At 34.9% G+C, this 72,089-nt stretch overlaps 1 protein-coding gene and 1 non-coding gene across 4 annotated transcripts in view; both read left to right on the plus strand.

The window, feature by feature from the left end:
* The first annotated feature begins 29,332 nt into the window (after positions 1-29,332).
* LOC141682081 (small nucleolar RNA R71) lies at positions 29,333-29,439 on the plus strand. Its single transcript, XR_012559485.1, has one exon. It is a non-coding gene; the product is annotated as a small nucleolar RNA R71 (small nucleolar RNA).
* A 38,109-nt stretch (positions 29,440-67,548) lies between these two features.
* The window catches only part of LOC141677493 (endonuclease III homolog 1, chloroplastic-like), an 8,403-nt gene continuing 3,862 nt past the window's right edge, over positions 67,549-72,089 (plus strand). The window contains exons 1-5 of one of the 3 annotated variants that reach the window (XM_074483458.1): positions 67,551-67,744; positions 67,825-67,910; positions 68,551-68,614; positions 70,287-70,352; positions 71,319-71,434. In XM_074483458.1, coding sequence (XP_074339559.1) covers positions 67,618-67,744; positions 67,825-67,910; positions 68,551-68,614; positions 70,287-70,352; positions 71,319-71,434 — 459 coding nt within the window. In that variant the 5' untranslated portion in view covers positions 67,551-67,617. Of the gene's footprint in view, positions 67,745-67,824; positions 67,911-68,550; positions 68,615-70,286; positions 70,353-71,318; positions 71,435-72,089 lie in introns of all 3 variants that reach the window. The other 2 variants (XM_074483459.1, XM_074483460.1) reach the window with 2 other exon arrangements.

Below are 72,089 nucleotides of genomic sequence, written 5' to 3' on the forward strand. Positions count from 1 at the left end.
AGTGGCTGAGTGGCAGTCCAGCATAAGGTCCTAATTATGACCAGGGTGATGACCAGTGGGGAATTCGTCCATCTACTAGTAGAAAAGGTTACTAATGGGTATCTTTGCCTGATCAGCAAGATATCTGGTTTATGCCAAAGGTTTTCTTTTCCTTCCAAATTCATTGGATATTGCAACTCTGTTCATACTTTACATAACAGAGGTTCCAGGAAATGTTTTAGAGATATATATATGTGGATATATATATATCGGGACTAAATAAAGTATCTCATAACTTTTTCATTCAATAATATTTCAAAGATTGAATCTATTCAAATCTTGTCTTGTAGTCTCATCTATGTGATGAACTTTTGAAACTGATTATAACTTGAACGGTGGTAGTTCAAGTAGTATTGGGAAAGATATAAGTATATTGGGGTATTTGGTAACCTCATCTTTTAAACTTATATCTAATTAATAATTGTCTTATGAATGACAAAGATTTTCAGAAAAAAACGTTGAGACAAGGTTAGATATATGAGATCACCTTGCAACGATATTTTTTTATACAGTTATACACTGGGACTTTGTGTATATTATGCATGGAAGAGGACTTCCAATATTTTGAAAAGTATATATGTATATATACTGAATATTTTGCGACTTCATCGCATTAAGATATCAAACTTGGTTCATTTCTTTTGACCAAGACTTTCATGAGTATTATGAGTAGGCTCATATATTGTAAATCATTATACATAGTATTTTGGTGGGCTTGCTGCTCACCCTTGCTTTATTTCTTCATCACACAACAACAGTTAGGAAAGATGGCCAGACTCCAGCAGACCCAGCGCAAGCGCGTGGGAAGCGTCCCGCGTCTTCCCGTTGATGTTGTAGCTGCTATAGCTGCAGAGGTAGATCTATTGTAGATCAGACCATCTACTTTTGAGAATCAATTATGTATAATTATAACTTGTGGCAGATAATGGCAATTAACTGTAAATTTATCAAGTAATCATTTTGGGTTGTAATAACTTTTAAATTGTGGATTCAAAGACTTGTACTTATTTAAATTTCATCTCTGAGACTATAACGGGTTGTGGTGTGTGTTAGTGTGAGGTCACAGCATAAGGTTATTATTATTAATTAAGTGAAGTGATATTGTGGAAAGAAAGACCGTGACGACCCGGATCCTCGACCCCGGATCTGGGGGTGTTACAGATTCTGACACATATTAGCAAAGTGTCCCTTCCTGCCGCACTTGAAACACGTCACATTAGCATTACAATTCCCAAAGTGCTTCCTACCACAAAACTGGCAATCTGGTACTGGTGGACGATTGGGTCTCTGCTGGTCTGAATTCTGAAAACAGTTGCCTTGTCCTCCATTTCCTGATTGTGGTCTTCTGAATCCCACATTCCTATTACCCTGAAATTCTGACCTTTTATTGAAACGGCCCTGAAAATTACCTTGCTGCTGACCTCCTTCTGAGGTTTCTATCTTCCTTTTCTTCCCATCCTTTCCTTTCTGAGACATGTCACTCCTACTTTCGATCACCATTGCTTTCTGAACTACTACCACATATGAAGTCAACTCAAACATGGCCACTCTGTTCTGAATCCAAAATTTCAATCCCTGCTCAAACCTTCTTGCTTTCTTTTCAACTGTATCAACCTGGTCTGGCATGAACCTTGCTAACTCAGTAAACTTAGCCTCGTACTCAGCCACAGTAAGATCACCCTTAGTCAGATTCAAGAATTTGATCTCCATTTGGTTCTTCATATACCTTGGGAAATACTTCTCCAAGAACAACTCTGTGAATTTCTCCCAAGTTATAAACTCACCTCCTTCCAATGCCCGCGTGGATTCCCACCAATAGTTCGCCTCACCCTTCAGAAAGTAGCTTGCAAACTTGGTCTTCTGTTCAGTTCCTGCTCCGACTAATTCAAAAGCCTTTTCCATCTCCTTGAGCCATGCATTAGCTTCCACAGGATCAGCACATCCCTTGAACTCAGGTGGTTTCACAGCTTGAAACTGCTTAAAAGTCACTGCATGTGGTGCTGCTGCTTGTTGTTGTTGCTGTTGCTGCTGCTGCTGTTGTTGCTGCTGCGTAAGATGTAACATCTGCTGCTACATCAATCCCAACATCTGGATAATCGCTGGATCTGTACGGCTCTCGGTACTATCCTCTCCTGAATTATTCCTTTTCTTTGGTGCCATTATTCTGGTAAGAAACAAGCAACATATATACTAATCTGTCAAGCATTGTGTCAAATAGGTAGCAATTCCTTAGCATATCAAAATTCTCAAAAATTATCTCCTTTCAAAATATTATGAACTTGCTACCATATTAACACAAGCGACATAATTATCACATAATTCTGCTTATTATCTCGAGAATAATAACACAAAGAAAATTTACTCCGAATTATCCAAACCTTTAAAATCCTTGCTTGAAATCTTAACTAATCTAACAAAATAACAGGGCAATAACACAAGGCCTAAAGCTAAACGCATAACAGGGAACTTAGATAACTTAACTATAACCTAACCCAATAACCTAAATTTAGTCCTATAAAAGCTAAACTACACGCGCCTATCTTATGTGATCTTCCTATGACTCATCTATGACCATCCTACGCCTGTTTCAGTGACCATAACCTGTAGCTCTGATACCAACCTGTGACACCCTCCAAACCCGGGGTCTAGATTTGGGGATCACTTGCCACTAAACTATAATAAAATAATCACAGGGGAATAATATAATAAATATGACCCCTTGCATGCAACTGGATCGATCACGGGTTATAGTATGGAACAGTCACTATTACAAACGAACTGTTATTATAAACCATAAGTCTAATTAGTTTTACAAATTATTCAAATTTTATTACAAACCTCTAGACTATCCAAGCGTCCCAAAACAGTCTACCTGGAATACACACCACTATTTACAAGCACTCGACTTCTGACCAAACCTGGATCTCAAGCCTGCTCTGGCTTAGCTGAAAGATTAGATTGATAAACAAGTATGAGCGAAAGAAATGCTCAGCAAGCAATATAAGATGTACTTGAAATGATAAACCACATCCTGGTAATAACTAAACAAAAGGATAAAAGCAGTAATATTTGATCAATAATAAAGCTTCACAAGCTATCAACAATAAATGATAATTTTTAGATTGGAATCTAACTCCGACGGACGTACTATCACATGCTGATCAGCCCGTGTGATAGCACAAGGTCATGATTCATAGAAACATGTCCCCAAAATACGAGTACTCAAATAAAAAGGCAATATACCTGCCTGTGGCAAAAATGGTGTCATAATATTTCATATAACACAAAGAAATAGCCCTCCACTGGACCGTCCGTCCCGGTCACTTACGCATTCATCCAATCCATAAAACATTTTGATCAAAGGAGCCGAATCAAAGGACATCCTTAACCATATAACTCCCCATTTCTCATGGTCCAGAGTTATCTCAACAATCGATGGCGAAATAACTAGAACAATTAGTTATTCGCTAATCTTAATTCAATGTTTCACTGTATAGAGTGATTTATAGCGAAATATAAAACGTTTAACTATTCTGAACTTAGAATAGTATGGAAATTGAAAGAATAAAGTTCAGAGTCAATATCAATTGAATAATAAATGAAGATATAGGTACGTGCATAATATGATTCGAAATAAACGTCACTTGAACAATAAGTGAAGTTAGGGGTACTTGCATAAACAGAATCATTTAATTTAGCAATATGTAAAATATTTATCTATTCTGAACTGAGAGTAGGGAAACCAATATTTGCATAATAGGATTCAAAATATATATCACTTGAATAATAAGTGATGATAGGGATACTTGCCTGGTATGCCCAATAACCTCTTACTATAACTCTGCTTATTGCTGGCTACTATCTCCGTCTAACACTTGACTGCACTCCTTGCTACTTGATTTTATAAACAAAAGGACTATCTTAATTGACAAAACCAAACTCAATCGACGTAACTATACGTCTTGACATCTACCCGATCGTATATAACTAAGCATGGCATTTTAAACTGTAAACAAATAACATACATATCATGTAACACATAATCATAGCATTCGTATAACACGTAATCACATATTTTATGTAACACATACGTCAGATCATTACAAGAAACGTCTCAGTGCGTTCAGAATGAAAATCAGTTCAATATTAACATTTATCGATCAAATACCGACTCAAACTGATACACAAATCAAATGACATTGCAATACAACAGAAATTAGCCTTCAAAAGTATTTTTATTGGAATCGCAACATTTTTCTGAGTCTGTACGCGTTCGTTTCATATTAAACGGACAAACGGTTGATTTATTATGAATTTTTGATCATTTTTCGGAATTAAAATGATCTCCGAATTATTTTATAATTAAATAATAGGGCTCGTACACTCGAAAATAATTTTATAAAAATTATCGAGCCTAAAAAATAATTTAAAATAATATTTTAAATCTCGAAACTATTTTTCGGAATTTTTAAATCAAAATAAATAATTAAATCTAATTAAATAATCAATTAAAATCAATTAATAACTAATTAAATTAATTAATCAATTAATATTTAAATTAATTGACTAATTATATAATTAATTATCAACTAAAATTAATTAATTAAATAATTTGGATTTATTTTTGAATTAAAATAAATTTTCTGAATTAAAATAAATTTTCAGAATTAAAATAATGATTTTCAAAATAAAAATGAATTTTTAGAAATTAAAAATAGGATTTTCGAATTATTTTTAAAATAGAAATTCAGAAACATAATCAGGAAAAAAGAATTAGGTTTTTAAGGATTAAAACCGGGTTTTGAATATGGGTCAGGATCGGGTCAACGGGTCTCGGCCGGGTCGCCAAGAACACCGGCCGGAAACTGGGTAGAGCCCAGAAACCGGCGGCTTCTGGCCGATTCCGGCGAGCCCGATAGGTAGCCAAAACGGCTTGCTTTTGCTTGGTTTTCGATTGCAATCCATTCCCAGTTATGCCAGAAACACCGACGAACCCACAATCATAACAGTCGCTTCTGAATTCGTCGATTCCGACGAACTGTAAGCCAACGCCGGTAAACAATCCGGCGACACCGATTTTACGCAAACCAACACCAAATTTAATAAAACATATCTCAAAACAAAGCTCAGGTCACAAGTAATCTACTGAAATTATTCAATCCAACCCAGGTTTAACAGAAATAAAAATCCCAAATTCGGGTAGAAACCCTAGAATTACGAATTTAAAAATTACCAAACCTCAGTTGATTTTGATGCTAAAATCAGATAGAACAGATTGAGAGCTTCACAACGGATATATATACTTGTGATTTGGTGTTCAATAACACCTTCAAAATTGACTTTGATTCTCGGAATTCTCCAAGAACACCAAGAACACATATTCAAGGAATTTTCAGAAAATCAAACCTTAATTTCTATATGACATTGAACTCTATTTTTGAAGTATAATATACCAAATCGACCAGAAAAACATGCTCTACAACATGGAAGCATCAAATCACATCAACAACATCATGAACAAATTTTTATAATTTAATTATTAAATAATTCGAATATAAATAATTAAATAGGAAAATTACCGTGATTTCTGGGCAGAAACTGATGATCGATTCAGAAAGAAGATTTCGAGAGCTTCGTTTTGATATGCTGCACGCCCGAATCGGAGTTCGATAACGTCTTCATTCGTGTGTTTGATTCTCAGGAACGTATCGGTTTCTCGGGTTTTTCTTTGTGTTTACGGTATTTTAACTGGTTGCAAATGAATAAACGGAATAAACGAAATAAGAAATAGGCTATTTATATTTATGGAATATTGGATCATTCTGGATCGTTTTGGATCGTTAAATTAGTTGCTTAGCCGCTAAGTAACTGTAAAAACGATACAATTCAATACCAGAATTGGATAATTATCAAAACCGGGCTTTTTATAAAACACCATATACGAAAATAACGTAAAAATATCCCGTCTTTTAAGAATACGGGTTTTGTTGATTACCGAAATGATTATCATATTGAAAATATTGCGTCGGGCCGCGCACGGGTCAAACCGTAATCCGGATCGAAAAAGTCAAAACACGGAAAATGTCCGGAATTACCAGATTAGGTTAGGAAGGAGTTTTCGGAAGAGTTTCGGGTTGTAAAAACGCAAAAACGGTTGAAGTTGGAAGATTCCCGGCTTTATAAAATCATTTTTATAATTATTCTGAAAATAATTAATAATCCATAAATCATTATAAAATCATATAACACTCCAAAAATTACCAGAAAAATACCTCAATTATCTATATTTTATTCTGGACATATAAAAATTCAAATATTCAAATAATATCACATATAAACATCCAGACATCAATTCCACTTTTTAAATAATTCACCAAGATTCACATAAAATCACATAAACAATTCCGAATAATAATGATAATATTTGAAAATATATGGGATATTACAATCTACCCCCCTTAACAAGATTCTGTCCTCAGAATCAGCCTAGGAAAATATATGAGGATACTTGGATCGCATTTCGCTTTCCAACTCCCAGGTCGACTCTTCAACCTTGGGATTCCTCCACAGGACTCGTTCTAAAGATACAGACTTATTCCTAAGTACTCTTTCTTTCTTATCTAATCTGCACTGGTTGCTCTACAAAAGACAGATCTGGTTGGATCTCGATTGGCTCGTATTCTATCACATGGTTCGAATCAAGCAAATAACGCTTCAACATCGACACATGAAACATGTTGTGAATATGCTACATGTGAGGTGGTAACACCAACTCGTAAGCAACTTTTCCCACACGCTTTAAAATCTCAAAAGGACCAACATAACGCGGACTTAGCTTTCCTTTCTTTCCAAATCTTGATAAACCTTTCCAAGGAGAAACTTTTAATAGCACTGCTTCACCAACTTTAAATTCCATATCCTTTCTGGCAGGATCAGCATATTTGCATTGATGATCTTGAGCGGTTGTTAATCTTTTTCGAATGAGTTCTATTTTCTCTTTTGTCTGCTGGATCAATTCTGGACCCAAAATCTTTCTCTCACCAACTTCTTCCCAACATATTGGAGATCTGCATCTTCTCCCGTATAAAGCTTCATAAGGCGGCATTTCAATACTGGCATGATAACTGTTGTTGTAGGAGAATTCAACCAATGGCAAATGCTCGTCCCAACTACCTTCAAAATCTAATGCACATGCCCTTAGCATATCTTCAATAGTCTGAATCATCCTTTCACTTTGACCGTCTGTCTGCGGATGATACGCAGTACTCATTTTCAGCTTCGTTCCGAGACAATCTTGAAAACTTCTCCAAAATCTTAAATTAAATCGAGGATCTCAGTCTAAAACTATGGATACTGGAACTCCATGTCGTGTCACAATTTCTTTAAGATATAACCATACCAATTTATCCATTGAGAATCTTTCATTGATAGGAAGAAAATGCGCTGACTTCGTCAATCTGTCGATAATAACCCAAATAACATCATGATTTGCCCTGGTCCTCGGTAATCCAACTACGAAATCCATCGCTATATGCTCCCATTTCCATTCTGGAATGTCCAATGGCTGTATCAGTCCACTGGGCCTTTGATATTCCGCTTTGACTCGCTGACAAGTGTAACACTTATTTACCCATTCTGCAATTTCCTTCTTCATGCTTGGCCACCAAAAGTTTTCTCTTAAATCTCTGTACATCTTCGTACTCCCGGGATGGATTGAATATCTGGAGTTGTGAGTGTCTCGAAGAATTTCATCTTTCAGCTCGGCTACGTTGGGTATCCATATTCTGGAAGAAAATCTTAATATCCCTTTATCATCCTTTTGACTCCCTATCTCTTCTCCTGTCAAACTGTCTCGTTCATGGCTCATTACTTCTTCCTGACATCTTCTTATCTTCTCTAATAATTCTGGTTGAAAAGACATTGCACACAATACCTCTGTAGACATACTTAGGATACTAACCTCTATTTCTAGCTTTTCAAATTCCTTGATCAACTCCTCAGATGAAGTTATCATATTTAATCTTTCTTTTTTGCTCAGCGTGTCGGCCACCACATTTGCTTTGCCTGGATGATAGTTGATAGTACAGTCATAGTCCTTGATTAGTTCTAACCATCTTCGTTGTCTCATGTTTAATTCTTTCTGGGTAAAGATATATTTTAAACTCTTGTGGTCCGTGTAGATCTCGCACTTTTCCCCATAAAGATAATGCCTCCAAATCTTCAATGCAAATACTATAGCTGCCAATTCAAGATCATGTGTTGGATACTTTTCTTCATGTGGTTTCAACTGTCTTGAAGCATAAGTTATCACCTTGTCATGCTGCATCAAAACACATCCCAATCCTTTGTACGACGCGTCACTATAAATCACAAAATTTCCTTGATCATCTGGCAAGACTAGTACTGGAGAAGATACTAATCTATTCTTTAATTCCTGGAAACTTTCTTCGCACTTCTCATCTCATTCAAATTTCTGATTCTTCCTGGTGAGCTTTGTCAATGGCGTAGCTATCTTTGCAAAATCTTGCACAAATCTTCTGTAGTAACCTGCCAATCCCATGAAACTTCTTACTTCTGTTGGTGTTTTTGGCCTCTCCCAGTTGATTATGGCTTCAATCTTTGCTGGATCCACTTCCACTCCTTTATTTCTAATCACGTGCCCAAGAAATCGTACTTCTTTTAACCAAAATTCACACTTGGAAAACTTTGCGTACAATTTCTCCTATCGCAGTATCTCCAAAACTATTCTCAAATGCTCTGCATGCTCCTCTTCTGTTTTAGAATAGATCAAGATGTCGTCTATGAACACGATCACGAATTTATCCAAATATTTCTTGAATACACGATTCATCAGATCCATGAAAGCTGCTGGTGCGTTGGTTAATCCAAATGCCATCACTAGAAACTCATAATTCCCGTATCTGGTTCTGAACGCGGTCTTTGGAATGTCCTCAGGCTTGATCTTCAGTTGATGATATCCGGATCTTAAATCTATCTTAGAAAACCATACAGCGCCTCACAATTGGTCAAATAAATCATCGATCCTCGGTAATGGATATTTGTTCTTAATGGTTAGCTTATTCAGTTCTCGATAGTCGATACACAGTCGCATACTCCCGTCCTTCTTCTTGACAAACAGTACTGGTGCACCCCATGGGGATACACTGGGTTTTATAACTCCTTTCTCTAAAAGATCTTGCAGCTGAGTTGCTAATTCCTTCATCTCCACTGGTGCCATTCGGTACGGAGTTTTAGAAACTGGTTCTGATCCGGGTGCTAGATCAATCGCAAATTCAATTTCTCTGTCGGGAGGTAATCCTGGTAGATCTTCTGGAAAGACATCTGAAAATTCGTTGACAACTGGAATCGCTTCTAGTGCTGGAACTTCTTTGTTGGTGTCTAACACATGGGCCAAATACGCCTCACAATTCTGACGCAATAACTTCTTTACTTGAGCGATCGTTAAGAACTTCTTCTCTTGCTTATTTCCTCGAAATATCACCTTCTTCTTACTATCCAAGGTCTGAAGTCTTACTTTCCTATTCTTACAATCAATCTGAGCGTTATTTTCTGACAACCAATCCATTCCTAAAATAACATCAAATTCTCCCAACTTAAAAGGTATCAAGTTGGCATAGAAATGATGTCCTCCTACCTCAATATCACACCTCGGGTACACTCGGTCGACGGAAACTTGATCCTTGTTAGCTAATTCTATTATTAATGTTTGTTCTAACAACTTAACTTCGCAATGCAATTTATCGACAAAATCTTGAGAAATAAATGATCTTGTAGCTCCAGAATCAAATAAAACTTTAGCATCAACGGAGTTGACTGGAAACGTACCTGCAACCACGTGTGAACTCTGAACAGCATCTTTCATAGTCATGTTGAATGTCCTGGCCTTTGGCTGGTCCTTTGTTAGTGATCCTTCAATCCTTGGCACATTCTGAGATGGAGCACTTGTAAGCCTTGGGGTGTTGCTCGTCATACCTTGTGCTGGGCAATTCCTGGTGATATGTCCTGGCTTACCAAACTTATAGCATCCAGTTCCCACATTTTGACCTTGAGTCTGATTCTGACACATAATAGCAAAGTGTCCCTTCCTGCCGCACTTGAAACACGTCACATTAGCATTACAATTCCCAAAGTGCTTCCTACCACAAAACTGGCAATCTGGTACTGGTGGACGATTGGGTCTCTGCTGGTCCGAATTCTGAAAACAGTTGCCTTGTCCTCCATTTCCTGATTGTGGTCTTCTGAATCCCACATTCCTATTACCCTGAAATTCTGACCTTTTGTTAAAACGGCCCTGAAAATTACCTTGCTGCTGACCTCCTTCTGAGGTTTCTATCTTCCTTTTCTTCCCATCCTTTCCTTTCTGAGACATGTCACTCCTATTTTCGATCCCCATTGCTTTCTGAACCACTACCACATATGAAGTCAACTCAAACATGGCCACTCTGTTCTGAATCCAAAATTTCAATCCCTGCTCAAACCTTCTTGCTTTCTTTTCATCTGTATCAACCTGGTCTGGCATGAACCTTGCTAACTCAGTAAACTTAGCCTCGTACTCAGCCACAGTAAGATCACCCTGAGTTAGATTCAAGAATTTGATCTCCATTTGGTTCTTCATATACCTTGGGAAATACTTCTCCAAGAACAACTCTGTGAATTTCTCCCAAGTTATAAACTCACCTCCTTCCAATGCCCGCGTGGATTCCCACCAATAGTTCGCCTCGCCCTTCAGAAAGTAGCTTGCAAACTTGGTCTTCTGTTCAGTTCCTGCTCCGACTAATTCAAAAGCCTTTTCCATCTCCTTGAGCCATGCATTAGCTTCCACAGGATCAGCACATCCCTTGAACTCAGGTGGTTTCACAGCTTGAAACTGCTTAAAAGTCGCTGCAGGTGGTGCTGCTGCTTACTGCTATTGTTGTTGCTGCTGCTGCTGTTGTTGATGCTGCGTAAGATGTAACATCTGCTGCTGCATCAATCCCAACATCTGGATAATCGCTGGATCTGTACGGCTCTCGGTACTATCCTCTCCTGAATTATTCCTTTTCTTTGGTGCCATTATTCTGGTAAGAAACAAGCAACATATATACTAATCTGTCAAGCATTGTGTCAAATAGGTAGCAATTCCTTAGCATATCAAAATTCTCAAAAATTATCTCCTTTCAAAATATTATGAACTTGCTACCATATTAACACAAGCGACATAATTATCACATAATCCTGCTTATTATCTCGAGAATAATAACACAAAGAAAATTTACTCCGAATTATCCAAACCTTTTAAATCCTTGCTTGAAATCTTAACTAATCTAACAAAATAACAGGGCAATAACACAAGGCCTAAAGCTAAACGCATAACAGGGAACTTAGATAACTTAACTATAACCTAACCCAATAACCTAAATTTAGTCCTATAAAAGCTAAACTACACGTGCCTATCTTATGTGATCTTCCTATGACTCATCTATGACCATCCTACGCCTGTTTCAGTGACCATAACCTGTAGCTCTGATACCAACCGGTGACACCCTCCAAACCCGGGGTCTAGATTTGGGGGTCACTTGCCACTAAACTATAATAAAATAATCATAAGGGAATAATATAATAAATATTACCCCTTGCATGCAACTGGATCGATCATAGGTTATAGTATGGAACAGTCACTATTACAAACCAACTATTATTACAAACCATAAGTCTAATTAGTTTTACAAATTATTCAAATTTTATTACAAACCTCTAGATTATCCAAGCGTCCCAAAACAGTCTACCTGGAATACACACCACTATTTTCAAGCACTCGACTTCTGACCAAACCTGGATCTCAAGCCTGCTCTGGCTTAGCTGAAAGATTAGATTGATAAACAAGTATGAGCGAAAGAAATGCTCAGCAAGCAATATAAGATGTACTTGAAATGATTAACCACATCCTGGTAATAACTAAATAAAAGGATAAAAGCAGTAATATTTGATCAATAATAAAGCTTGACAAGCTATCAACAATAAACGATAATTTTTAGATTGGAATCTAACTCCGACGGACGTACTATCACATGCTGATCAGCCCGTGTGATAGCACAAGGTCATGATTCATAGAAACATGTCCCCAAAATACGAGTACTCAAATAAAAAGGCAATATACCTGCTTGTGGCAAAAATGGTGTCATAATATTTCATATAACACATAGAAATAGCCCTCCGCTGGACCGTCCGTCCCGGTCACTTACGCATTCATCCAATCCATAAAACATTTTGATCAAAGGAGCCGAATCAAAGGACATCCTTAACCATATAACTCCCCATTTCTCATGGTCCAGAGTTATCTCAACAATCAATGGCGAAATAACTAGAACAATTAGTTATTCGCTAATCTCAATTCAATGTTTCATTGTATAGAGTGATTTATAGCGAAATATAAAACGTTTAACTATTCTGAACTTAGAATAGTATGGAAATTGAAAGAATAAAGTTCAGAGTCAATATCAATTGAATAATAAATGAAGATATAGGTACGTGCATAATATGATTCGAAATAAACGTCACTTGAACAATAAGTGAAGTTAGGGGTACTTGCATAAACAGAATCATTTAATTTAGCAATATGTAAAATATTTATCTATTCTGAACTGAGAGTAGGGAAACCAATATTTGCATAATAGGATTCAAAATATATATCACTTGAATAATAAGTGATGATAGGGATACTTGCCTGGTATGCCCAATAACCTCTTACTATAACTCTGCTTATAGATGCTGGCTACTATCTCCGTCTAACACTTGACTGCACTCCTTGCTACTTGATTCTATAAACAAAAGGACTATCTTAATTGACAAAACCAAACTCAATCGACGTAACTATACGTCTTGACATCTACCCGATCGTATATAACTAAGCATGGCATTTTAAACTGTAAACAAATAACATGCATATCATGTAACACATAATCATAGCATTCATATAACACGTAATCACATATTTCATGTAACACATACGTCAGATCATTACAAGATACGTCTCAGTGCGTTCAGAATGAAAATCAGTTCAATATTAACATTTATCGATCAAATACCGACTCAAACTGATACACAAATCAAATGACATTGCAATACAACAGAAATTAGCCTTCAAAAGTATTTTTATTGGAAGCGCAACATTTTTCTGAGTCTGTACGCGTTCGTTTCTAAGGTTTAACAGAAATAAAAACCCCAAATTCGGGTAGAAACCCTAGAATTACGAATTTAAAAATTACCAAACCTTAGTTGATTTTGATACTAAAATCTGAATAAAACAAATTGAGAGCTTCACAACGGATATTCATACTTGTGATTTGGTGTTCAATAACACCTTCAAAATTGACTTTGATTCTCGGAATTCTCCAAGAACACCAAGAACACATATTCAAGGAATTTTCAGAAAATCAAACCTTAATTTCTATATGATATTGAACTTTATTTTTGAAGTATAATATACCAAATCAACTAGAAAAACATGTTCTACAACATGGAAGCATCAAATCACATCAACAACATCAAGAACAAATTTTCATAATTTAATTATTAAATAATTCGAATATAAATAATTCAATAAGAAAATTACCGTGATTTCTGGGCAGAAACTGATGATTGATTCAGAAAGAAGATTTCGAGAGCTTCGTTTTGATATGTTGCACGCCCGAATCGGAGTTCGATAACGTCTTCGTTCGTGTGTTTGATTCTCGGGAACGTATCGGTTTCTCGGGTTTTTCTCTGTATTTACGGTATTTTAACTGGTTGCAAATGAATAAACGGAATAAACGAAATAAGAAATAGGCTATTTATATTTATGGAATATTGGATCGTTTTGGATCGTTAAATTAGTTGCTTAGCCGCTAAGTAACTGTAAAAACGATACAATTCAATACCAGAATTGGATAATTATCAAAACCGGGCTTTTTATAAAACACCATATACGAAAATAACGTAAAAATATCCCGTCTTTTAAGAATACAGGTTTTGTTGATTACCGAAATGATTATCGTATTGAAAATATTGCGTCGGGCCGCGCACGGGTCAAACCGTAATCCGGATCGAAAAAGTCAAAGCACGGAAAATGTCTGGAATTACCAGATTAGGTTAGGAAAGAGTTTTCGGAAGAGTTTCGGGTTGTAAAAACGCAAAAACGCAAAAACGGTTGAAGTTGAAAGATTCCCGGCTTTATAAAATCATTTTTATAATTATTCTGAAAATAATTAATAATTCATAAATCATTATAAAATCATATAACACTCCAAAAATTAACAGAAAAATACCACAATTATCTATATTTTATTTTGGACATATAAAAATTCAAATATTCAAATAATGTCACATATAAACATCCAGACATCAATTCCACTTTTCAGATAATTCACCAAGATTCACATAAAATCACATAAACAATTCCGAATAATAATGATAATATTTGAAAATATATGGGATATTACTTTACTCGCGTGATCAGCTATTAAAAATAGGAATAATGTCTTTAATTGTACCAATGTGGAATATGGTTAATGTTATTATGTGAATGTATGTTATTCTAAAGTTACGAGTATGAATCTGTGATTCACGAGTTTTAAAATATTTTCAGAGGATTTATTTGATTAAAATAAGGATTATTTGATCTTTATATATTTATAAGATTTTTAAAATATGATCAAAGTGTGAAATTTGTTTTATTATCTCTAGAATAATCCCAGATACTTTTTAAAAATGAGAGTTGAATTTGTTTTGATGTCTTGATATTTTAAAATATTTTTAAAGTCTATTTCTATTATTGGGGGAATTCTTTATAAAATTCATAAAAATTAGTTCGTTCGCTCAAAAATTATTTTAAAAATACGGGGAGAGAGTTAATTTCATATTCTTTATTTTAAAAATAAAATTTAAATCATTTTCAGATTTTACAAACCGGTTTTATATTATTTAATAGCTTTTCATTATGTGATGCATAAAAGAAATTGTAAAAGAAAATGGAAATAAATTTTTTTATGTGAAAAGTCAAAGGTGCCCCTGCACCATATAAACGCCCCCTTTCCCTTTCTTTTTCCCCAGTCTCCACTCTTTCTCTCTCGAACTCTTTCTCGACTCTCTCTCTCTAGGTAATTTCTCTCTCATTTCTCTTCTGTTTTCAATTCTAAACCCATATTTATGATGGGTTTTGCTTTCTCTATGCATGTATATGAATGCATGTTGGTATCCTTGAGTTTTTGGAAAACCCAAATCTTGGTTTAGTTCGGTTTTTCAAGAATTCGATTGGGATTGTGAATCTTGGTGCTGATTTTTGTGATTACATGTTTATTTGAGGATTAAAAATCTGATTATGGCTGGATTTCGATTGGAAACCATGAAATGGGGCATCACCGTGCTTTGCCGCCGTCGGCAGTGAACCACTGGTGAGCCGACGGGGACAATGATGTTTCTGAGTCCAAGTTTTATACAAATTTTGATGTGCATGCAAGTGTTCGTGTAATTTCCGAATATTTTTAGTTGTTTTCTAAAAGATTGGTGTGATTATGATGAAAATCGATTTATAAGTTATGATTAGGTGAGTGGGTGTTACAATTGTTGATGCATGTAGATGTTATTTGTGAATTTTAGAATTTAAAAGTTATTATTGATTTATTCAGTTTTAAACTTGAACTTACGGATAATATGGTTCAAATGATTCGATTAAACTTGGTTAAATGAGATTATGATATACAGGGTTAAGTTCGAACATAGATTTTGTGATTTGCGAATTGGATTATATGTTGAGATGGAACTTGCATGTATAAGATGTGATTTTGAGTTTGATTATCAAGTTGCGAATTCGGTTTTAAAGAAAATATTAAATAATCCATGAAAAATGAGTTGCATGTTATAGTTTCGATGTGGCATGTGAAGTTGCTAGTTGGGATCGTATAAAATAAAATTGTATGTTAAGTAATAAGTATTATATATACTCAACTTTGTTTGTTGTGGTTTATTGTATTAGAAGGGTAAGCGTAGTTATAAGTTCGTCATGCCTGATTCTCGAAAAGAAGGTGAATAGGTTTGTATAAGGTATAGGTTCAAGTTGATGTGGTGTCGAATTATACGAATCGGTGATTTTTTACTAACTGTAAAGTTTCAAAATAGTCGGTGATACAAAGAGTATAAAAGTATACCATATTATGTGCTATGTGTTATGCATGTGTATATAAGATTATAGTTTATTGTGTTTTGGGTAGAAGTTAGACGTTCTAAGAAACGTCGGGAATCGAACAAGTTTCTGATTAAGGTTTTGATTTGAATTATAGATTTGGAAAGCGGAGGCATTCAGGCTAGAAAAGGGAAAGAAGTCCTAGGTGGCAGTAGCTCAGGTTCCGTAAAACAGGAAAGCTTTTTGAGGAAAGTAACTCTGCCTTCTATTATGAATTGATTATAGAGAGATTATTGTTAATGCCATGCACTGATAGAGTTAAACTTGTTGTTGATCCTTGTGATAACTGTTAGGGCGAAAACACGCGCTAATATTCACGCAAGTATACGCGTTCACAAGTAGTATAAGATATAAATCAGATTCGTTCCCACAGAGACTGGTTTAGGTTAAGTTCAATTTATGCACCTATGCAACAATGTATGGTTATCACTCAATGCTAAGACAAATAACAAATTGGGTTTTTATTAAACTAAGAGATTATACTAAATAACATTAATTAAGAAAATTGAGGTTGATTTACTATATATGACAAACATGGGATCCTAACTTCATTAAATACTTCATTCAATAGCCTTATTGTTCTTAACCTTAGCATGTGATGGTGATGACACTAATCAGATAACACGAAACTGATAAATGCCAACTTTCGTTGCACGAGTACCATTCTACCAGACATCCACAAAAGAGATAGAAGTTGAATAGGCACCAATTATATTGAGACCCTATATGTCTATAGAATTTGACAACATAACGGTTTAAGCACAAGTTATCTATCTTGATTACACAGGGAAACTAAAATGGTTAGAGTTACCTACGAATCATGCATACAATACATGAACCTATGCTAGCATGACAAGTTCTAAACCTTTATATTCACCATCGCTTCAATAGAGATTAACACGCTATCTTATATGTTAGCTACGCACATAAGACGAATAAGCACAACCAACACTAGGATATCAATCAATCATCACACACCAAGATATCGAAACAAATTAATTATTGAAATCCATAAGTAAATCTGCTAGAATCCCATGACAACGATTAGCCCATAATCGAACTCATCGTCACCATGGGTTCCGATGAAAGCATGGTATAAAACAAGGTCTTGATAAAATGAATAATAATCAAACTATGAATAAACGAGATCTAGATTCAACAAGAACGAAAACGAGCATCCAAAGTTACAACTAATTCAAAGAATCACAAGTTGAAAATAAGATCTTCTTTTTCGGAGTTGTTCTGTGCTTCTAGGTCTTCTCCTTGGTATCCTAATCTTCCCGGATGATGAAAACCTTTTTTTAAGTATATATACGCCCCTAGTGGACCTGGACCCTTAAAATCGTCAAATTCCACTCAAAAAAGACTTTTTCAGCGAAATCAGCGACCAGCCGCGCCTTGAGCGGCCGCTCAGCTCTCCTGAGCGGGCACTCAGCTACTGTCTGGAAAATTTTTGATGAATCTTGTTTTGGCCATAACTTGAGTTCTACTCGTCAGAATTAGGCGATTCAACTGACCACGCGAAGCTAACGAGATTCTCTACAACTTGACAATGACCTTGGCTTACAAATCTGATCACTTTTTATCATATTTCCTCTAAAAGCTCATTTCTTCATTTAACTGATACCTGAAATGCAATAACACAAAAACACATCAAAATACCAATAACTTGAGTCCAAAACACCAATTTAAGCTTGTAATGAAGCATTCCAAGTGGATATAAAATCCACTTATCACACCCCCAAACTTGAATCGATGCTTGTCCTCAACCATAAACAGTCTCAAAACTACAAAACAAACCTAATGCATGAATGCAACTACGTGAATGCAACTAAATGATAATGCAATCGATCCCCTCAGAATAACCATAACCAAATGAATAAGCCAATGCCTCTAAGAATGCAATGACTTAAAACAGAGCTCGAATAAATCCCACAAACCAACTCACAAACCAGAAATGTGCGTATGTGGAATGCTTAACAGATATGCTTCGAAACTAGATCAATCACCATAACTTAATTATCCTCAAAGTAATCACAAGCTTATACGAAGAATATATTTTAGACATAAAATGACTTATAACACTTCAAGATTATTAGAGTTTATTACGGAATCATGCTTTTATTCAACACATAAAATAAATGCTTATTTGATCGTGCAATGAGTGAGGTCCACAAAAACTTATGCAGTGGTATCCATTTAGTGAGCGTTAGGTTAGCGGATCCCAGACTTTAAAAGCCTTAGGTCACTAGGCACAAAGTCCCCTAAGAACTTAATAACTCGAATACCAAAGAGCCCACTCGTGATCAATTGTGCATTGAAACCATATTCTCTTTTTTTCTTTTCTTTTTTTCTTTCTCTTCTCTTTATTTTTTCAATTTCTGAGCAAGTGCGTTTCGCTCCATCTTGCTCAACCCTAGACTACTCGCATACAATACGAGCTGGCTACTAGCCATTTGACGCCTAGACACAACTAGCAATGAATTCCAATTTTTATTTCCAATTTTTATCTTTTCATGTCTTTTATCATTAAGAGCCTATCATGCATTCTAAGCATAAGCAATAGATTAACCTCGAAAACCATCAAACCATGACAACAATCTAGTCTTTAAGCATATTCTAAGACTTAGTGAAATTACAAGTGTTTCTAGCATGCAAATCAATTCATTAGGACTTAAATATCTCTCTATTCGTCATCACCACACTCAAATCAACATCAACTTATCAAATATCATAGTTCATCTTAAGGGATCATGCTAAATATGCATGCAAATGCAACTATATGAAATCACATAAAAACAAACAAATATATCATAAATGAATAATCATACAAAAATATGAATGAACTAACATGCAATATGAATCTATATGAACACACACACTACTAATCCTTACATTATTACCCCCAAACTTAAAATTTTCAATGTCCTCATTGAAGGCAATAATAAGGATTTCAGGCATACCTAGTTAGCGGAAGAATCACCCTCGTCGGGTGGATGATCAGGTGGCCAATCAACCTCGCCACTAGTGTCTCGGACAATAGTGCCCAAAGCCTGTGTCAAATTTGCAGAAAAATGACGGTGAATGTCGTGAATGGCCTCCATACTCCTAGTCACTTGCCTATACTGGGCATCACCAACACCAGTCCTATCAACTGCCTGATGCGCATGAGAAGAACCCTCTATAGGCACTAGAGGATTTGTTCGGCTACCCTCTATATCATCAAAAATATATCCCAAGCCCTTATCATGGGGTGCACCTAAAAATGAATAACTCAAGTGATCTGGTAGTGGGTGAAGCTCAAGTGTGGAAACATCTTCAATAGACGGCTCCCCCATTAAGGATCTCTCTAAGGTCTCTGACTTTGGCAATTCCTCAAGTTCCGAATTCACGACAGAGTCTACCCACTCTACTTTAAAGCACTCCTCTTTAGCTGTGGGTAACTTTATTTCCTTGAACACATTAAAAGTGACCTTTTGATCGTGAACCTTCATTGTAAGCTCTCCTTTTTGCACATCGACCATAGTTCGGCCTATAGCCACTTCCCAAGATAATGGGAATCTTCTTATCTTCCTCAAAATCAAGCATTACAAAGTCAGCAGGGAAGATGAGTTTATCCACCTTGACCAAGACATCATCCACTATACCTCGTGGATAAGCGATGAAACGGTCAGCTAGTTGTAATGACATGTATGTTGGTTTTGGATCAGGCAGACGAAGCTTCTTGAAGATAGATAAGGGCATCAGATTGATGCTAGCTCCTAAATCACATAAACACTTGTCGAACGACAAGTTTCCGATGCTGCAAGGAATAGTGAAGCTTCCAGGATCTTTAAGCTTCGGAGGCAACTTCTGTTGCAGCACAGCACTGCATTCCTCTGAGCAACGGTCTCTAAGTCATCGAGCTTCACTTTTCAAGAGAGAATACCTTTCATAAACCTCACATAGCTAGGCATCAGTTCAAGAGCTTCAGCGAAAGGTATGTTGATATGAAGTTTATTGAATACCTCCAAAAACTTCTCAAACTGCTTATCCAGCTTTTTCTTCTACAGCCTCTTAGGAAAAGGAGGTGGGGAATAGATCTGTTTCTCCCCTGTATTACCCTCAGGAGGAGTGTGTTCCATAGTAGTCTTCCTTGGTTCCACCTCTGCTTCCTTCTGAAAGGAATACGTCCTAAGTCCAATCATGTATTAGGATTTAGGAATAACTTTTATGTAATCTGTTTTGATTTCATTGATATTAATAAAGACTTGTTTTGTTTTTATTACGAGCTTTATCTATTTAAGTGTTTAAATAAGATATACCATAGTTTAGAGTAAAGCTTTTTATGGATTATGATGAGATCAAAATAGTGAGACCTAAAAAGATGATAACTCTAAACTTAAATAGTTCCTGGTCATAGGATTACTAACTGATAATTAATAATCCGCAGAGATCGGTACATACTATGCTTGCTTCATTATGAAGGATGTCTGTTCTCATAGACATTTGTGTGGTGACACTATAGCTAGTATATAGGTGCTTATTATAGAATAAGTTCACTGAACATGACTCACACAGCTGAACAACTGATGGAGTTCACTCACGTGTCAGCAGTTGTTCGCATAGTGATAGTTGTACAAGTATCCTTAGACTTGAGGTCATCATAGTCATCTTGTGTACACTGAACTATGCTTTGGTTTAGTTCTTAGTCTCCAGGGACAATTATTAGGGCTCTTATGGGTATAGGAATTTGTACACGAAGATAGTGTATGATCAATAAAGGATCTACCCCTTCCAATGAAGGAAGCGAATGTTCAAGGCTGATCCACTTATGCTAGTTCAGGAATCTCTGGCCAGAGTGAATGAAATTAGAAAGGAGTTTCTAATTTGCATAGAACTACGCATAGTAAATGGTAAGCAAGTGATTGAATGACATAGGCTTGACACGAGATCCATGCCTTGTATTTAATCGGGACATTGTAGGGTAGAAGGAGTTTATTGTACGGTAACTATTCACTGACAGGTTCTTGGTATTCTAAGCAGTGAATTCATATTATCCGGATAGTCGCGATATGTTGAGAAGCATCACTCACGATGTAGAATAAATGTGATTAATAAATTAATCATATTTAATAAATTAGAGAATTTATATAAATAATGATAAAATAGTTTTATTATTATTTATTTCTACTACCGGCTTAATATTGAACCTACAGGGTCACACCATAAAAAGAGAATGATTTAATGGTGGAGGAATTAATTAATAATGGCTAATAATTATTTATTTATGAAATAAATAATTAATTGGCAAATTTAATAATTGATTAAATGAGATTTAATTGATTATAAATTAATTAAGAAAAGTTCTTAATATTATTAATTAAAGGATTTAATTTTTGGAAATTAAATCAAGAGAGAGAATTATTTCTAAAGTATTTAGAAAAAGGATTAGTAATTAAAAGGTGTTTTAATTATTAATGAGAATAATAAATGGGATAATAATAATATTATTTATGGGAAAATTTCAGCTGAAAATTTTGCCTATAAATACACTATTATACACCCTATTTTATTCTAACCCACATCAAACCCGAAAACCCAAAAAGTTTGGAAAACGCAATTCTCTCCACCTTCTTCCTCCTCCATAACATCGTTTTCTTGGTGGAATTCGGTGGAGTGCTTCACACTTGAGAATCAACTGCTAAGGATCTCTGATCGTTGTCTCCGAATTATTTTAAAAGGTTAGATTCGATCCCTCGAATTTTTATTCACAATTTATATGCTTTTATTTAGATTTTGTATGTGTAAAAGTGTTTTGCCATGCCCCCGCTGCGTTAAAAATCCAACAATGGTATCAGAGCATAGGTTGTATGCATATAGATCTGTGGTAAAAATTTCAGAATTTTATGTGCTTGTATGAATTAATTATGATTTTTAAAAGTTATATTATGGATTAATTTTGTCTGATGAGAAATCGTTTCTCATAATAATTTTGATTGTTCATCTGGGTTCTACAAGTGTTGTAGATCGTCTGGGTATTTTGTTCATAATTTTATGATGTATAGATTTTTTATTATGAATTTTTGAAGTTGTATCATTAATAATTCGTTATTAAATAAAGATATATATATATATATATGAATTGTAAGCAAGTATATATATATTATGCTTCATCTGTTGTTGCTGTACTGCTGCTGCATAGAGAAAGAAGACAGACAGGACAGAGAAGGACGGCTGCGCGCAGTTCGAGGAAAGCGGCGGCTGCTGCTGAAACAAAAAAAAAAGGGGGTGTAACGCATTCCGGGAATGCGTTACACACCTGTGGCGCATTCACGGAATGCGTTACACCCTTTAATGGCTGAAAAGGGGTGTAACGCATCACCGGAATGCGTTACAGGTCCTGTAACGCGTTCCTGTAATGCGTTACAGCCCTTATGTTGATTTTAAAATTGATTTTCTGGGAGTTTCGTAACTCCGTTTTAGGCGTGCAATATACCGTTGGATTCGTTTTTACGAGGCGGATCTAATGGAGTGATCAATTTTAGTTTATATAAAAGTTTTGAACTGTTTATATTTCCATGAAGTGTTTTAAAGCTATTTTTAACTGTTTTAGTTGCTTTTAAATGCTTCATGTGATACATAGAGATGTATAATGCTTAGACCTATATGCTAGATGATGTAACATGCCTACCTTGATGTTTATTCATGTTTATATATATGATATATACTTAGTTTATCATGCGATGATAGATTTAGGTGAACTTAAATGAACATAAGGCGTTTGTTAGACAACCTAGTATAGTGAAATTGTTTCATAACCTTAATAATAATATTATGAATACAATCATGAGATTCTTGTGTTTATGAAACACTTAATTGAATATGAATTTTCGATATGAGAGAAAGGATGATTCTGTCAACAACAGATTTCTATCTGTAAGAAAGGGTTATTAAGTGACGCCTCTTGACAATGCTCCACCCGATCTGGGAATCATCTGATTATTGATTATTGATTTGAAATATTTAATTTAAAAGGAAGAATCTCTTTATAATATGATTATGATTGTAACGTAATATAATCCCTCTAAAATTAAATAATATCAAGTAGTAATTGGCCAATGACACAACGGGCTTGTGTCGGTCATAGCCTTCCAACATGGTAGAAAGTAGTTCTTATTTTTGAATCATTGTCGTTTCGTGCCACAGCCGAGGGCTTTGATTTCGAAATAAGAAATACTTGTCTATTACATAGAGATGTGTACATTGAATAAGAATCTAAAGGTCGTTAAGTGCCACAGTCGTGGGCCTTTGGGGACTGATTCAATTGTACGGAATGTTGGGTTAGACTTGACTTAGAATATTGAGTTTGTCGTGCCACATCCGTGACTCAATTATTCAAGAGGCTAAAGTTTGATTAGGGAATAACATTAGATGTAATTGACAAGAGTTGTCTGCCTATTGAACATTACATGGCGTTTCGTGCCACAGCTGGGGTTGTGTAATGGAATGTAGGATCCCTATTCCCACTAGCATTATGAATGCTTAATTTTTCATGTAGGGGGTTGAATAAATTAGGAAAACTAGTGGGAGCCACTTATGAATAAAGACCCGATTCATATAGTGTTTTGAAATGAAATCAAATATTTTCTAAGTGTTGTTATGTGTTTATCATTTACAGATTTACTTTGTACGTTATGTCTTCTGCACTATCACTCAGGAGTATACTAGATGCTCACAAATTGACTGGTCCTAATTATGCTGACTGGCTTCGAAACTTGAGAATTGTTCCCAGGATTGAGAAGCTGGAATACGTGATTGACTCACCTAAGCCTACTGAACCTGCTAGTGATGCACATAATGATGAACATGTTGTGTATCGTAAGTGGATAGATGATACAAATGTTGCCCAATGCATCATGCTAGCTTCCATGAACATTGAGCTACAGAAGCAACATGAGCATATGGATGCTCACACTATCCTCATGCATCTACAAGAGTTGTATGATGTGGCGGGGAGGACAGCTCGATATGAGATATCGAGGAGCTGTTCGGGTGTAGGATGTCTGAGGGATCATCTGTGAATGACCATGTACTTAAGATGATCAATTTGATTGAACATCTTGGACAACTTGGTTTTGCCATGGATGGGGAGCTGAGCCAAGACTTGGTCTTGCAATCACTTCCGAGTTCGTTCTCGCAGTTTGTTGTGAACTTTCACATGAATAAGTTGGATGTCAGCCTGCCTGAACTCCACAACATGTTGAAGACTGCGGAATCGAATTTTCCCCCTAAGAAGAGTTCTGTTCTTGTAATTGGTGAAGGTTCCAATCCTAAGAAAAGGAAGAGGAACTCTTCCAAGAAGAAGAAAGTAGGTGAGAAAACGCCGGTTCCACCAAAAGCTGAAGACCCCAAGAGCAAAGTTGTTTGCTTTCACTATAACAAGGTGGGGCACTGGAAGAGTAACTGCAATGTTTACCTTGCAGAATTGAAGAAGAAGAAGGGTAGTGAGACTACCGCTTCTGATTCAGGTATGTTCATGATAGAAGTGAATATGTCATTAAATCAAATTTCTATTTGGGTATTAGATACCGCCTGTGGTTCTCAAATCTGCAATTGTTGCAGGGACCAAGGAGAAGTAGGACTCTTGAGGAAGAGGAGGTGATTCTACTGATGGAAATGGAGCAAGAGTTGCTGCTGAAGATGTAGAATCATTTCATTTACATAGGCCTACGGGCAAGACTATTGTTTGAAATAATTGTTATTTTGTTCCCTCGATTGTGAGGAATATTATTTCTATTCCCATGTTAGACTTGGATGGATTTTCATTTATTATTGAGAATAATGAATGTTCTATTCTTAGAGATAATATTCTTTATGGACGTGGTGCTTTAAATAATGGTCTATATATATGTGACATAATTTACTTCAGATTGAACAAACTAATAAAAGAAAAGGGATGATGAAAATCTCACTTCATTGTGGCACTGCAGTCTCCATTTAGTAGACATGGAGAGAGGGCTGCAGATTTGCTAGGAATGGTACACACAGTTGTATGTGGACCAATGTCTACGCAAGCCATGGGTGGATTTTCATACTTCATTACTTTCATAGATGATAGATCTAGATTCGGATATGTGTTTGATGAAACACAAGTCTGAAGCCTTTGAAAAGTTCAAAGAGTATAAGTATGAAGTGGAGAAACAAACCAAATATAGTATTATAATTCTTCGATTAGATCGAGGTGGTGAATACTTTAATGGAGTGTTTCTAGATTATCTCAAAGTAAATGGTATAGTCTCCCAGTGGACTCCTCCAGATTGGTATCTGAAAGGAGAAATCGAACTTTGTTAGACATAGTTCGGTCCATGATGAGCTATGCAAATCTTCCAGTATTCCTATGGGGTTATGCATTGGAAACCTCAGCATATTTACTGAATAAGGTGCTTTCCAAATCTGTTCCTCAAACTTCATATGAGATATGGAAAGAAAGGAAACTGAGTCTTAAACACGTTAAGATTTGGGGATGTCCAGCTTATGTCAAGTAAGTTGACCCATATAAGCTGGAATATCGATCCGTAAAATGTAGTTTTGTGGGATATCCTAAAGAGACTTTAGGGTATTACTATTACACCGATCATCGGGTGTTTGTCTCCAGACATGCTACCTTCTTGGAAAAGGATTTTATCCTTGAAGGAAACAGTGGGAGCAAAATTAAACTTGACGAAGTTCAAGAAGCACAAACTACTACGGATCAAGTGGAAACACCTGTTCTGACTGAACAACCTTTTGTGGAATAGCCCATTCATAGGTCAGGGAGAGTGTCTCGCTAACCTGAGAGGAAATATGGCCTTGTCATTGAGAATGACAATGATTTGTCGATCATTGATGATGACGACCCTGTGACCTATAATGAGGCTATGAGTAGTGTTGACTCAGAGAAATGGCATAGTGTCATGAAATCCAGAATGGAATCTATGTATACGGTATACAAAAGAATGATTAGAGCGAATGGAATCTATGTATACGGTATACAAAAGAATGAATAGAGCAAATGGCCAGGTGGAGACCTTTAAGGCCAGGCTTTTGGGAAAAGGATTCAAACAAAGGCAATGGATTGACTTTGATGAAACCTTTTACCTGTAGCCCTGTTAAAATCAGTTCGGATTTTGCTTGCGAATGCTGCTTACTACGACTATGTGATCTGGAAAATAGCCAGATGGTTTTCTTTTTAAGGGAAATGAAAACCTAGTGTGTAAGCTGCTGCGAACCATATGTGGTTTAAAGCAAGCTTCTTGAAAGATGGAACATTCGTTTTGATTAGACAATCAAAGAGTTTGATTTTATCAAAAAACATAGATGAACCATGCGTCTACAAAAGGGTTAGTGGGAGCGCGGTAACATTTCTTGTATTATATTGAATTAGAGTTGACACACATAACAACATAGCAGACCCACTCACAAAGCTACTTTATGAAAGTCACTTTGATCGTCATAAAGACAAGATAGGTATTAGATACCAGAGTGATTGGCTTTAGTACAAGTGGGAGATTGAAAGGAATATGTCCTAAGTCCAATCATGTATTAGGATTTAGGAATAACTTTTATGTAATCTGTTTTGATTTCATTGATATTAATAAAGACTTGTTTTGTTTTTATTACGCGCTTTATCTATTTAAGTGTTTAAATAAGATATACCATACTTTAGAGTAAAGCTTTTTATGGATTATGATGAGATCATAATAGTGAGACCTAAAAAGATGATAACTCTAAACTTAAATAGTTCCTGGTCATAGGATTACTAACTGATAATTAATAATCCGCAGAGATCGGTACATACTATGCTTGCTTCATTATGAAGGATGTCTGTTCTCATAGACATTTGTGTGGTGACACTATAGCTAGTATGTAGGTGCTTATTATAGAATAAGTTCACTGAACATGACTCGCACAGCTAAACAACTGATGGAGTTCACTCACGTGTCAGCAGTTGTTCGCATAGTGATAGTTGTACAAGTATCCTTAGACTTGAGGTCATCATAGTCATCTTGTGTACACTGAACTATGCTTTGGTTTAGTTCTTAGTCTCCAGGGACAATTATTAGGGCTCTTCTAGGTATAGGAATTTGTACACGAAGATAGTGTATGATCAATAAAGGATCTACCCCTTCCAGTAAAGGAAGCGAATGTTCAAGGCTGATCCACTTATGCTAGTTCGAGAATCTCTGGCCAGAGTGAATGAAATTAGAAAGGAGTTTCTAATTTGCATAGAACTACGCATAGTAAATGGTAAGCAAGTGATTGAATTAGATAGGCTTGACACGAGATCCATGCCTTGTATTTAATCGGGACATTGTAGGGTAGAAGGAGTTTATTATACGGTAACTATTCACTGACAGGTTCTTGGTATTCTAAGCATTGAATTCATATTATCCGGATAGTCGCGATATGTTGAGAAGCATCACTCACGATGTAGAATAAATGTGATTAATTAATTAATCATATTTAATAAAATAGAGAATTTATATAAATAATGATAAAATAGTTTTATTATTATTTATTTCTACTACCGGCTTAATATTGAACCTACAGGGTCACACCATAAAAAGAGAATGATTTAATGGTGGAGGAATTAATTAATAATGGCTAATAATTATTTATTTATGAAATAAATAATTAATTGGAAAATTTTATAATTGATTAAATGAGATTTAATTGATTATAAATTAATTAAGAAAAGTTCTTAATATTATTAATTAAAGGATTTAATTTTTGGAAATTAAATCAAGAGAGAGAATTATTTCTAAAGTGTTTAGAAAAAGGATTAATAATTAAAAGGTGTTTTAATTATTAATGAGAATAATAAATGGGATAATAATAATATTATTTATGGGAAAATTTCAGCTGAAAATTTTGCCTATAAATACACTATTATACACCTTATTTTATTCTAACCCACATCAAACCCGAAAACCCAAAAAGTTTGGAAAACCCAATTCTCTCCACCTTCTTCCTCCTTAACATCGTTTTCTTGGTGGATACCGGTGGAGTGCTTCACACTTGAGGAGCAACTGCTAAGGATCTCTGATCGTTGTCTCCGAATTATTTTAAAAGGTTAGATTCGATCCCTCGAATTTTTATTCACGTTTTATATGCTTTTATTTGGATTTTGTATGTGTAAAAGTGTTTTGCCATGCCCCCGCTGCGTTAAAAATCCAACACCTTCTGCACACCTTCTTCAGCCACATCTACATTTTCTGAAACTTGAGATTTTTCAGGCTCTTCGTCTTGCTGAAATTGGGGGCTTGCGACCTTTCCAGACCTTAAGGTGATGGCGTTCACCTGTCCTTCAACTTCCCTCTTGCCTGCATTAGCTTCTGTAGCACTAGAAAGCGTTCCTGGTGGTCGATTCAATAAGGCATTAGCAATTTACCCTATTTGGTTCTCCAGAGTCTTGATTGAAACAGCCTGGCTTTGGCATATAAGCCGCAACTCCTCCAATTCAGATTTTTCATTCGAAGATAAACACGCACCATGAGTTTGTTGCTGAATTTGGAGTTGTTGTCTTGGTCAATTTGTTGTTGAAAACCTGGAGGATTGAATAGCTTATTTCCAAACTGCTGAAATGGCTTTTGCGTCGCATTCTGATTATTGCTCCAGCTGAAGTTAGGATGATTCCAGTTGTCAGGATAATAAGTGGCAGGAACTGGATGCTACGATCTCTGAAAGTTGCTCACAAACTGAGCTGAGTCACTAGATATAGCGCATTGCTCTGTCGCATGCGGACCTGCACACATCTCACAAACACTGGTCATCTGCTTAACACCGTAGTTAGCCAGAGAATCGATCTTCATAGACAACGCCTTTAGTTGAGCAGTGATAGTCGTAGCTGTATCCACTTCAAGAACTCCTGCTACCTTGCCCTGTGGAAATCTCTGGTTTGGATACTGATATTCATTAGCATCCATCAGTTCAATTAGATCATAAGCTTCCTCATAGCTCTTTTCCCATTATGCTCCACCTGATGCTGCATTGAGTATGGGTCTGGATTGTGCTCCCAAACCATTGTAAAAACAATTGATGATCATCCAATTAGGCATGCCATGATGAGGACACTTCCTAAGTATCTCCTTGTAGCGCTGCCAAGCTTCATATAAAGATTCTCCCGATTGCTGCGCAAATTGAGTGAGAGCATTCCTGAGTGCAGTTGTCTTCGCCATAGGGAAGAATTTAGTAAGAAACTTCTGAGCAAGATCTTCCCAAGTAGTAATCGAACCAGCTGGTAGAGAGTGTAACCAGCTCTTAGCCTTGTCCCTCAGAGAGAATGGGAACAATCTCAGCTTCACATCATCTTCAGAAACACCGTTGAACTTGAAGGTGACGCAGATTTCAATGAAATCCCTAATGTGCATATTGGGATCTTCCGTTGGAGAACCCCCAAACTGGACTGAATTCTGCACCCATTGAATTATGGTATTAGCTGTAATAGCTGGTCGGACAATGCTAGATTGAATGTCATTGATCTTGGGTTGAGAAAAATCCATCAAGGCTCTCGTTCGTGCTGCCGGATCTCCCATTGTAATGAGTACCTGAAACAGAAACAAATAAACCGTGAAAGTAAAAGAATCGGAGTCAGTGAACTTTAACGACCACTTATGACAAGCATATAAACTAAAAATTAACACCGAGTCCCCAGCAGCGGAGCCAAAAACTTGTTAGGGCGAAAACACGCGCTAATATTCACGCAAGTACACGCGTTCGCAAGTAGTATAAGATATAAATCAGATTCGTTCCCACAGAGACTGGTTTAGGTTAAGTTCAATTTATGCACCTATGCAACAATGTATTGTTATCACTCAATGCTAAGACAAATAACAAATTGGGTTTTTATTAAACTAAGAGATTATACTAAATAACATTAACTAAGAAAATTGAGGTTGAATTACTATATATGACAAACATGGGATCCTAACTTCATTAAATACTTCATTCAAATAGCATTATTGTTCTTAACCTTAGCATGTGATGGTGATGACACTAATCATATAACAAGAAACTGATAAACGCCAACTTTCGTTGCACGAGTACCTTTCTACCAGACATCCATAAAAGTGATAGAAGCTGAATAGGCACCAATTATATTGAGACCCTATATGTCTATAGAATTTGACAACATAACGGGGCAAGTAAAACGGTTAGAGTTACCTACGAATCATGCATACAATACATGAACCTATGCTAGCTTGGCAAGTTCTAAACCTCTATATTCACCGTCGCTTCAATAGAGATTAACACACTATCTTATATGTTAGTTACGCACATAAGACAAATAAGCACAACCAATACTAGGATATCAATCAATCATCACACACCAAGATATCGAAACAAATTAATTATTGAAATCCATAAGTAAATCCGCTAGAATCCCATGACAACGATTAGCCCATAATCGAACTCATCGTCACCATGGGTTCCAATGAAAGCATGGTATAAAACAAGGTCTTAATAAACTGAATAATAATCAAAGTACGAATAAACGAGATCTAGGTTCAACAAGAACGAAAATGAGCATCCAAAGTTACAACTAATTCAAAGAATCACATGTTGAAATTAAGATCTTCTTTTTCGGAGTTGTTCTGTGCTTCTAGGTCTTCTCCTTGGTATCCCAATCTTCCCGGATGATGAAAACCCTTTTTTTAAGTATATATACGCCCCTAGTGGACCTGGACCCTTAAAATCGTCAAATTCCACTAAAAAAAAGGCTTTTTCAGCGAAATCAGCGACCAGCCGCGCCTTAAGCGGCCGCTCAGCTCTCCTGAGCGGGCGCTCAGCTCTCCTGAGCGGGCGCTCAGCTACTGTCTGGGAAATTTCTGATGAATCTTGTTTTGGCCATAACTTGAGTTCTACTCGTCAGAATTAGGCGATTCAACTGCCCACGCGAAGCTAACGAGATTCTCTACAACTTGACAATGGCCTTGGCTTTGAAATCTGATCACTTTTTATCATATTTCCTTTAAAAGCTCATTTATTCATTTAACTGATACCTGAAATACAATAACACAAAAACACATCAAAATATCAACAACTTGAGTCCAAAACACCAATTTAAGCTTGTAATGAAGCGTTCCAAGTGGATATAAAATCCACTTATCAATAACCCTGCTACTGATTCTTGTGATAAACTCGTTATCGATCCTTGTGATAAACCCTAATAGTAACCCCTTTCTCCAAGTACTTATGCCATATTCTCGTATTTTGTTAACTTAAGATCCTTTGACCCTAAGAGAGCCATATTGAACCTTTCATATGTTAAATCTTGTTAACCCAGATTCCTTTGATAATCCCTTATGCATGGGTTATGCGTCATTCTTTGAAACTATCCTGATCACGACCTTGATATACCCTGTTTAACATTTGATCCATATCCTTAACTTATTACCCCTGTTTACTTTCGATTTATTCACTTTCCTTGAATTCTTAAAATGAACTTAAGAATGACTTTCGACTTGATTGAGTCAAAATGATTTCATATATTTGGTAATATTAAAATGATCTTAGTCAAATCTTCGATACTTCCAACATAAAGGTTTTCCAAAAGAATTCCTGATGGATTAGATAGAGACGTAAGAGGCTAATGGGACTAGTCGAGTCACGTAAGAGACTAGCGGGGCTAGTCCAATATAAGGCTGAAATAATGTCATAGGTACCTTAATGACCGGATGGATGTCAGTATGGGCTGATCACCCGTATTATACTCAAAAAGATGGATATTCCAATCAAGGGTTCTTTATTGCTAAAGAATAAAAATTAAAAGTTTTATAAATGTTGCAACAAGCGTTATGCTTTTCTTTTGATTTGAAGTTGAATAGTTTGAATTGAATTTTCCTTAAAGTTCTGAGAATCTTGTTAAGAACCCTGTCACTATACTTTTAAATTGATGCCCATAGCTTAGAGCAATTTATCTCTCAAAGCGTGAAACTCTCCCTATTGATTGATCTTGAGAAACATTGGTTATACAAGTTAAATCTCAAAAGCTTTTAAAACCTTTCCTTGGAACCCACCTTTCCCAGAAATTGATAGAAAGCGGCCACCTAGTTTTTTTATTCTGAGTTAGAATACCTCAGATGATGTTATTTATGTTGATATTTAGAATTACTTATATAGTTACTTGCTGAGCTTCTTTTGCTCTTTTATTTGCTTTGATTTAATAAAGTCAGTTAAGCAAGAAGATGGCCAGAGTTAGACTCACCGCTCGCAAGAGTGTTCCTAGCGGTCCCTACCGTGTTTTGGGATTTCAGATGCCAGATCAGGTAGATATTGTGTGAGCAAGCGACAATAAGATGGTGGGAAATGTATTAGATGAATTAGATACTTGTGGGTTATCTTTCGGTTCCAAGTCGGAATTGGATATTTTGGTTTTAATTATACTTTGGGTTGTAATAATATTATTCTTGTTGGTAGTTGTAATCTTGTCTCATACTTTATCCTTTTAGATCTGTTAGTTTCGGGGTTTATTATATTTCTAATCTTATTATATTAATATTAGTGGTATTGTGGGTCCTCATTCCTAACCTCGAGTTTAAGACGTCACATATGAGGCTATCAAGGTTCCAATCCTGAAGATACATGAATATCCAATCTGGAAAGTAAAGATGGCCATATGTCTGGAAGCAATAGATCCTGAATATCTGAACATGATTTATGATGATCCTCACAGGATAATGAAACTAGTTGTTGTTGTTGTTGGCCCAGAAGAAAAGATGGTTGATAAAGACAAGAAGGACTATTCTCTTGAGGATCTTTCATCTATTATGAAAGATGCAAAAGTCAGACATATCTTGCATAGAAGTCTTGACAGTATCATGTCCAATAGGGTCATTGGATGTAAAACTGCCAAAGAAATATGGGACACTTTAGAGGTCAAGTGTCAAGGCACCACTGCTATCAAGAAGAACAGAAGAACTATACTCACTCAGGAGTATGAGCACTTTGACTCAAAGTCTGATGAGTCCTTAACTGAAATCTATGACAGGTTTTAAAAGCTGATGAATGACTTGTCACTGGTTGACAAAGAATATGATTTAGAAGACTTTAACTTGAAGTTTCTTTTTGCACTCCCTGAAAAGTAGGACTTGAAAGTCAAATCAATAAGGGATAATTATGATCATGATGAAACATCTCTAGATGAGATCTATGGCATGCTGAAGACTCATGAACTGGAGATGGAGCACAGGAGCAAGAGGAAAGGACCTAAAGCAAGACATGTTGCATTCAAGGTTGAAGAGAAACCAAGAGAGAAAGATGGGAGGAAAAACTACTTCGAAGGTAAGGCTATGATTGCAAAGTCTGATACTGAGTCATCAAACTCTGATGATGACTCAAACTCCGGAAGTGAATCAGACATTAAAAGTGATCATGACAATAATGAAGACATTGAACCGATGGCTGCTCTTTTGGTTAAAAGCTTCAAGATAATGGTCTACAAAGACTTCAAGATGGGAAAAAAATTTCCAGGAAAGGCTCTACTAAATACTGATAAGAGGAATTACAAAAGAAATACTGATGAGAAGGAGTCAAAATCTGGAAAATATGATAAGTCAAAGACAAAGTGCTACAACTGTGATGGAGTTGGACATTTTGCAGCTGACTGCAGGAAGCCAAAGGCTGAGAAGAAACAAGCCTTGATCACCAAGAAGAAGAACTGGGATGATACATCAGAATCAGATGATGGTGTTAACTATGCTCTTATGGAAAATGTTGAAAGTGAGACTGATACTGATACTGCTGAGTTGAAGGTACCTCAAACCACACTTGCTTTTGATACTGATGATATTTGTGAACTAAGGCTATTTCTTAAATCTCTACATGTTAGTTAGAGGGATTAAACATTTGAAAGTGCTAGGATTAAAACTGAAAATTCTGACCTTAAGAAAAGGAATGATCACCTAAAATCTGAGTTGGTTTTCATACTAGAAACTCAAAAGGAAAGAGATAATGCTTTGTATGTTCAAGAAAAATTGTTAGAAATGCATGCATGCTTAGAAAAAGAACTAGCTAAAGAAAGAAAAGTAATTAAGCTTTGGACTAGTTCAGGAAAAACAACTCAGGATTTAATAGAAAATGGTTGTTGGGGATCAAGATTAGGATAAGCTGACAAATCTGATTCTGGTAAGTAAATGAAAAAGGAACTGAGAAAATTAAATCAATAAATACTGATAAAAAGGTAAAACTGAACAAGTCTCAGTTAAGTCCTATTAAGGTTAGTTTAAGTGTTGAGAATGTTAAGTCAGTTAATGAAAAAGGGTCAACATCAGCATCTAAGTCAAACTTAAAAATTGATAAGTGTGAACAATTTCATAGCAAGTCAGTAAATGTTGGTTTAATGACTGAGAAACAGCTTAAGCAAAAGCTGAAGGAAGTCAAAATAAAAAAAAACAAGGAAAAACAACCTAGAAAAAATAGAAATGGAAAAGTAGGTGTCAATAAGGAGAACAAATATAAACCTATTCCTAATGCACCTAGAAAGGCTTGTTTTAATTGTGGTAATTCTAATCATCTTGTTGTTTCTTTCCGGAAGAATAAAGGGATAAACATTGTTTCTTCTAAGTCAGAGTTTAAGAATAGAATAGTTAGATATAAACCACAGAATCCATGTTTTCATTGTGGTAGTGTTTGGCATTCAATTTACACATGTAAAGAGTATCACAGTTTGTATTATGATTATTATAAACTGAAACCCTCTTTAAATAAATCAAAAGTTGTTTTCGCATGTGTAAACTCTGATGTTAAGAATATTAGCATAAACTATGATTCAAATTCTTTTGCTGCAAATGTTAACAGACTTAAAAAGGCCAAAGGATCCAAACAAGTCTGGGTCCTGAAAAACACTAATTAATTTTTAATCTGATTGTAGGGTAATAGGAAAATTTCTCTAGTCTTAGATAGTGGATGCTCAAGACACATGACTGGAAATAAATCCCTGCTATTAGAGTTTAAGGAGGAGGTTGACCCAATATTTCTTATGGAGATGGCAACTCAGAAAAGATTTTGGGATATGGTAAAATCAAGCTTAGAAATGTCATCATTGAAAATGTAGCTCTAGTTGCAAAACTCAAACATAATCTGATCAGTGTGAGTCAAATCTGTGATAGAGGTTACAATTTGATTTTTTATGAAGAATATTGTGAAATTGTTAGTAAATCAGATGGCAAGGTTGCATTAATTGGTTAAAGACATATTAACTTATATGAAGCCAGGGCCTCCACAAATACTGATAATTTTGAAATATGTCTACTTAGTAGAACATATGTGGAAGACAGCTGGAACTGGCATAAAAGACTTTCTCATCTCAATTTCAACAACATCAATGAACTTGTGAAGAAAGATCTTGTGAGAGGATTACCCAATGCAGTATTTATTCCTGATGGCTTATGTGACTCATGCTAGAAAGCCAAATTAAAGAAATCATCTTTCAAGAGTAAAACTGAATCCTCAATTCTTTAACCATATCACTTGCTTTATATTGATCTCTTTGGTCTAGTAAATGTAATGTCTATTGCAAAGAAGAGGTATGCACTTGTTATTATTGATGAATATACAAGGACACATGGGTGCATTTTCTGCACACCAAGGATGAGACACCGTGAATTATTCTTAATCATGTAAGGGAACTGGAAAAAGATCAACTCATAAAGTAAAGATTATAAGAAGTGATAATGGAACTAAATTCAAGAATAGCACCATGGAGGAATTCTGTAAATACAAGGGGATCAAACCGGAATTCTCTGCCCCTGGAACTCCACAGCAAAATGGAGTTGTTAAAAGAAAGAACAGAACTCTCATAGAAGCTGCAAGGACTATGCTTGAAGAAGCAAAATTGCCAACCTACTTCTGGGCTGAGGCTGTGCAAACTGCATGCTTCACACAAAATGCAACATTGATAAACAAACATGGAAAACACCATTTGAGATGGTGAAAGGAAAGAATCCAAATTTGAAGTAATTTAACATATTTGAATGCAAATATTTTGTTCTCAAAACTCATCCTGAGCAGCTTACAAAATTTAATCTAAAAGCTGATGAAGGCATTTTTGTTGGAAATCCGCTGTTAACAAAAGCTTTCAGAGTTTATAACCTGAGAACAAGGGTGGTCAGGAAATCTATACATGTGTCTTTTGACGACAAAAAGATTACAGTTCTAGAAGATGTGGATGACCATGAAGAGTTGAGATTTGAAAATGAAGTACCATATGTTGAACAATTAAATCATGATGACCTGACAAATCCTGATACTGCAAATCCTGATATCACTCTAAACTTTGATGAGCCACATATCAGTGGCAATTCTGTAAATATTGAAGCACATGTTGTGGGGGAGCAACATGATTCACATCAAGAGTCAAGTGATTTAAATCAATAAATATCAGTAGATACTCCATCAGACTCTGATTCATTAAATACTGATAGTACTGGAAATACTGATTCAGGGGGAGCTTCAGGAAATAATGATGGTACAAGACAAAGTGGAACAAAATACTTCATAGATCAAGGGGAGGTTCTACTTCAAGAAATCAACTTCCTTCTGCAAAAAAATGGACTAAGTCACACACACCTGACTTAATAATTGGAAATCCTGATAGTAGTGTAAAGACCAGAAAATCCACTCAAATAAATTTTTATTTTATTCTTTTCTATCTCAAACTGAACCCAAGAAAGTGGAAGAAGCTCTTTAAGATGTTGATTGGATCACAGCAATGCAAGAGGAACTAAATAAATTTGAAAGGAACAAAGTTTGGACATTAGTACCAAGACCAAAGAACAGATCAGTAGTTGGTACAAACTGGGTGTTCAGAAACAAGACTGATAGTGAGAGCATTATTATAAGAAATAAAGTAAGGCTGGTTGGAAAGAGCTATTCACAGCAAGAAGGCATTGATTATGATGAGAATTTTGCTCTAGTTGCAAGGCTTGAGGCAATCAGAATATTTCTAGCCTATGCTTCTCACATGAAGTTCAAAGTGTTCCAAATGAATGTAAAGAGTGCATTTATAAATGGTGAACTTGATGAGGAAGTTTATGTTGAACAACCTCCAGGGTTTATTGATCCAAAGTATCCAGATTATGTTTATAAGCTGGATAAGGCACTCTATGGACTAAAGCAAGCTCTAAGGGCATGGTATGAAACACTTGCTCAATTCTTATTGGAAATTGGTTTCAAAAGAGGTACAATTGATAAAACTTTATTTTATAAGTACTTGTTGTTAATTCAAATATATGTTCATGATATCATTTTTGGCTCTACTAATGATAAACTTTGTGAGAGATTTGCAAAGTTAATGCAGTCAATATATCAGATGAGTATGATGGGAGAATTGAGTTATTTTCTGGGATTACAAGTCAAACAGACTGAAGAAGGAATCTTCATCAATTAATCATAGTATACCAGGAATTTGCTCAAAAGATTTGGAATGCAAGACAGTTCATCTACAACAACTCCTATGGCCACTGTTAACCAAGTTAGATTTAAATATTGGTTCATTAATAGATATAACTAACTACAGAGGTATGATTAGCTCACTCCTATATTTGACTGCTAGTAGACCTAATATCATGTATGCTACCTATTTGTGTGTAGGTTCCAAGCTGATCCAAAGGAACCACATCTGTTAGCTGTGAAAAGAATTTTTAAATATCTCAAAGACACCATGAATCTTGGATTATGGTATCCTAGAGATTCAGATTTTAAGCTAATTGGATATTCAAATGTTGATATTGTAGGATGCAAAATAGATAGGAAAAGCACTTCAAGAAGCTGCCAATTTCTTGGTGGTAGATTAGTTTCTTGGTTTAGCAAGAAACAAAAGTCAATTTCCTCTTCAACTGTAGAAGCTGAGTATATTGATGTAGGAAGCTGTTGTGCTCAAATTATTTGGATGAAGAATCAGCTATTGGATTATGGGTTAGAATATTCTAAAATTTCTATATATTGTGATAATCAAAGCGCTATTGCAATGACAGGAAATCCAGTACAACATTCAATGACTAAATACATCAGCATAATGCATCATTTCATAAGGGAACATGTAATGAAAGGTACAGTGGAATTGCACTTTGTGCCTACAGATCGGCAATTAGCAGATATCTTCACCAAATTATTCTATGAAGCAACTCTTACAAGACTGGTGAATGAATTGGGAATGATTTCAGGATAATTCTCAAACACTGAAGCATAAGTTGTGATTTGAGACAAGAAAAACATTATCAGAGCGTGGTATCTTATTCTATGTATCAGTAATTCTTAAAGTCTGATAATTATGTTAAACTCTAATGCCATGTATTCATGCTATTTGTTATTTAAAATTGAAGTTGAGTTTAAATCCTAATAGTTAAACTCTAATATTAGTCGCATGATAAACTCTGAATGTATATAGCTAAATATTGATATTGGTCAAGGTTGAGTTGACTGATAAGTCCTGACAGTAGTGGATTAAATACTGATAATAGTCAAATCATGATTGACTGTTAAACTCTGATGATGTTTTGAATTTATTCAAAAATATTCTTAAACCAGTATTTTAAGTAAAAACAATGATTTAGTAAAGTGGGTAATTTTTATGTAATTAATTACATGTGTAAAGTCTGATGGCGTGAGTTTAGGAAAAATGATTGAGCTTTTGTAAAACAGTATTTTGTATAATTGTGCAAGTAATTACTGCACATTAATACACGCTCCATGATTGTTTTCCTGATCAATGACAACTTGCCAAGTGTCCCACTAAGTTGAACCCTCTGTGTGAGTTAGAGTACAGTGTTAAACAAAATCAATTTTTAATTTTCAATTATCACTTTATCAAATTTTATTACTCTCTTACTCTCTAACTATCTTCTTTTCTCAATAAGATAAACACTGATACCCTCATCAGTTTTTAAACTTTTCTCCACAAATTAATCATGACTTCATCTGCTACATCATCAATTTTGTTCATGGAGGTGCTAAGTTTGTCACCAACAACTACGATGCTATTCTGGATAACACTGGAATGAATCCTGACTTTCATATCTTTCAGAATTTATTGAAAGCCATTGAGGTGGGTTTTGCTTTAACTAAACCTACAGTTGTTTCTAGGGACCAGGTTCTCATGTTTTGGAGAAATGGCGTTTATGATGATGGTGGTGAGAGTGGTACTCCCAGTATCACTTTCGAGTTCAATGAGGAGACGAAGATTTTCACTCCTCAGACTATAAGGGAAGCTCTTCATCTCCCCGCTCACAATTCTTATTCAACTTTTGTTTTAGATGGTTAGATGAGGAGGTTTTTCAATGAGATTGGCTATGATAAGGATATGAAGAATTGGGGAAGTTGAAAAGAAATGGTCTAAGAAAGGAGTGGAATTTCTACTTTGACTGCATTACCAGGGCTTTGAACAACAAATGCACTAATTTTGATGCCCTTCCCATCATGACACAAAAAATTGGGTACTTTCTAATCCATAGTGCTCACTATGATTTTGGTAGAGTAGTTCTTTATTTTATAGGGGATAGACTAAAAGCTGATCCTAATGTAGTTTAATATGCTAGGTTTTGTCAGTTAATTTTTAATATCTGTTTTTCCAATACCCCAATCACTGCTAATCAAATCATTTTAGTGTTTAAGCTCACAAAAAGGGCTTTCTCTGATTTAATATATAAGGATAAAGAGAAGGTTGCTCTTGCACCTCCCAGGCTGCCACTCTCTGCCAGGAACTTGCTAATTGCAAGCTTTCTATTTTATGGATTGCAAAATCTACAAAGTGCTAAGTTACAGGAAATTACTGTTGGGAACCCCCTGTAGCTAACCCAAGCCCAAACACTTCCTCAAACAAAATCCACTTCAAGTGCCTCCCAAAAGACATATGTTGTAAAAAGAAAGAAACCAGAAAAATTATTTGGGCTTCTATTGAGAACCCACGTGATATTAGGGATTCTAATGAGAACTCACAGGACATTATTGCCCAGTCTGCTAGGCCTTATGGTCAGAGAGCTATGTTGAAGTTTGCTCAGGACACTGGTGCTAATGCCATTGTTGGAAGATCTAGTGGTTCCAACGTACAAGTTTCTGCTTCTTCTAAACCTTCAGAAATTGTTAAGAGAAATCTTGTACTTGCTGAGTTAGAATCAGAGGATGAGGACAATGCTACCTTATCATCAAAATTCAAGAAAACAAATCCTGATTCTACTCAGGGTCTAGCTGTACTACCAACTGAAGAGGGCACAAAACATCTTGTTGCTGTAAATACTGATTCAAGCTCTAGACCAAGAAAAAAGAAATTGGTCAAGACCTACTTTTCTCAACAAAAGCTGAAGCTCAAACAGGAAATAGCTGAGGAGGGACATGATGCATTTGTGTCAGCACGACCAATTACTGATACTCAGGAAAACATAATTGTTGATGCACTTTTCACAATTTCTGATCTCCAGTGAAGCTGAAGAGAAAAGTGAGAGAGGTCACTCATGAGCAAGTAGAGAAGATAGCAAAGAGGCTGCAGAAACAAGGGAAGTTTTATGGTTCAAGCACACAAGAATCTGTATCTCAAAGAGATACATCAGCTACTACAAGTCCTGATCCAGTCACACAAGAACCTACACCTCAAAGTGGTGTAGCAGACATTACAGATATGGAACCTCTTGCTACTAAATTCAATAGTGGAATGGAATAAAGCAGCTGCATTAAACTTCATACAAAAGTCTCACAAGTCAAATATTTATGTAAGAAGTTTGATCCTCAAAGATTCAAGCAAACAACTGGCTTCAAACTAGGAGCTGAACAGGAGTATGATACTGACATTGAGAAGAGGAGTACACAAGAACCTGGGTTTCAAAGTAATCCAGCAACTCCTAAATCTCCAGCCCCACAAGAACCATTACCTCAAAGTGGTAGTGAAGGGTTGACTCCTGGTCCAGTTGTTTTGGCAATTGATACTGAAGGAAAGATACATCCAACTCCACCATCTGTTGATATTCTATCAGTACCTCCTTTGGATGCTATCATAGAAGCTGATCCTTCAGAAGCACAAGGTACAAATACTGATCTTTCTCTATCAACATTTAATTTAAATTCTGATATTGTTATATCAGTTGTTACTAGTTCTTTAAATCCTGATGGAATGATCATGCCTAGTCCTTTACAAAAAGGTACCTCTAGTCATGTGACCACAGACAACTCTTCTCAACCACCTCTTATTTCTGCAGGACAAAATCTTTTGAGCCTTTCATGTGAGGATGAGAGAGAAGATTTAGAGAAAAAAAGAATTAAAGAGAGGCAGGATCCTTACCTGGCAAAAGGAGAGGTAGATGAGTGTCAGGATTTAGCTAATCCTTTTGAGGAAACTATGACTCTTAAAAGTCATGAGATGAGTGCAGTGAGAAGTAATGAGACTACTTTAAAAGAATATAGATATTTAAGTGGTTCTTTCATTGATTTTGCAGGTGCTTAGAGTAATAAAGAAACAGTTGCTGATATCCAGCATGTAGTCCCTAAAGTAAACTCTGATGCATAAAATGCTGATAATTTCCCTGCAGGTCTAAGTACTGATACTTTCTTGCAATCCACTCATATTTCTATTTCATCCACTGGTATTCTACATGTTCTTGCTGATATTTAAGAAGAAGAACAGTCCACTCAAATTCACTCCATAATTCCTAAATCACCACAGTACTCTACTGGCACTAAAGTTCTAGAAATAACCACTGATGTTCCAGTTCATATGGCTACAATTCTTGAAGATGTAGAGTTAAATGGTGATGATATGGCAGTTTCTGAAGCAGCTGGATTATATACTGCTCCAATTACTGACTCTATTTTAAATGTTGATGCTAAAGATGAAGTGGCACAGTTAGTCAAGGAACCAGTTTCTTATGAAGATTTTATTCATGACAGGGAGCCTAGTGATGGAGAAGATATTGCTGAATCTAATATTAATGTCCAATTAGATCCTAATTAAGATCTTGATGAGATTATCTTTCCCGAAGGTATGACAGATAGAGAAAAGTAGTTAAAGTTAGATGAGTTAGATGTTAAAAATAGCGAAGAGTTTTTTGATACAGAATGGGATTCTAAATGGAAGGATTTTTCATTTCCTATCTCTGTTGCTAATGCTTCTAGACATTTGGAGAAAACAGAGAAGCACATAACAAATCCTGACATTCTTACTCATCTCAAAGCTTCTACATTACTGATTAAATCAGTTTAAAAAACTCAGTTTAATGTCAACTCTCAGACTGAAAAACTCAAGGAATCTTTTTTAAAAGTCAAATTTACCTCTGCACATGAGATGACCAAGCAATTGAAGCCCATCATTGCTAGACAAGACAAACTGGAAGCCAACTAAGCTAAGTTGGAAGCAACTCAACAGAAAATGTCTGGGCAATTGGATGAGGTACATCAGTCTTTGGAGCTCACTGTTTCCCTATTGCTTGGTGATGATGCCAAAAAGGGGGAGAAAGTGTTGAAATCTAAATTTAAACAGCTCAAACTAAAAGATGTTGATAACAAAGATGATGGTCCTGATGGAGGGAGTAAAGAAGGCAGAAAGGAGATTCTTGTGAAGAAAGGTGGAGAACTAGTTGGAACTAGTGTTACTTCTAAAACCACTAGTAGCCAATCTAGAAAAAAGGTGGAAAGAGATGGAGAAGTGAAAGATAAAAAAAGCTGACTGTGACAGTCACAAATGCTGATGAAGACCAAGGTATTCTGGAGATGAAAGCTGGTGCTGAAGCAAGTCAGTTTTTACAGACATTAAAGTTCAAGGGAAAGAAGATAGCTCTGTTCTACAAGGATCCTAAAATATAAACATTTGATTCTGAGGTGAGTAAAAGGATTTTTGGAAGGGAAAATCTAGGAGTTGATCTTGAAAATCTAAGGCTTATGGAAGAGGAATTCAAATCTTTGAGACCAGTAACTGTTGATACTGTCTCACCATATGAAGATATTCCTAGACAGAGACCAACCAAAGGTGTAGTAATCAAGGAAATCAGCCAAACTGAAGCTGAAAGACCTGCTCTAAGGTCTCAAGCAATATTAAATGCTGATATGAGTTATAAGGGAAAGGAGAAGACTGTTGAGAAGTCCAAGTCGAAGTCTAAGTCAAAATCGAAGAAGAAATCAGTATCTAATAAACATCAAATACTGATGGATCCTGTCTATTCAGTAGCCAAGCTAATGATGATGCTGATGAAGGGAAGATTTTTGAAGAATAAGCTAATCAGGTTCATAAAAAGAGAAAAGTTATTCCTGGATCTGATTGGGCCGAGAAATTGTAAATGATTCCAGCCCGTGACAATGCTCAAGTTGGAGAAACAACCAGTCACAACCATTGATACTACTCAATTTGTTGACAAGACAATTCAAGGAATAAAAGCTGATCTTTCAAATCCTGGCAGAAATTTAAACTATTATTCAGAAGGTTCAAACCCTGATAAGACAGAGTTAACTCTTGAAGAAAAGAAGAAGTTGCTATGGGGAAGCAAGACACATGCACCTAAGAGAGATTCTTCTGAGGCTATCAATAAAATTTACTGTAGTAAATTACAGTCTAGAAGAGCTGGAAGAAGAGGTGGCTTGGGACTTCCAAATGCTGATACTTATACTAGAAATGCTTTGATTCTAAGGGAGCCTGGAAATCTGAAAAGAATATGAGGGATTGTACAGCTTGAAGATTTACAGAAGATTATATTTGTTCAAATAGTGCTTAATTTGTATGAAACAAGTAAGCCTAAGGAAAAGATTTTGTATTTTCTGGAATCTGGCAAAAGGTTGAAGATTTCACAAGAACATATGAGAGATAAACCATGGCAAGAGTTGGAATATGTTATCATATTACTTAAGGTGATCAACTCTACTACTGCAAGATGGTCTGTTTATCTGAAGGACCTAGTATACAAGAAGCAGAGAGGAATAAGTTTAACTGTATTTCACCCCCCTCTACAGTTGATTAAAGGTCTAACACAACGTTATCATTGTTGTGAGTTTCTTGACAATATTATTCATCAGTTAACCGTCACTGATTTTGATAGAACGGTTTTTTGATGGGCAAATCTGGCAAGTAACCGTTATTGATTTTGTTTACAGTGTGCTTCTTGTGTATTTGATAAATCTATGTTATCATTTTAAGGTCGGAATCCACTTCCTCTTTGGCCATTATCAAAACCTAATGATGTATATATATTTAATTGGTTAATGTTTGGTTTGTAAGAGGGTAAACATATATAATTATTATATCCACATTTATATATGTTTGAATTAATTATTTATATATGTGTATGAGGTCTTTATTATGCACAATTGACACAATTATAGTAATTGAAAATATTTTTCATGTTATAGAATCGATGCAGGTATCTTTCAAGTGTATAAGATTATAAGTATCAGTTGCAGTGATCATATATTGGTTATATGGGTCTACTTAAATAGGTACAATTTCCTAGGCGCTGGATAATGATTTAATATTTATAGCTTCCTCCCCGAAGATTATTATAGTGATAATATTGATGTGAAGATGTGTTGGCTACTTTTTGGCCATTGTTGTAGATGGTTTCTTTGATTCTAAAATAGAAGTTTGGTATTTGTGTTTGTAGTTATAAATTTATTTATTTTATGATCGCTCATTTTCATTACTCACAATATATTTTTTTGAATTTTTTATTTTTATTAGTTAATTTGTTTATTTTCTTATACACATAGATGTTACTGTTTCCGCATTTGTTTCGGGCCGTGATATGGCAAGATAATAGAGGATTCTGAGTAAAGATTTGTCTAAGTATTTTTTTTCACCGTTTGGTGAGTATTAAAGGTATTCATCATAGTTGATCCTTCATAAGTAATTTTTTTTTCTATTTTAGACTTTGTTCATTCTCGGTTCAAAATATTATCTTAATATGTTTAAAATTGTACAAATATACATAATTATATCCTCAATGACTGCTCTCTATTTTCAGGAACTAATTGATTAGTTTGATGTACGTGTTGCTGAAGGATTGGCGGATCAACCAGAATGCATAGGTGAAAAGGTATTCATGCATCTAGTTGGTGCAAAACTGCATAATCTAAGATACTGATGTACTTATCTATATTGGTTTAATAATAATTAATGATTTTCTCTAATTACTGATCTTATTGGAGGATGAATAGCTTTTATAATCTAAAGAGGCAAACAATTGGTTCCCTTTATTGTTATGATGTTAACTTGTTATGTTCAATTTTTGTCTTTATCCCTTACTGGATATTTTATTGATCAATCATTTTTTTGTGAACAATGATTATAATGCTAATTCATTTATATAAATGTTTACACTATAACTGTACTTAAGGCTGTCAAAAAAATTCGAAAAATCTGATATTCGTCCGAAAAATCCGCATTCGTATCCGAAATAAAGCGGATATTATCCGTATCCGAAGTAAAGCGGATATTATCCGTATCCGAAATAAAGCGGATATTATCCGTATTCGAATCTGACGATTGCAGATACGTATACAGATATAGGCATATTCGTATCCGATAATATCCGAATCCGAATAAATATATAAGATTCAAATATTTATATAATTTAAAATTTATTATATTAAATTTATATTATGTGTATGTGTATATAAATTTGTATCAACATAATATTTAAATATTATGTTTATATAATTGTAAAAACAATATTGACATATATAAAAAAATCATTTGAGTTCAACAATTTAAAGATAACAAATATATTGAAAAGATAAATAAAATTAATTATTTAATAAATTAAAATAGGATTAAATCACTTTAAATCTTATTTTAATATTTAAAAATAAAATTTTAATTTTTACTGTATTTTTCAATTTTTTTGCATTTTTAATATAAAAATAAAAAATCTGATTGAAAATCGGATTCGGATCCGGATATTATCCGTATCCTGATAGTAACTGTCAGATTCGGATATTATTCTTTAAAAATTTCCGGATTTGGATACGGATACGGATTCAAATTTTCGAATACGGATCTGTCTTTCGGATTCGGATCCGGATACGGATATAGACATATCTTTATCCGATTTATCCGTTTGACAGCCCTGTCTGTACTCCAAGTAATTTGTGAAAATGAATGGACTAATTTTATGCTTGTATTTGGAAAATCAATGGTAACTTCATCTTTTACCCCTTTTCCATCTATTTTTTAATTGAACTGGTGTTTTAATTAATCATTGTGTTTAATATCATTTAATTTGTTATCCTAGGTGTGACGGCCTCAACCCCAGGGTCAGGAGTTGACGTCATCCACAACACAACAATCAACATAATATAATCCATTTCAATGATAAAACATAATCACGACCCCTCTTACCAAGATCTTTTCCAGGTTTAAGTATGACTTAGGTTATAATTACCACAAAACTAACTCATTACAACCACCTTGACAATACCATCTTAATACAGCAACTCAAAAGACAATTTCTGGTCTGACATAACTACCTCAGAGGAGCCTCACATGGAAGGAACTGGAACTCTGCCCTGACTACCACGGAAGAATCTCCTAGGTATCTGCAATACATATATAAAATATTTTGCAAGGGTGAGCAATCAATTGCTCAGCAGTACCACTATATGAATAATAATCAAAAACAGTTTCTGATAAACATTTATAGGAATATAAATCATAACTCGTTTATAGAAAACAAGTAAAACAAGTGAAAACAGATGAAAACTGGATGTCAATAACTAGCATGCTCTATAAAACATCTCATTAGCTGTGCTGTGTAAATATCAGAGTTCAATTTTTAGCATGCTACTTTCATTTCCAAATCTTTCGTTCCATTACAGGAACCATAAAACCATTTGTTCCATTACGGGAACCTCAAAATCACTTGTCCCGTTACGGGAACCTCAAAATCACGCTCAGATATGAATGTATTGGATGATCCCTGATGAGACAGCTGATCAGGCTATCTCCATAGGACGGCTTCACTGCCATCCCATGAAACTTGTTCCGGAACTCAGAGACTAGCTAGGTCCCTGTCACGCTGGGTTGGTGGTTATAATAGGGTGCGCAACCACTTGGCCTCTTATGCTATCTTTCTGGCCGTTACGGGCCCTTACGCATGCTCATCCAATTATTTGATCAATTTTATCCAGTTTTCCAAACCATTTACCTATCTCTTTTCAAAGCAATTCTTTCGCAACAAACTTTCCAAAACATTTTTTTCATTTTATTCAAAACTTAGAGATAGGTATTTTCAGAAATTACTCTTTCCCCAAAACATCAGTTAGAAAAACAATTTGAAACACAGGGGATACGTAACTTAAAACGTTATGTTCCAGTATGTAATTTAAATCAACAATTATTCATATATTACTAAACCATAAAGATATAGTCAGGGGTACTTGCCTTGCAGAGCTTTACAACTATTATTGATTGACTTTGAGCCGACTCGGACACTCAGGAACCAACCACTAGATCACCCTGGACTCGACTTCAACACTCAGGTCCTTCGATTGGAACCTTACCGAGCTTGTCGACTGATCACCAGGCTATCCTTAGTCCAATGCCAACTCTCGGGCCTTCCGTGTAACGCCCCTAAATCCGGGGTCAAGGGATTTGGTCGTCACTATGAAACCTCAATCCAAATTAACCTGTTTAATCAATAAATAAATGCCAGGGAAGATATTTATCATAAATGACCCGAAACTAATCCAAGATATTTTAAGGTTACAGTTCTAGAAACAAGATATCCAAATTCCACAAATAAATATTTCACTTTCTTTTTAAAAACTCTTTTCAACAATTCTCAACCTTAAAACTTAACCCACTAGTATAACTTCGAAATGAAGTATACTAGGCTGAAATAAAATATACAACTATAATATAATATAATATAAACAACTTTATACAATAAAACTTACACTAACCCGCAAACCCTGGATCAACCACCTTCCAAGAATTCTTCTTCTTTACTTCCTTGAACTACGCAGCTAAATAGCGCAAGTTAATCATCACTGGAGGTTAAATTTTAAAACAGGCAAGTATGAGCGAAATAAATGCTCAGCAAGATCATTATGACATATAGAGGGTCTTTTGATATAAAACCGACATCTGCATTAGAGCAGTATATTTAAAATCATAATTGCTGAATCATAAAATTTTAGTTGAGGAATCCCAGAATTGATTCCTTAATTGTATTCAAACCATTTTGAAATTTTTGAGCGAAATGCTTCAGCAATACTTTGAATCTTGATGAGAATAAAACTCGTAAAGAAGTGTTTATGTAAATATCGTAAACAACAATAACATGAAACAATGATTATGGATTGAATCATAAACTTTATTCAAAATTGAACTCTTGAATTAATACTTATTTTGCTTTCATATCAAATTAGATATTAATACAAACTTTGATGCTCACAACCTACCTGCGCTAAAATAGGGAAGTCAACATCAATCATCTGCATTAATACCACATTTGATATTTAACAACAACTTAAATATCAACATCAATCAGAATCTGAATCAAAACTGCATTTTACCATTATCCAAAACAGAAACAATTGATAAATCATTTATTTTATGAATATTAAAAATGATATGATAATTTAGATTGGGATAATTCTCCGACGGACGTACTATCACATGCTGATCAGCCCGTGTGATAGCACTGAGTCATGATTCTAGAAACATGAACCCAAAAACACGAGTACTCAAACATAAGGCAATATACCTGCCTGTGGCAAAAATTGTGTCATAATATTTCATATGACACTTAGAAATAGCCCTCCGTTGGACCGTCCGTCCCGGTCACTTACGCATTTATGATCCAATCTTAAAACCTTTTATTGAAATGGGGTCATAATAATCGACACCCGAAATAATTTTTATTCCCCCAATTTTTGGGTAGGAATATTCGCAACCAAATCACTTTTCTCAAAATCCAAAACATTTATAAATCCGATAATTGGATAAGTAAAAGTAATTGCCTATTCTGAATATAGAATAGCAGATGAGCATTTGTATAAACAAAATTATTTAATTCGTCGATATGTAAAACATTTATCTATTTTGAGCTGAGAATAGGGAAAGTAATACTTGCATAAGAAGATTTAAAATAAATATCACTTGAACAATAAGTGATGATAAGGATACTTGCATAATAAGATTCGAAATAAACGTCACTTGAATAATAAGTGAAGTCAGGGGTACTTGCCTTTGGGTTTTAGCAGTTAGTCACACTCGCAAAGACGCATCAATTCTGACATTTTGTCTTAAAACATCACCGTCCTTCTTTTCAACACTTGACTGATATGCTGCTCCTGCGATTGCTAGAAGCCAGTTATCCAATTCTATTCCATCTCACACTTTATCCAACATCTTTTCCTGATCAACTCGAACGATCCGCATCTATATTTAAAATATAGAACTTTAATCGCCTAAATGATAATCACTCGACAAACTGCGCGTCAAAAGCCTATCGTATACCCATGCAATAGCCCATACATAAATATAACAGACAATCACTTGACTATTGATCCACATACACACATAATTCACATAGCACATAACTCATGTATCACATAATTCACATCACATATGACTCGGCTCGTCAAATGGTTAGACTAGGTACGTTTAAAACTGAAATCGGGTCAAAATATGATTTATCGATCAATAATTGACTCCGAATGACTTGTAAAACAAGCGACTTTTCAAAACAAAAGGATTTGGGTCTCGAAAGTATTTTGATTGAAAGTGGAATATTTTTCAGAGTCTATACGCGTTCGTTTCGTATTAAATGGACGAACGGTTTATTTAATGTGAATTTTTGAATATTTTTCGGAGTTAGAACGGGTCTCCGAATCATTTTATAATTAAATAATAGCGCTCGAACACCCGAATATAATTTTATAAGAATTATCGAGCTTGGAAAATATTTTAAAATAATATTCTAGAGCTCAAAATTATTTTTCGGGATTTTTAAATAAATTTTAAATAATTAAATCTAATTATTAAATCAATTAAAATTAATTAATAATTAATTAAATTAATTAATCAATTAATTAAGAATTAATCTATTAATTAAAATAATTAAAATAATTTTAATTATAATTAAAATAATTTTCAGAATAATTAAATAATGAATTTTGGAAATTTAAGATAATTAAAAACAATTTTTGAAATTAAAATAATGAATTTTTGAATTAAAATAAAACAGAAAATGCAGAAACAGATTTAGTAAACTGGTCACCCCCTTCGTTGGATCAAACGGTGGTTTGAGGGGTGGGTGCGCGGGACTCCGCGAAGAAGATGACCAGAGTCTCGCCGGTTTCTGGAATTTCCAGATTCCGGCCGAGTGCCGGCATCCTTCCGGCAGCCCTACAACCCTCATAACAACCCCGTTTTAACCGTTAAGCGGCTCTAAACGACTCCACCAATCCAGAATAACCCGAATCCATCACCAGAATTCACAATAAACCTTCCGAACATCATTCCGGCCAAAAACCGACGATTTAAACGGAAAAGACGAATCGAAGCAATACTTAACCAAATCGATCGTATAATATATGAAATTAAAGCCCAGAATACGTACAATCATATTCAGTCATCACAATCATCAAACAAGTATTCAAAATCAAAAACCGAATTTAACTAATAATATTGAAAATCTTGCGCCGGGCCGCGCACGGGTCAAACCGTAATCCGGATCGAAAAAGTCAAAACACGGAAAATGTCCAGAATTACCATATTAGGTTAAGAAGGAGTTTTCGGAAGAGTTTCGGGTTGTAAAAACGCAAAAACAGTTGAAGTTGAACGATTCCTGGCTTTATAAAATAATTTTGGTAATTACTCAGAAAATAATTAATAAATACATAAATCATTATAAAATCATCTAACAGTCCAAAAATTACCAGAAAAATCTCACAATTATCTATATTTTATTCTGGACATATAAAAATTAAAATTCTAAAATAATTTCATATATAAACATCCAAAGCATCAATTCCAATTACCAGATAATTCACCAAAATTCACATAAAATCACATAAACAATTCCAAATAATTATAATAATAATATCTGAAAATATGGGACATTACAATCTACCCCCCTTATAAGGATTCCGTCCTCGGAATCAGCAGAAGAAAGCACTAAGGGTCTTCTAACTCACATTCCATTTCCAAATAACCTCAGTTTTCCATAATCTCAAATAAATCTTGTATTCCTTTTATAATAAAACTTTTACAGGAGCTTTATTGAGCACCACTGTTCTATTCACACCCTTTGACCAATTCTTCGATGGAATCACTTTTTACTGATTGCGAGAAAGAAGAATAGAGAGAAAGATAGAGAAAAGAAAAGAAAGATAGATAAAGAGAGAAATAAAGAAACATATTGACTTCAGTATATGCCACTAATATTATAACCACATCGCAGTACACTGTTGCTCTTAATAATCCCATTACATAACCCTGTTTTGACTTGGCCAGGATAACTCAGCTTAATTTGCTTGGCATACCTTCGAATGTTTGGGATGATAAAATCATGGGATTTCAAAAAGAAAAGAATTCGATACCAAAATAGAACAAAATCTGAATTTGAGAAAATGTATTGTTGAAATAAAAGAATAACTGAGAGATCAATATGATCAAATGAACTTGGTATTGCGTGTCCAAATTAAGACACTACTAAAGGTTGTTAACCTTCTTGTAGTCACAACACACACAAGTGATGGCGTCCCATCCAACTCCTATCACACAGACATGTATACCTTGTGTCCCCTATAGTTAGGGTTGTTCATCTCAGTCGGAATAAAATATCAAAGAAATTCAAAATCAGATGAATAAACTGAAAAGATTTCAAAGCTGATATTTCTGAAGGAAATGAAATCCAGAGAACAAAATTCTGACACCAAATGAGCAAGTGGTGTCACATTACCAAGGAACCATCCACCAAATAAGAAAAGTGGAAGTCCAATATCACAACTTGATAGAGCTATTAAAACCTGAAAAATAGGCTTCATGACAGCCTCTGGCACATTTAAAACACAGATATGATTGAAAATGAGTGTTAGGGAATATATCCTCTAACAATCACTTCTTTTTGAGAGATGTCAAAAGGGATTATAGAAATAGAAGGTATTGCCAAAGTCTTAATACTTATCTTCAATTTGAACTCTTCAGTTGACTCGCCATTTGATTCTAGACACTTCTTCATGTTCCAAGGATATCGATAATCTTCATCGTCGGCGAATTATAGTAGCCTCGGAAGATTCCACGATAGAAGTTTGTAGCTTCCTGGAGTTCCATCCAGCTTAGCACCACCATCTCAAACGAATGCGCCTGTCTTAACTTATTCGTTCGTACTATATCCAATACTCCAACAGGAACTCGATATGAGCTCAAGCGTCCTCACATAGCTATATACATTCCTACACACTCTCGTTTCTAGTTTACTATAACCTCAACTGTGATACCAACCTGTAACGCCCCCAAATCCGGGGTCAAGGGATTTGATCGTCACTATGAAACCTCAATCCAAATTAACATGTTTAATCAATAAATAAATGCCAGCGGAAGATATTTATCATAAATGACCCCAAACTAATCCAAGATCTTTTAAGGTTACAGTTCTAGAAACAAGATATCCAAATTCCACAAATAAATATTTCACTTTCTTTCTAAAAACTCTTTTCAACAATTCTCAACCTTAAAACTTAACCCACTAGTATAACTTCAAAATGAAGTATACTAGGCCCAAATAAAATATACAACTATAATATAATATAATATAAATTACTTTATACAATAAAACTTACACTAACCCACAAACCCTGGATCAACCACCTTCCAGGAATTCTTCTTCTTTGCTTCCTTGAACTACGCAGCTAAACAGCTCAAGTTAATCCTCACTAGAGGTTAAATTTTAAAATAGGCAAGTATGAGCGAAAGAAATGCTCAGCAAGATCATTATGACATATATAGGGTCTATTGATATAAAACCGATATCTGCATTAGAGCAGTACATTTAAAATCATAATTGTTGAATTATAAAATTTTAGTTGAGGAATCCCAGAATTGATTCCTTAATTGTATTCAAACCATTTTGATATTTTTGAGCGAAATGCTTCAGCAATACTTTGAATCTTGACGAGAATAAAACTCGTAAAGAAGTGTTTACGGAAATATCGTAAACAACAATAACATGAAACAATGATTATGGATTGAATCACAAACTTTATTCAAAATTGAACTCTTGAATTAATACTTATTTTGTTGTCATATCAAATTAGATATTAATACGAACTTTGATGCTCACAACCTACTTGCGCTAAAATAGGGAAGTCAACATTAATCATCTGCATTAATACCACCTTTGATATTTAACAACAACTTAAATATCAACATCAATCAAATCTGAATCAAAACTGTATTTTACCATTATCCAAAACAGAAACAGTTGATAAATCATTTATTCTATGAATATTAAAAATGATATGATAATTTAGATTGAGATCATTCTCCGACGGACGTACTATAACATGTTGATCAGCTCGTGTGATAGCACTGAGTCATGATTCATAGAAACATGACCCCAAAAACATGAGTACTCAAACATAAGGCAATATACCTGCCTGTGGCAAAAATTGTGTCATAATATTTCATATGACACTTAGAAATAGCCCTCCGTTGGACCGTCCGTCCCGGTCACTTACGCATTTATGATCCAATCTTAAAACCTTTTATTGAAATGGGGTCATAATAATCGACACCCGAAATAATTTTTATTCCCCCAATTCTTGGGTAGGAATATTCGCAACCAAATCACTTTTCACAAAATCCAAAACATTTATAAATCCGATAATTGGATAAGTAAAAACACTTGCCTATTCTGAATATAGAATAGCATATGAGCATTTGCACAAACAGAATTATTTAATTCAGCGATATGTAAAATATTTATCTATTTTGAGCTGAGAATAGGGAAAGCAAAACTTGCATAAGAAGATATAAAATAAATATCACTTGAACAATAAGTGATGATAGGGATACTTGCATAATAAGATTCGAAATAAACGTCACTTGAACAATAAGTGAAGTCAGGGGTACTTGCCTTTGGGTTTTAGCAGTTAGTCACACTCGCAAAGACGCATCAATTCTGACATTTTGTCTTAAAACATCATCGTCCTTCTTTTCAATACTTGACTAATATGTTGCTCCTGCGATTGCTAGAAGCCAGTTATCCAATTCCATTCCATCTCACTCTTTATCCAACATCTTGTCCTGATCAACTCGAAGGATCCGCATCTGTAATTAAAATATAGAACTTTAATCGCATAAATGATAATCACTCGACAAACTGCGCGTCAAAAGCCTATCGTCTACCCATACGATAGCCCATACATAAATATAACAGACAATCACAGGACTCTCGATCCACATACACACATAATTCACATAGCACATAAGCACATAACTCATGTATCACATAATTCACATCATATATGACTCGGTTCATCAAATGGTTAGACTAGGTACGTTTAAAACTGAAATCGGGTCAAAATATTATTTATCGATCAATAATTGACTTAGAATGACTTGTAAAACAAGCGACCTTTCAAAAGAAAAGGATTTGGGTCTCGAAAGTATTTTTATTAAAAGCGGAATATTTTTCTGAGTGTATACGCGTTCGTTTCGTATTAAACGGACGAACGGTTTATTTAATGTGAATTTTTGAATATTTTTCGGAGTTAGAACGGGTCTTCGAATCATTTTATAATTAAATAATAGGGCTCAAACACCCGAAAATAATTTATAAGAATTATCGAGCTTGGAAAATATTTTAAAATAATATTCTAGACTTCAAAACTATTTTTCGGGATTTTTAAATCAATTTTAAATTATTAAATCTAATTATTAAATCAATTAAAACTAATTAATAAATTAATTAAATTAATTAATCAACTAATTAAGAATTAATCGATTATTTAAATTAATTAAAATTAATTAAAATTAATTAATAAAATAATTCTGAATTATTTTTTATTAATAAATAATTAAAATAATTTTTAGAATAATTAAATAATGAATTTTGGAAATTTAAGATAATTAAAAACAATTTTTGAAATTAAAATAATGAATTTTTGAATTAAAATAAAACAGAAGATGCAGAAACAGATTTAGTCAACTGGTCATCCCCTTCGTTGGATCAAACGGTGGTTTGAGGGGTGGGGCTTCGCCGGACTCCGCGAAGAAGATGACCGGAGTCTCGACGGTTTCTGGAATTTCCAGATGCCGGTCGAGTCCAGGCATCCTTCCGGCAGCCCTACAACCCTCACAACAACCCCGTTTCAACCGTTAAGCGGCTCTAAACGACTCCACCAATCCAGAATAACCCGAATCCATCACCAGAATTCACAGTAAACCCTCCGAACATAATTCCGGCCAAAAATCGACGATTTAAACGGAAAAGACGAATCGAAGCAATACTTAACCAAATCGATCGTATAATATATGAAATTAAAGCCCAAAATACGTACAATCATATTCAGTCATCACAATCATCAAACAAGTATTCAAAATCAAAAACCGAATTTAACTAATAATATTGAAAAATTAAAATTATTAAATAATCAACCTCTGTTGATGATATAGGTACGAACAGATAGCTCTCATCAAGGGCTTCACAACGGTTACAAATACTTGTAATTTGGTGTTCAATATCACCTTAAATTTTAGGTTTGATTCTCAAAACTTTTCAAGAACACCAAGAACACATTTTGAAATGATTTTCAGAAAATCAAACTTCAATTACTACATGATATTGAACTCTATTTTTGAAGTATAATATATGAAATTGACCAGAAAAATATGCTCTATAAAATGGAATCATCAAAACACTCAAATAATCACGTCTGCAAAAATTCATATTTTATTCCCTAAATAATTCGAATTAAAATAATTAAATAAGAAAATTACCTTGATTTCTAGATAAAACTGATGATTGATTCAGAAAGAAGATTTCGAGAGCTTCGTTTTGATATGTTGCACGCCCGAATCGGAGTTCGATAACGCCTTCGTTCGTACGATTGATTCTCAGGAACGTATCGGTTTCTAGGGTTTTTCTCTGTATTTACGGTATTTTAACTGGTTGAAAATGAATAAACGGAATAAATGAAATAAGAAATAGGCTATTTATATTTATGGAATATTGGATCGTTCTGGATCGTTTTGGATCGTTAAATTAGTTGCCTAGCCGCTAAGTAACTACAAAATGATCCAAAAATAGATTACTTAGCCGCTAAGTAACTATAAAAACGATACAATTTAATACCAGAATTGGATAATTATCAAAACCGAGCTTTTCATAAAACACCATATACGAAAATAATGTAAAAATATCCCGTCTCTCGAGAATACGGGTTTTGTTGATTTATCGAAATGGTTATCGTATCGAAAATCTTGCGCCGGGCTGCGCACGGGTCAAACCGAAATCCGGATCGAAAAAGTCAAAACACGGAAAATGTTCAGAATTACCAGATTAGGTTAGGAAGGAGTTTTCGGAAGAGTTTCGGGTTGTAAAAACGCAAAAACGGTTGAAGTTGAACGATTCTCGGCTTTATAAAATAATTTTGGTAATTACTCAGAAAATAATTAATCAATACATAAATCATTATAAAATCATCTAACAGTCCAAAAATTACCAGAAAAATCTCATAATTATCTATATTTTATTCTGGACATATAAAAATTAAAATACTCAAATAATTTCATATATAAACATCCAAAGCATCAATTCCAATTACCAGATAATTCACCAAAATTCACATAAAATCACATAAACAATTCCAAATAATTATAATAATAATATCTGAAAATATGGGATATTACATTCCGACTAGAACCTACAGAGTCGAAATACCCTAATTTAGACATTCGATTATGCTTGACATATCCTCGCTAACAATCTACCCGTACGCTAGCAATACCCGACTCATAACATATACATTATTATAATACACGCATCAGTTAGGGTTCACGTTCTCGAAAATCGGTTCGGTGTTCGTTTTCAGAAAATACGTATACTCGTCATTGTACAAAATTAGGGTTATTGGTTTTGGCAAAACATTTCACCACAACATACAATAAGGTTTCGTATAAAACATATGTTTATATATTTATATATATTCGCTCGACGTCCCGATAATTACCAGATACGCTCCCGTATTTCCGTAATTTGATTTCCCGAAAATTGGGCAACACTTTCTTTATTTATCGGACTAACCCGTCGAAGCAATCCGACGTCAAATCATCAACAACAACCAATCACGCAATCCAAATTTCACAGATTCCCAACCACCGATTTAAACCAAATTATTATTATTAGTATTTTATATTTAAAATCGTATGATTCAGATTGTATCATCATAGTCCACCGTCGGCGCACCGAGCTAATCGGCGACGGCGCTAAGATTCGCGGGTACCCGAACAATCTCGGGTTTCCAACGCAAATTTTATCGATTAATAAAATTAAATTTCACAAATACCGAATAATTTATTTCACGGCATCAGTCAATTATTTTGTGAAAATAATAAAAATTTTAATTCCACGATAACAAGCCAAACAACAGCATAACCAAAACAATACAGTCGTCAAAATAAAGCAGACAACGGAACCGCGGCAACGTAGCAGCCACGCGCCGCCATCCTTACCGAAAAACCGTGAGAAGCGGCGGCAACACGAAAAAAAAACAGAAACACCACCTCTGCACATATACATACATGTATATACACACACATACACACACAAATCATCAGGAACAAGACAGAAGCAAGCGATTGGAACTTGAACAACTACCAGGACACTTACCAGAAGCCGGAAAACAGACACCGGCAGAAGAAGAGAATAAGGAGGAGGGAGAGGAAGGGAAAAAGAGAGAAAAGAGAGAGGTAAGGGAGAAAAAGAATGAAGGAGATCGAGAGGGAGGGAGGAGAGAACTGTCGAGAGAGAGGAGAAGAGACAGTGGTGAGAAATTGAGAGAGAGAGAGAGAGAGACAAAATTGAGGCGGTGGTGGAATAAAATAGGGCAACATTTACTTAAAACCCGAATATGACACATACTATTATTAATTTAACAATACAATACGCGAATAAAATAAATCGAAATAACTCCAAATAAACTTCAAAATTCCCGAAATAATTAAAACTAATAATATATAAAATGTTTATAAATTTGTAACCTATTTTTAAAATGCAATTCGTATCCGCATTTATCGATTAAACGAAATAACGCGCGGGTCAATTTAATCCCAAAAATTGCCAAAATAATTTTAAAATTCTTGAAATATTTGAAACTTCATAAAATATGAATTTCGTAATTTTTGAAGAATTTTGGAATTAAATACTGATTTTACAATTAAATGCAATCAGAAAATTATTTAAAGATAAATAATCAATAAAATATTGATTTCTAAATTTTATAAACTCCCAAAAATAATAAATGAAATTATGAAACAATAAAAATGATTTTAGAGACAATCCAAGTATTTATGAAAATAAATCTTGAATAAAATCACCTTTAAATATAAGAATAAAACAACACAGTTCACAAACAATTACTCAAGTGAATCTCGAACACCAATAACCACTTATAACCCATCACAAAGTAATATCCAGCTGACAGAACCCATACACATATTTTATTTATTTAATTATTTAATAATTACACATTTAAATAATACTGAAATGTACGAATCATTATATCATTCCCCCCTTAAAAAGATTTTGTCCTCGGAATCTGATTTAACTAAACAAGTGAGGATATTTGTCAAGCATATCTGACTCTAACTCCCAAGTGGACTCTTCCACTCGAGGATTTCTCCACAGTACTTTAACTATCGGAATAGACTTATTTCTAAGGACTCGCTCTTAATGATCTAGGATCTGGATTGGTCATTCCACGTAGGACAAATCTGGCTGACGCTCGACCGGTTCATACTCAATAACTTGATTCGAATCGGGGATATAATGCTTCAACATAGACACGTGGAACACATTATGGATATGCTGCAACTGCGGTGGCAATGCCAATTCATAGGCCACTTTACCAACTTTTCTCAATACTTCAAAGGGTCCAATATATCTAGGACTCAACTTACCTTTCTGTCCAAACCTAACCAATCCTTTCCAAGGCGATACTTTCAACAATACCAACGATCCTACTTTCATATCCATGTCCTTTCGGTGTAGGTCTGTGTTCTTTTTCTATCTATCTTGAGCTGCTTCTAACCTTTTTCGAATCAATACAATTGCGTCCTTGGTTTGTTGAACCAACTCAGGACCTAACAACTTCTTTTCTCCTACTTCATCCCAATAGAGTGGGGACCTACACTTACGTCCATACAAAGCTTCGTAAGGCGGCATTCCTATACTGGCATGATAACTGTTATTATAAGAAAACTCAATCAACGGTAAGTGATCATCCCAGTTTCCTTTAAAATTTAAAGCACATACTCTCAACATATCTTATATTATCGGAATCATCTTCTCACTTTAACCCTTCGTCTAAGAATGATAGGAGGTACTCATTTTTAACTTAGTTTCCAAACATTCAAACACCTCTTACTCCTTTCCATCGGTTAAGGCTGGAGAGTAATCTCATATCTTCACTTTCTAGATTGCATTCCGACACATAATGACCCTTATGACCACATCTAAAACATTGAACATTCTTTGTTTTCGGATCTGAAAATCACATCAGAAATTGACTTAATCTAATTGGAACCGACTTCTATCTAACTGACCATTAGTTGGTAATATTAACCAACTCTCTCTTTTAATTGATCAACTGGGGTATCAACAGAAACATCAATAAAACATAAAAGTATACGTTGTATCTTTAAAAGTAGGGTATTTTCCAAAAATTTGGGCAGCATTTCCTTGGTATTATTGACTACCATTCGGACTCAAGCTGACACCAACAATCAAACATATCAATCCATCACCATCAACCACACCACCAACAAGTATATTAACCGACTGCCACCACTCAACTCCACGATTCACAATACTGTGACACATAACATACTAATGACCATATGTATCACTAACCAACATAACAAAACGGGGTTGGCTATATCAGCCAAAACTACCAAAAAGCAACCTCGCAAACCAGGTCAAACTTAAGGAACTCTGAACCTTGCTGGGCATGCTAGTCCAAGTTTCAACCAACCATTCTTCTAAAGGTGGTTCCCTATCATTTGCCACTGACTCGCCCACCACTGAATTAATTTTTTTCCAAGACGACAACCTTCTCCAATGGATTGCAAATCCTTTCTCATGCCATTATTCCAAAATAGCAACCGAATATAGAACTTTTATTACTCCTGACGATCAACTCTTCGTTTAGTTTCCATAACTAGGACTGTCTAACTACAGAGGTTACCGAAGAAATTCATTGTCATAGAATGCCAAATAAAATTTCGAAATCAAGGTAATCCATTCTAAAAGAAAAGTGAAGAAGATGTGGATATGACTGAGAGCAACCATACAAGTATATAAGAGGGCCAGTCTTAGCACCGTATAGTTTACAACACATAATTCGGTGGCGTCCCACCAGACCCTTTTGTCACATAGACAAATAGTCAAATCATATGCATTGTTTGCCCCAATCAACCGATAGAACCTCCGAGGAAAGAAATATAAGGGTTCAAGATATAAACCACAGTACTGATCCACATTCCCTATGAGACTCGGTTGTCATAGCAGCCACTGACTATTACCATTCCATTTGAACTTTCACGGTCAGACTCGCTTCCTCGAGAAAGGAAACTAGAAATCTATACCAGACATTTCCAGTGATAACTAAATATAAGGGAGACTTACTAAACCTCAATAGGCGTCAGGGTTACACCTTCGAAACCCTCGACTGAACTCTTAGACTCGCTCCTCTAATTGAGTTGCTGACTCACATCTATATATAAACCTTCCTGCACTCTTTTGACCCTACTCCTAACCTAAATCAGGGACTCAAACCTGTAGCTCTGATACCAACTGTGACGGCCTCAACCCCGGAGTCAGGAGTTGACGTCATCCACAACACAACAACCAACATAATATAATCCATTTCAATGATAAAACATAATCACGACCCCTCTTACCAAGATCTTTTTCAGGTTTAAGTATGACTTAGGTTATAATTACCACAAAACTAACTCATTACAACCACCTTGACAATATTATCTTAATACAACAACTCAACGGAAAATTTCTGGTCTGACACAACTACCTCAGAGGAGCCTGACACGGAAGGAACTGGAACTCTGCCCTAACTACCACGGAAGAATCTCCTAGGTATCTGTAATATATATATAAAACATTTTGCAAGGGTGAGCAATCAATTCCTCAGCAGTACCACTATATGAATAATAATCAAAAATAGTTTATGATAAACATTTATAGGAACGAAAATCATAATTCGTTTATAGAAAACAAGTAAAACAAGTGAAAACAGATGAAAACTAGATGTCAATAACTAGCATGCTCTATAAAATATCTCATTAGCTATGCTGTGTAAATATCAGAGTTCAATTTTTAGCATGCTACTTTCATTTCCAAATATTTCGTTCCATTACAGGAATCATAAAACCATTTGCTCCATTACGGGAACCTCAAAATCACTTGTTCCGTTACGGGAACCTCAAAATCACGCTCAGATATGAATGTATTGGATGATCCCTGGTGAGACAGCTGATAAGGCTATCTCCATAAGACGGCTTCACTGCCATCCCATGAAACTTGTTCCGGAACTCAGAGACTAGCTAGGTCCCTGTCACGCTGGGCCGGTGGTTATAATAGGGTGCGCAACCACTTCGCCTCTTATGCTATCTTTCTGGCCGTTACGGGCCCTTGCGCATGCTCATCCAATTATTTGATCAATTTTATCCGGTTTTCCAAACCACTTACTTATTTCTTTTCAAAGAAATTCTATCGCAGCACACTTTCCAAAACATTTTTTTCATTTTATTCAAAACTTAGAGATAGGTATTTTCGGAAGTTACTCTTTCCCCAAAACATCAGTTAGCAAAACAATTTGAAACACAAGGGATACGTAACTTAAAACGTTCTGTTCTAGTATGTAATTTAAATCAACAATTATTCATATATTACTGAACCATAAATATATGGTCAGGGGTACTTGCCTTGCAGAGCTTTACAACTATTATTGATTGACTTTGAGCCGACTCGGACGCTCAGGCGCCAACCACTAGATCACCCTGGACTCGACTTCAACACTCAGGTCCTTCGATTGGAACCTTACCGAGCTTGTCGACTGATCACCAGGCTATCCTTAGTCCAATGCCAACTCTCGGGCCTTCCGACTAGAACCTACAGAGTCGAAATACCCTAATTTAGACATTCGATTATGCTTGATATATCCTCGCTAACAATCTACCCGTACGCTAGCAATACCCGACTCGTAACATATACATTATTGTAATACACGCATCAGTTAGGGTTCACGTTCTCGAAAATCGGTTAGGTGTTCATTTTCAGAAAATACGTATACTCGTCATTGTACGAAATTAGGGTTATTGGTTTTGGCAAAACATTTCACCACAACATACAATCAGGTTTCGTATAAAACATATGTTCATATATTTATATATATTCGCTCGACGTCCTGATAATTATCGGATATGCTCCCGTATTTCCGTAATTTGATTTCCCGGAAATTGGGCAGCACTTTTTTTATTTATCGGACTAACCCGTCGAAGCAATCCGACGTCAAATTATCAACAACAACCAATCACGCAATCCAAATTTTATAGATTCCCAACCACCGATTTAAACCAAATTATTATTATTCGTATTTTATATTTTAAATCGTAGGACTCAGATTGTATCATCGTAGTCCACCGTCGGCTCGCTGAGCTCATCGCCGACGGCGCTAAGATTCGCGGGTACCCGAACAATCTCGGGTTTCCAACGTAAATTTTATCGATTAATAAAATTAAATCTCACGAATACCGAATAATTTATTTCACGGCATCAGTCAATTATTCTGCGAAAATAATAAAAATTTTAATTCCACGATAACAAGCCAAACAACAACATAACCAAAACAATACAGTCGTCAAAATAAAGCAGACAACGGAACCGCGGCAACGTAGCAGCCACGCGCCGCCATCCTCACTGGAAAACCGTGAGGGGCGGCGGCAACACGAAAAAAAAACATAAACACCACCTCTGCACATATACATACATGTATATACATGCACAAATCATCAGGAACAAGACAGAAGCAAGCGATTGGAACTTAAACAACTGCCAGGACACTTACCAGAAGCCGGAAAACAGGACACCGTCGGAAGAAGAGAAAAATGAGGAGGGAGAGGAAGGGAAAAAGAGAGAAAAGAGAGAGGTAAGGGAGAAAAAGAACGAAGGAGATCGAGAGGGAGGGAGGAGAGAACTGTCGAGAGAGAGGAGAAGAGACAGTGGTGAGAAATTGAGAGAGAGAGACAAAATTGAGGCGGTGGTGGAATAAAACAGGGCAACATTTACTTAAAACCCGAATCTGACACCAACTATTATTATTTTAACGATACAATACGCGGATAAAATAAATCGAAATAACTCCAAATAGACTTCAAAATTCCCGAAATAATTAAAACTAATAATATATAAAATGCGCCCGCAAGTGTTGGCTCAGTTGGTTAAAGAGAGGAAAACTAACCTCTTGGTCACAGGTTCGAATCCCACGGGAGGAGAATTTATGATTATGCCTCCTGATCCAGAGCCTGTCGCTTAAATGCGGTTTACCCGGGTTCACGTGGTTTGCAGGCTATTACGTGAACCCGTAGGATTTACCCAGTGCGCATCCGAAGGGTAGCGGCAGCGGGTTACCTACGATAAAAAATAATAATAATAATAATAATATATAAAATGTTTATAAATTTTTAACCCATTTTTGAAATGCAACTCGTATCCGCGTTTATCGATTAAACGAAATAACGCGCGGGTCAATTTAATCCCAAAAATCGCCAAAATAATTTTAAAATTCTCAAAATATTCCAAACTTAATAAAATATGAATTTCGTAAGTTTTGAAGAATTTTGAAATTAAATACTGATTTTACAATTAAATGCAATCAGAAAATCATTTAAAGATAAATAATCAATAAAATATTGATTTCTAAATTTTATAAACTCCTAAAAATAATAAATGAAATTATGAAACAATAAAAATGATTTTAGAGACAATCCAAGTATTTATGAAGATAAATCTTGAATAAAATCACCTTTAAATATAAGAATAAAACAACACAGTTCACAAATAATTACTCAAGTGAATCTCGAATACCAATAACCACTTATAACCCATCACAAAGTAATATCCAGCTGATAGAACCCACACACATATTTTATTTATTTAATTATTCAATAATTACACATTTAAATAATACAGAAATATACGAGTCGTTATACTAGGACCTTCAACTCAAGTAATGAACCGCAGCTTGCGAATTATCACAGAGAGCAAAATACTTATGTAGTTATGTTCGTTGATTGATTAATTACATTTTTTGATATTTCTACTCTTATGCATGGTATGTAGATGTAATACACCTGATTTGATTATTAATTTCATCCTAACTTTAATTTTTTGTTAATATGCTACGTACTAACGGAGTGTGGTATCTTTGTAGTCATTACTGAAAGGGAGATTTTTGAAGGAAAAAATATACAAATCTGGACGAGAAACCTTCTCTAGCAGCAAGTGAATTGAACATAATAAGACAAAAGCAAACTGATTCTGATTTAAGGTACTTGCTTTTTTTCTATTCTATAATGAGATATAATGAATTTATGGTCTAGATTAGGTCCTCATGTTACTGTAAATTAGTTACAATGAAAAATAATCAGCATGCGAAATTTACTCTTTTTTTTTTCAAAAAAAGTCGACCGAGAAGATTAAAACTGATTTACGATGGTATTCATATAACCTATGTAAAAAAAAAAGAAACTTCAAATTTACGCACAAACTACCATTCTGGTGTGTTTGATGGTGTAATGTGGTGGCGAATTGAGTTAGAGAAAAAATAATATACAAACATCTTTAACCTACTTAGAAGGCATGAGTTGCCTATTCCTATGTGTAGAACATATGTCACAGATTGTGATCCCCTCTTCCTGGAGGGGGTGCTAATTAACTATTTTTAGTTATTTTAAGAGAGATATAAGTGGTGACTTAAGCGAAATTTTTATATACATAATGTTCACATGGACCGTATCCTTAGCACACCACCTAGGAGAAGACCAACAGGAGAATCACCTTCATTCCCACTGAGGTAAAAGTAGTTCACTTCGCATGCTTCTTATAAATATTCTATACCTCTCTGGATTTTATTGACATCACCATAGGTTACTAAATAAAATTTTTAAATATATTCTCCAATTGATTTCTTAACAGGCCTCTCCTTCTAACATTAGAACTCCTATTCGAAGACGTTCATTTATGTACAAATTGTATTATATGCAAAGTAGATGCCCAGTGCTTAGGTATAAATTTCAATTAATATTACATCCTTTCTATTCGTTTGAGTAGTATGAGGATTAACGAGTCATTTGCAAGGAGGGCAACCGGAGACTTGATGTCAAAGGGTTTGATCAGGATGATATCTACGCATCCAAGTCGGGGCTACAAACACTTAAGTATCCCAAATTTACTTATCTTCTAAAGAGATTATGTTATATAAAAAGGATTCTATTGTTAGAGTATTTCCAACAGTGTGCTATAGCTATAATATAGAATAAAAAAGTAAAAAAATTTATTGGAGTATGCTAAATTTTGTGCTAAAATAGCACAATGTTATAGTTTGTGCTAAATTTAGCACAAAATATAGTATTGTGCTATAATTGATAACTCGTCAAAAAGTGAAAAAAGAGAGAAATTGATGAAGTAAGAAATTAAAAGTGTGGGGTACTTGGAAGGTAGTTAAATTTATAATCAAAAGTGTAGTATATTTTGAAAGTTATTTAAATTTGAAAAAAGATTTAGAATAAAACATTGGAGACATGATGCTATTTTAATACCAATATATACTTTTTGGCGTTAAATTATAGTAATAACTACGCATATATTTAGCACACCATTAATTTTCCTATTATGCGTCTGATTTAGTTTTAATTTTATTGTTACTGTTCTTGAAGTTTGTCCCTCGGGCTTTAGTAGTGTTGCAACTCAAATTATCTGTTGTAATGGGTTTAAGGAGTTGTACTCAAACTGCCTTTTTTATCGGCTATTAGAAATTTGAATGCAAATCAATTTTTTGGATTAGAAAAAAAAGGTCACTTGGTTTTCTTAAATAAGATGGTTCCAGGCAAACCTGGTTGGTTTTTTAACTTTTATTATTTTAATTATAAATATTGGTTATTTATGCACCGCTTTTGTATTTCTGTGGCTCTAATAGTTACGAAAATCTGCAAATTTAATATCATTCTTTACTATAAAATTTCTCATGTTTTTAATGATGATTATAAATGTGGATGCCTATCTCAAATTTCACAACATAGATATTTTAAACAACTTGATGAAAATATAATGCTACAAAAAAATATCAAAAATTAGAAATTTATTTATATGAATTAAAATGATTCATTAACTTAAAAAAGTTACTTACACAATGTCAAAATTAAATAATACACAATATGAAAAGAAAATAAACAAATAAATTTAATATACAATATTAATTAATCTTTGTGCAGAGTTAGCATATATCTTTTCATTTTTAAAATACACTAATAAAAAAAATACCGTTAGTAGTCTTTTAGTGATTCTAGCATATATGTTTTTTAAATTTAGCGTCATAAAATTTTTGAGAATCATGTACCAGAGGACGAGTTTAAGTAGTATTCTGAACTTATAACATTTTCTCATAGCACGAGGGTAAATTTGCTAATTCAAAAAAAAAAAATTATTATTTACAAAAATGTCATTAAAAATATATAGAGAAACATTTTTCTTTATTTTTTAATGTGCATTCTAACAATATTAAATTTATATAATTTTGTTATTAATATTATAAAAGTGCAATGTTGAATCCTAAAACTAATAATATGAATTCAAATTAATTTTGTATATTAGTCGCACGGGGCTATATTACTAATTCTAACAAAAAAAACATATTTAAATTTTGGGGTTAGTTAATTTAGCGGTCATGTGAATTAAACTTCACATGTGTAGAAGAGCTAAGTAGTGGCACAAATGGTTCCGTAAAGTTGGTTATAATTTGGTAAACGTGGCTCTTGTATTATCCACAACTTGATATCGTTTTGGTCCTTTCATTTGAAAATAGGCTGAAAAAGGCTTTTAAAGTCTACGGTTGTTTGTATACCGCAAAGAATGAGAGTAACATCAGTTGTTAGAAACTGGAAGTTGATTGCTAGTTTTGGTCCCACTCAAATGAAGAAAGAGTACACCACAAGACTCCCCTCCTCTTCCTCCAATAACAGTCCTTCGGGTTCATTCTGTACTTTGTCCTATGTTAACTTCTCTTTGTTTTTTGTATGTTTTGTCTGTATGTTTACATGTCGGCCCCACCTGTTGCAGATCCTAGTGTTCGTGCTACAAATAAGAGAGTTAACAAAAGTCTTCAAATCTCGGCTGGGGATAATGAGGAGCTTAAACCCGTTCAAGTATGTTACTACTATGTTTTTATATCCCGTTTGTTTTGGAAATGTAGTATTTGTTTACCATTTGTAGCCTATTTTGTTGTGTAACTGTATTTAATATGATTGGTAATCTTTAAGTTTGTGTCATTATATATGGAATCATGTTCTTGAGGACATCCTTTGGTAACTACCCGAGTTTAGAAAGACTTTTATATAAATGCACAAGTGAAATGATTGTAATTACCGGAAGTTTGATATGTTTAAAGAAGTATGCTTATGTCAGACTCAGGAATTCAACTGGTATGATTACTGCTGGCAGTTTTAACAGTATGTTAAGGATGATATTACTATCAGTAGTATACGGCAGGGCAGGGGTCGTTAAGTCTTTTACGTTCAGTTGAGTACCTGTAGACTGTAGTATATAAAAATAATCTACAGTTGTATTGCGGATAAGTAGAATCTATTATCAGAAAATAATGGAAGTATTAATTGACCATTTATATATATTATGAATTTTACTCTTCCCCCTTAATACTTGAGTTTATTTTAGGCATCTGTCAATGATGCTTAGGACCTTCTCTAAGTACATTATCTGTGTTTCCAAGTAACTTTGATATATAATTGTGGGAGTTGTTATAAAAAGCAACCCGTTTACCATATGCAGCTTTCTGGTCTACCTGATATTGAAGACTTAGCAAACAAGAAGACTAGTAAAATTCCCCGATTACGTAAGTACTTTTGTCTTTAGGCGCATAGTTTTTGCATGATCGACAGTTGACACATGTATGCATTTGGTCCCTGTAAAACTGACAACATTATTCACTGGAACAATTTCTTAACCTAGTTTCTTTTGTTTGTCTCGTTGAATAATATTTTTTCCATAATTTACTTTATCTTGGTATATGCATCCTTCGACACATATAGTTATCCTCTGCCTTTGTCAATTACATAGACAGGTGAGCATTTCCTGCTTCTTGACGGTCAAACTTTGTAGTTATATAGAATTGTTGAGCTGAGGGAAGTATATATAAGACTCAATGTTAAGGACTTCTATATCAATTATTTATTGTCAGTAGTAACAACACACATATTTATAATTAATCAAGAGTGTCGTTTTATAGCAAAATGGAATCTATGTAATTTAAACAAGTCAAATATGTTAATGTCATAAGGTTCTCTTGTTCTTTTGTAACATCATTTTACCATCAGCTATATAATTAAAATATCACAAAAGATAAAAAGAAAAGCTCAAAAATTGAAAAGATTTGATTTGTTCACCATCCGCTGTGCTCCTATATTCTTTAACTGTTCTGCTACCATCCCAGCAATAGCCAACTGGTAACAAAGAGTGTGATGAACTAATAAATATTCATGTTTAACAATTTAGCTAGTTTGGGTAACATGGCATAAACAGTTTAGAGTTTAGATATTCTGAAGTGCTTCAGTGTTACTTGATTGTTGAGCATTAAATGTCCTTGCATCAACTAGACAATGTTAAATTTTACAAGAAACAAAGAGAGTGATGATTAGTGATGCACATAACTGTAAGGTCATTCAACGCCAATCATATAGGCAGCAACTTGCTACCTCAAGTCCGACTAACATTCTATACAATCAAATATAAAGACGTGCTAGCTAGGTAAAGCTTCCACTGTAAATGACTACCAGTCATCACTCTAATGCAAGAAAGTCAATGAAAGTCAATGCAGTTGTTGGGACTAATGCAAGCAGCCTAGCGCATGGGGTGAAAAGGTCACACCATAATTCTCCTTTTGGCACCTAGGCAATGTCATGCGCTGAAACGTTGACCCTAGATTTTATGAAATTTTAGATGTAGACAACGAGAGTAAAAAAGACACTAGGAGTATGGGAATATAGATGGCTAGTTTTAGAGAGAGATACAACTGAGAGACCTGCCACGTGGATTATTACTTCTCAATCGCTCCTCCTGCATCTATCTCATCCGACCCTCATGTCAGAATAAACGCAAGGCGACATAGGACCTGCTATTTGGTGATATAGCTACTGGTTGAGTGTAAGATATAATCTATTTTAGCAGAATATCAGTAGCAGCACAATAAATTTACAGATCTATAATAGAAAATGCTCAATCAGTTCATAATTTAAGCCCAGACAACAGAGAATTCACATATCTACACATATTATTTAATCTAATCCATAAAAAAATATTTATGACACACATATGTATGTCTTTAACCTAATAATTATCACCTGGTATATTTTGTATTCTGTTTTAGCTGTGCAAATAGTTCTCTAGAAGGCTCTTCTCAGCTATCTGTATCTTAATTTTCGTTGAATGAGGAATCAGTGCTGTTTACTTGAATTGATTTAGGAGGTACAATAAGAATTCTGAATTTTAACCTCTTTCGTGCTTTGTAGAAAAATCCAAATCTGCATCAGGTTCTCACGTACCTGATGCAGGAGTCTCTTCCATTCGGAGGACAGGTATGGAATATTGACACTGATGTTTTAGTTATATATAGAATCCTAATGGAAATTACATAAAAATTGAGCATTCTTGTTTCATGAAATTGATATTGGGATTAACTATACAGTTCTCCTTTTTCAAATAGAATGTAACATTTTAGCTCGACTATGTGCTATTTGATGCAAAATGAACGCAGCTTTTCAATGTAATATGTTGATAGCAGCAGAATCTAATATGTGTAAAGATAATGCCAGACCAGTATAAGATGAACTGTATGCATATTTCTGCTAATTTACAACTATCCTGAGTATATATGAATCCTACCGGTTTCAGGAAATAAGTAGAAATATTATTATACTGTAGTTTTCTATGACTCCCTTAGAAATGGTTAAAAATGTGTTGACGTAACAATCTATTACTCGGTTATCCAAAAATTGCAATTTTGAATTGTACAAATATCACTGTCCATGCTTGCTTAGTATTTATCTTCAAAGGTTTTATATTATTAGGTCAATTCGACAGCATGAAACTGGGATTTTAATTGTAAACTCAACGACATGGTGAGCTTTATACTACCTTGAAAAGAATGGGACTCTTGTCATTCAATAGTTAATAATATTACCATTGTTAGGGGTGTCTTTTTCTACTAATATTTATTTATCTATAACTGTAAGCAACAGCTGATAGATGTATAGAAAAATATGATGTTTTTGGTATTTAATAAACACGATGGTGCTATCGGATTTGGGGAAAAGACTTGATGCCGGTTCAGTTATATTATTTCATAGTATGAATGCTTATATATTGATTTTTAATGTAGAATTAACGGAACAGTGTTCTAACAGCCCCTTGCAGATCCCTTGTGATGTAGGGACTTCTGAAACCCTTTTCACCACTCCTAGTTATCTTTGTGTAGTATTCTTTGGCTGTTTCTCGCTTAATTTCGAAACTTGGATATTCTGCTAATATATTTACATGACCAGAGAAACCACCTGCAAACTGGGAAAAGGTCGTCGAAGAGATAGGCAAAATGACTGTTGATGTTGAACGATTTGAATTTATGGGAGTTGGGGAAGCTGGCAGCTCATTACCTCCCAAGGTAATTTTCTTTGATTTGTGTTAATATGCAGGATATCCAGTTGATGTTGCAAGTGTTTTGCTTCATATTTTTTATATTGTATACTTTATGGGTCTATGTATTTTCTTTGCAAGCAGTTTTTAATCACTGATTCTCATGATTCTTTTTTAAAAGGTTCTCATTATAGTGCAATCCTAAATATGCATAGAATCATGCTCAAATGAAAACCCTGAGAATGAGAATTGGTGATTAGTAGGCTATTATTGGCGATTTTTTTGTTATTTCTGGCCGATTTGTGTTGATTTTTAGGTGATTTGTTGGCGTCATGGTGAGCGGTGGCCAGCGCCAGTGGTGAATTTGAGGTTATTTATCATGGTTTGGTTGGGGTAATTTTTTTGATGGTGATGTTTTGGGGTTGTCGGAGACGGTCACTGGATTTGGTCGCTCTAGGTTTCGGTTGGGGTGGGAGGAACGGTGCTATGATATTTGCAATAAACAATCAAATCACCAGCATAAATTACATAAATCAAGGTTCTCCTTTAGTTCTCATTTTAAAGGGTTCTCATTTGAGCGCTAGTATAGTGATTCTCCCTACACAGTGATTCTGGTGAGGCTTCTTAGTTCTCATTATTAGTTAGTTCTCATTGGAGTGACTCCTTATATATACACAAGTTCG

The sequence above is a fragment of the Apium graveolens genome, chromosome 8 (genome assembly GCF_009905375.1).
Source record: "Apium graveolens cultivar Ventura chromosome 8, ASM990537v1, whole genome shotgun sequence".
Classification (NCBI taxonomy): domain Eukaryota; kingdom Viridiplantae; phylum Streptophyta; class Magnoliopsida; order Apiales; family Apiaceae; genus Apium; species Apium graveolens.